Raw genomic sequence first — 71,063 nt, 5'->3', positions numbered from 1 at the left:
GCCATGGATTGCTACATTACAGAAAATCTTACTATTGTTCATTACATATGTGCTACTTCTGTCTGCCAACCAACTGACCCTTTGCTGGTGAAGTGTGATGAGGATTTTTTTCTGTGAATTGAAGGAAGCCACTCTATGGGGTCATATTAATTGCTTGAAAGGCCTGAAAGAGAATGTTGTTCTGGGGGAATGATACCTGTTGGTACTGGATTCAAAGGATTGGTGTGCCGTTCAAGGGAACATAATAACATTCCTTTGAAAATAAAAAGCAAAATCCAGAGGGATTGGAGATTTTTGGGCCTAATCACCTCTTTCACAATCCTTTTATCTGGCCTTGTATAATACAGAGGGCCGTGCTAAATATATTAATAAAATCCTTTAGCCTATTAACAAAATAAAGGGTAAGGATGGATTAGTACACCATACATACAGATTAATTAAATGGACATGTGAACCAAACACTTGGAAGAGATTTGATCAGCAATGTTGATCTCGTCATTATCATCTTCACCAATGATCCATCAACTACATCATCATCTCGTCATTATTTTCACTAATAAAGTTTTTTTTTTATATTTACTAATCATTATTCATAGATGATTTCAGGTTATTTTAGTTTTATTTCAAACGTTTGGATGACTCCCCCCAACCCCCCCCCCCCAAAAAAAAAAAAAAAAAGAAAGAAAGAAGAAAAAGCTATGATCTGATGGTTGTGCACGAGTTCCGTTCTATTGATATTTGAAACTAAAGTTTCTGACCTGTTAATTTTTCTCATTGGGTCTACAACCACAACCATAGCCTCTGGATATATTAGATCTTGCCCTTGTTTATTTTAATATTAATGTGAACATTATGTATTTTGATGCATTTAGTTGGCTTCCATTTTATTCTAAACGTTTGTGTCTGTCCTTGGTAGGTCTCCAGCTTTGCTACACTGTGATTTTTGGGTGTTATGCATCTTTTCTCTTCATGCGAACTGGTCAGTGACTACTCATGATGTAGGCTTTACTGCTATTATTATTGTGGGAATGTGTTGATTAACCAAATGTTCTCTCATTTCCATTGCAAGTGAGACTTACTCTGGACTTTCATGTCATTGTTTAGTTTAATAAAATAATTATCAATTACCATTGCAGTGCTTATGGAAGCCATTATAATAGTGGTGGGTCTTTTGCTAGTGAAAATGGGCCATAATGAGGTGCAGGTCCTGCTTTCACAGGGTCTGTAATGCAATCCAGGGTCCCAAAAACCCCGTTGTATCTTCTGTCTGATCCTCCTCCTGCTGACTCTAAGGAACCCTCTGACATAAAAGCCTATGAAGACTGGATGCGGGAGAATGATACCGTTCTTATTTGGTTTTGGAATAGCATGGATCAGTCCATTGCCACTAATTGTGTTTCAATCCATGGCTAAAGGGGTGTGGGAAGATTTGAAGAGGACCTTCTCTCACGAGAAAAATATATCCTGTGTCTATGATTTATATGCTCCAGCTTGAGGAGGAGTATTAAAGTGTAAAGTGTGGTTCTATAGGAGTCGTGGACCCCTATTGGACCCACTAATGTGGCTGTTGGTTTGAGTAATTGAAGCAACGCACGATAGCTGGTTTGTGTCTATCGTGAGTGTTGTGTAGTTAGAGTTGGTTTGTGTTTCTTTGGGAAGTTTCCTACTTTTTCTATATTTCCTTGTAATAGCTGGTTTCACTCAATATAAATAAAGTATCAATCCAGCAATAGAAATTACTCACTGGTTCAATTACTGGATCAGTTCTTCTATTCTTCTCTCTCTCTCTCTCTTTCGTTTCTCTTCTTGTTCCTTCTCAACCTTGATCTCTACCTGAGTGATTATTAAGCTGTCTCTTTTGTAACATGTATGGACTGTTTCTTTTGACTTTGAAGTATCTTCTAGATTCATCCAAAACGTTGAAGTTCCCTTTGCATACTTCGAACCCCAATTTGAAGAGTTTGAACCCCGCTTTGGAGGTCAACTAGGATCCATGACTACAGAATGGTAGGCTCTGATACAAAAATTGATGCTGCCAGCCATCCCTGATCTTAGATTTAGAAATCAATGATTTGATTCACTGCAACACATGTCCAAGTCTAGGCTTCTTTCATTACAAATCAGGGGCTGAGAAGCTTGCTGGTTTGTATGTTTCAGCAGCATGTGATGGAGAGAAGAAGGGGTTGCTGCCTAGGAAAGAAGCAGATCGATAGCAGGGATAAACAGAGATGCGAACTTCAAAGAAGAGGGAGAGTGAACATTACTGTGCACAGTGAAGAAGAAAGAGAAGAGATGGTAAAACAAAACTAATCCCGAACAAGGGAATTCCAATGGGAGACTAGCTCGTGACAGGATCGCGGGGAAAAGGACCAATCAGATTAGAAGAAAATTGAATAACTCAACCAGAACTAATTTGATGTGCACGCAGATGCATCTGGTTGATTGCTGTTCTCTGATGGTTCTCCGGCAATGACTCCGCCTCCCCCAACAGCCCTGCTCGCTGCCTGCGCCGATGCTCCTCCTCCTGCACTCCCCCCCTCCCCTGTAACTTCCTCTTTTCCCTCTCTCTGTCCTGCCCCCTCCAACCAAAAAACACCCACCATTGCTGCCTCCCCCCCTGCTCCATCCCCTTCTAACCCTGCATTAACCTCTTCTCCTCCTCCCAGCCCTGCACATCCCCAAAACTCCCCTCCTCCCACCACTTGGACTTCCCTCCTCTCCGGCACCCCCTCTACCCCTGACCGACATTCCCTGCACTTTGTCCCTCCCTCTATTGTTGACGACTCTAAGGTGGGCTTCTGTCCAAAGGGCCTGCTTGATGATGAGATCTCCAAATGGCACTGCTGCCTCGTGGGGCACTTTCTTGGCGCCTGTCCACCCTTCCATGTTGTCAAATCTTCACTGCAAAAGCAATGGCGCACGGCAGGGGCTGTCTTCACTTACCTTCTATCCAGCGGCATCTTCATCTTCAGATTCTCTGACGACTCCGACAAGTTCCGTGCCATGGAGGGTGGTCCATGGCTGGTTGGCAAGAAACTGATATTCCTCAGGCAATGGGACCATCGCTCCTCTCTCAACAAAATCGACCTCAAATCCATCCCTATCTGGGTCAGTCTGCCAGGTCTTCCATTTCACTATTGGTGTGCCTCTGGACTCAGCCTCGTCGGATCGACCATTGGCAACCCTCTCTTCTCCGACGAGCGCACCAAAAAAATGGATCGTCTCTCCTTTGCATGCATCTGTGTGGAGATCTCTGCAGAAGATCGACCCCCTGACTCTGTCCTCATCCAGGAAGAAGATGGTCATTCTTTCTCTCAAAGGGTGACTTACGAGTGGCTACCCCAATATTGCTCCATCTGCAAAACCTTCGGCCACCCTTCGAAACAGTGCCTTCTGGCTGTTGATGCCTCTGTTGATGTCACTACTGCTCTGTCGTCTCCCTCGATCACTGCTACAGTTCCATTTGTTGAAGCCGAGACCACAGTCGATGCCTCTACAGCAGCGCTGCTTACTGTGGAGGAGGTTGTAGCCCTTGGGGAAGACAATGACGCTGTTATGATCGCTGCTGGGGAAGACGACGCCGCTGTTCATGCTCAGGCGACAAATTCTTCGGCGACAGGCAAATCCATAGTGTTTGAAGGCCCCTTGAAACCTTCACGTGGCCGGAAAAAAGACAGGAAACGCCACCGGGATTCCCGACCATGGCGACTCCCCCGATGCTCACCTACCTCGTGGATTAGTTGACGTTGACCACAACAGATTCGTGGTACTGCGGACCCTCGATACTGGTGACGATAGTGAAGTTGCAACCTCGATTAGTCCTCTCGAGTCCTGCCTGAACTGTGGCGACGACCTACAGGCTTCCCCTGCCGTTACCTCTGCGGAACCCCTTTTGCCTTCGTCCTGCTCCTTTTCCCCTTCTGGAAACCCAAAACTTACCTTAACCCCTAATATTCAAACCTCACCTCCCTCGATGCCCATAACCCCTTTTACTAATACCCAATATCTCTCTCCCACACGTGTCCCACTTAACCACCACCCATACCCTTTTGTCCCATCTCTTGTCAACTCTCCTTCTGACCCGATCCATCAACCCGCAACCCTATCCCACTTAAACCACCAAGCCCACTTAACTTTAGACACAACTTCTTTTCCCCCCTGGCCGAACTACTTCCAACCTGCTCCTGGTCCTTCAGCCGGTCCCACCCGGGCCCTTTACCCTTCATCCCATTACCCCTTAGCCCCCGGAGCCCCCTTTTCTCCTCTGGTTTGCTTTCCCCCCTTGAGAGAATACCGCCTGAGGCCCCGAAGTGTTCCCCCGGGGTCTCGGGTTAGCTCTACCGATGGCTGGTTGCCCCCTCCCCCCCTTTGATCATGATCCCTTGGACCATTTGGAATGTCCGCAGCCTCAATGCCCCGGCCCAACAAGCTGAGATTCGTGACCGTATCAAATCTTCCAAATCCACCCTTTGCTGCCTCCTTGAAACAAAAGTTCTCGAACCCAACTCCTCCCGCATCGCTCACTCTCTTGCTCCCTCATGGTCTTTCCTCTCCAACTACACTCACTCTCCACATGGCAATATCTGGGTCCTCTGGGATCCATCCAAATTCCATATCTCGGTCTCCGCCTCCCCTCAATATCTCCATCTTAGCATATCCGACCACCTTCACAACCACCTCCTCTTCTTCACCATGGTTTACGCTTTCAATCGCCATCTGGATCGGCTCCCTCTTTAGGACGACATCCGCTCCATTGCTCTGTCTGTTGAATCCGCCCCTTAGGGCATGGGTGGCGACTTCAATGTTGTCCGATATAGTCACGAAAAATTGGGTGGCTCCCCCATCGACCACCAAGCTGTTGATTCCTTCAATTCTTGTCTCGAGGATACGGGACTTAACGACCTTAGATGGTCGGGTGCCGAGCTTTCTTGGCACAATAAGCGCTTTGGCCAGGACAGAGTAGCTTGTAAGCTTGACCGTGTCCTCGTAAATGACCTCTGGCTCTCCGCCCTTCCTTCTTCTTATGCCGTCTTCGACCTACCCGGCCTCTCTGACCACTCTCCCATCTCTCTCTTTATTCTCCCGTACTTATCCTTTGGAGCTCCCTCCCCCCTATCCCCCCTGATCATCGAGGCAGAGGTGACACCATCTTGTGGCTTCTCTCCCCCTCTGGCAGCTTCAGTTCCCACTCCGCTTAGGACATGGTTAGACATAGAGGGACCCCTTGTCCTTGGCATAAAGTTGTTTGGTTTAAAGGGCACATCCCTAGACAGAGCTTTACCACTTGGCGCGCCCTTTCAAACTGCCTCCCAACCCAAGCTTTCCTCTTGCATCGTCATATGCAGGTTTCCTCCAGCTGCTGCCTTTGCTGGAATGGGCACGAAGATGCAGAGCACCTGTTCTTCTCTTGCCCCTTTGCTGCCTCCATCTAGAACCGTGTCCTTCACCACTGTTGGCCCACCCAGAGATCGCCTCTGTCCCTATCCAGGGAATGGGTTTGGATTGATATGACTTTCGGAGGCAACTCGATATGCGATTCGATTGGGAAGCTTGCGTTTTGCGCCACTGTCTCCCACATTTGGATGGAACGAAATCTTAGAAGATGGACGTCCGACTCTCGCTCTTTCGGCAAGATTTGGAAGGCCATCTACTTTGATGTTTCATCCAAAGCTGCATCCCTCCCCCTTGCTGGTGTAAACGATACCCCAAGGAACAGGCTTATTGTTGTCTCCTAGGGTCTTCCTATCTCCATTTTGCGCACTGGCTAGTCCCTAGCTTTTTGTTGTTGGCCCTAGGGCTTGTATTTTCCTCTTCTTTCTTCGTAATTAACTTGTTATTCATCCAAAAAAAAAAAATAAAAAAAAACTGATGTGCATAAAATTCTCTTCGATTGCTCTAATCAATCAGCATACCTGGTCTGCAAAAGATGACCTATCTGACGAACAGATTTAGAGTTATGAAGCAAACCCACCGGAGACAGGAAAGCTAGCAAGCTGTAGGATCAATGGACAAATTCAAAGAAGAAGGTAGAAGAACTAGAATAAGAACAGAAGTGAAGAAGAGAGAGAAAAGATCACATCTGTTAAAAGCAGTTCAGGAGAAGGAAGAAATCGTGTTTGGGATACCAACCAGTATGCACTGCTCAACAACACCAAAACTCTTGAAAAAAGCTCAAATTTCTTTGCTCAAAACATCCTTAATTGATGGGATGTGTATTACATATATAAAGACCTTCTGAAATTTCCAAAATTGACACATAAAAGGACTCCTAATCACTCTCACACGCTCAATAAGTGAATAAACTCAAAACAAAACTCTATCTAGGTATTATTATCCTAATCTAACTCAAACACTTAACTTAATTACTAATTCTGTGTACTAACTTCACACCCACTTTCTGGGTTTATAAATTAGGCCCATTACAATAAAACCCAAGAATATAAAAGGCCCAACCTACATATAACTATCCGAAGTTCAATTTCAGCTTGTTGGACCGTCACCTGCACCTTGTGAGCACATCCCAAGCTTACTCATAGGCCTCTATGTGGGATTGATTAAAATGTAAAATACTATTAGAACCCTTAACTTGTAAAATACTAAAACCCCAAAATAGAAACTAAATTTAATAAGACTCTACTAAAGATAAAACTAACAGCTAAGGAATTGGCCCCACAAGATCCCTATAACAATTTCTATTAGATATATCCTAAGCTAATATCTAATGAGCCCCACCACTAATTAAATTTTTTATTTTCGTGCACCACTTTAGCCCTCACTTTTTGGACTTGAAATTGAGCCCATTATAAATAAGACCCAAAGAATTAAAAGCCCATACCCCATGGATATTAAAATAGGACTATTTTTTGGACCGGTCTAGCATTAAAAGGCTTCTGACTCACTTCAATGGATGAGTGCTTTGATTGAGCTGATTTTGGTCTAAAGGTATTTTAGATGTTTTCGTCTGATTGTACATCAGATTGATTCACACATTTCATCAACAAGAAGATCGAAACTTGAAAGAAAGTGTTCCTGTATAATGTAATATAGGTACAAGGATGGCCATACAAGGATTACAAATTAATTTTTCTTAGGGTTAATCAAGTGGTATGGTTGCAAAGAATAATTACAATCATAAACATAAAAATTAACTAGACTCTAGTCCACCAGTAAACAAACCCAAAATACCCTGATTATCTCAAAGAAGAGATTTAAATATCTCCTAAAACATAAACTCTTAGCTGCATTACATGGATGTTGATGCCTTAGAAAGTGGTGGGGTCCATTTGGCATTATGTGGCTCACATGATATCAACCCTATTTTGTGCGATCTGCATGACTTTAGATTTTCCTTGGCTCCTGTCCTGCTCCTGCATTATTACGGTTTTCCAGCGTTGGAAATAGTGCTTATAATGTTCTCGATGGAAATCTAGGATCTGTTAGATTTGAGTTTTTCCATTGTTCCTAATCTGCTTCACTACCTTTTTTCTGAGGTTTGCAATAGTGCCTATAAGAGTCGTAGTGGTGGGTAGCCATTACGTCATTGTGAAATGACCTTAATCATATTGTTCAATTTTGTCAACTGCTATAATATTTTAGGGAAAGGGTTTTTCCCCATGCTGCCAGGTTGGGGGGGGGGGAATCTCCTTTGCCACACCAATGGCCCACATGGTCAAAGGAGGAAAGAGAAGATAGTGAAAAAAAACAATGTGAGAGGGCGCATGGTACATTGGCTGTGGGAAATTTTTTCCCAATATTTTATTATCAAGTTATTAAATTTTTTTTTTGTGACATATCAAAAGCAATTGAATAATATTAGAGTAATACTAAAAAGTTCTAATGGCGGAAAGGAAAAGGATAATGGATGTTATAGGTCCAGTACCATTAAAACACTTTTGTTACTGCCTGTGATTGCTGGTCTGACTTCCAGGCATGCTTCAATAGATCTTGGTGTGGCAGATTAAAAATGCCTACTATGCTCTTGTTTATGTAGTATGATGACCAGGAATGCCTTAATAGGTCATGTGTGCCAGATAAAAACACTGAATATGCTCTTGATTATGTAGTATGATGACCTTCAACACATTGTGATTCCTTACAGGACATCTCCTTGCTCCAATAGTTGCTCATATATTTTGTAATATGATGGGATTGCCTGCCTTGTCCAGACGGAATAAAGGTATTTCAATTTGCTACTTGGATCTTAAGCTGCCTTTTTTTTTCTTTCTTCCAGAAAGTATTTTATTGCCAACTGAGCTATGCCTTCAGTAAATGGCCTATAATATCCACAGACAACAGACCTCTGAGCCAATTTGGGGCTTTCCCTTAGAACTGACAGGTCAGTATCTGCACTTATGGCAAGGTTGACCATCCAGTCAGAACAACCATATGTTTCCTGTTCCCATGCCCCAGTTGAAATTGTCAGTTGCGTCGCTGTAGCTCCCATACGTCTGATAATGTGTTGGATTAGGGATCCCTGTCACTGGCATTTCCTCAGTCCTTTGTATTGCTGCCATGGACTCTGATTGTGGCAGTTGCTGTATGCCATTGTTCCCAAGCCAGAAATAATACATCCTGTAATGCTACAAGTCTGGCCACCATGTTGGTTGTATTGCCCTGCTTCCTTGTATAGCCATATATCCATCTGCCATAGCAGTCTTGAGTGAGTCCACCAGCACCGGCTGCTCCTTGATGTCCTTTAGAAGCTCCATCACATTTGAGTTTGTAATAACTGATTGAAACGGTCACCATGAAGTCCACCTCTTCTGCCTGTCTTGCTTGATTCTGTCCTTGAGACGAGAAAAAAATTGTTAGCAATGACCTGAAATATTGATCTTTCAGTTTAGAGTTCATGTTGATTATTGATCTTTCAGTTTAACTGTACTTCAGTACTTCTTAGTACTTTATGTTGATTATTATTCTTTCATTCGACTCTTTTTTCCTTTAAAACCATAGAGCCTTTATTGGTTCCACCACTAGATTGGTCCCTACTCTGATATTCATAAAATCTCAAATCTCAAGCCATTTTAATTTGTCTCTGGCAGATATATCGACTGTAATTTGGATTGTATCATCCATTATTTTTTCAGGATATATTTTCTTTATTAAAGATTTGAGTTCAGGACTATCACTAATGTGACAGTTAACATTTTCAGGTTTAACAAGTGTTGCATTTGTGGCTGGCGTGGCTGGTTTTTTATGGTTTCTTTTTCCTGCCACCCATCCGGATTTGTATAATGACAGAACAGATAGTTGCAGGTGTTGGCACGGGTACTGTAGATGGAACTGAAATTGTGTGAAATATTCCTTTATCATGATATGGGTAGATCTGTATGGATATCAAATGCTATTATTGTATTTTAAGTTCTTGATTTTTTTCACAATGCTGTAGCATTTGATTGATTCAAACACCAATGATTACTGTGGGACTTGGTAGAAATTCGGATCACAACTATCCAGTCTAGAACGGGGATACTAGTTCCCCATTGCTCTAAAAACTTACCATAAACTGATCACAACTTAGAAGGGGGAAAAATAATGTTTAAGTTTCTTTAAGGCAAGTTTTAAAGTATTGGTATCAACCTATTAGGCAGTGTATTGGAAAGGTGATTTTAAGAGATCTCGGAAATGTATCGGAGTTCGGAGAAAAGAAACCTTGGATACACTAAAGATGTGCATGAATACATGCAAAACTAGTGTTTTATAAGTATAATTCACCATAAATAAGCAATATATAATGATATGTAATCATAAGTATAGTACACCATAAATAAGCTATATAAATCAGATACGTATCTATACTTGACACAGTTGCTAATCAAAGAGAATCAGCAAATCGGATCGAGAATAGCCCAATTCAGATTGGGATTGACAGTCACTAATCTCAATTTCCGATGAGTCGATATGGTCGATTTCTGGATAAAGACTCGGAATCATTGAAATATTCCTTGAATATGCCAATTCTAAGGCTTTCTCAGACCGATACAAGCTGATTCCATCACCAAACGTGTTTTAAAACCCTGTTTGTGAATGATTCCATCGAGAATGGCATACAAATAGTTTCTATTCGTTGAAACAATTTTACAGGAATTGGTTTATGATAGGTAGTAGAGCAATGGATGGCCATCGTGCTTGGTATTTGATGCACAGGTAAGTCCAATGGTTTTTTATCTACCTATAAAGATTTTGGGAGAGGTAAGATGGGAAGGGCAGGATGGTCCTTTTTCATGGGGAAGGGGAGAGAGATAGGCATAGGATAGGCACACGGGCGGCGTTTTTACTCTTTTCCCAAAGTTTTCAGCCCAATTTTACAATTGAGAAAGAGGATCAAAGGGAAAAGGTTGTCTAAGAAAGTGGTGTAGGATACATCAATGCTCTCTACCTCTATCTATCGCGTCTTCACACCTTTTTTTTTTTTTTTTAGTTGCCTCTTCACACTTTCTCTCATCTCTGCCCCTGTACACAACCGCCATGCTCCCTCTCTTGTATTCCTACCTGGCTTGTTCAAAGAACCCTCTCCTTTAAAAGATAGGAGCAAAATGGAGTGGTCATTGAAAATTCACAAGGAACAAATGGCTTGTATAATTGAGTTAGAAAATCAAATTCAACACACGTCTAATCTAAGTGGGCCTTTTCCCCATTACTTTCTAGAGGTTTACTAGTTTCTTCACAGCCTTAGTTGTCTGTTGGGAGGTGAAGGTTCTGGGCAGTTCTGGGCATGGGAAACCACCATTTTATTTTTTTGTGTGTTATTTTTTCAAAATAAGTGATGGTATCTTGGTCAACTATACAATTGCTCTTAAGGGAAGACAATAGCCCCAATATATTTTTAGATTCTTTTCCACAATCAAGAAAAATATACAAATTTAGTAATTGATATTTGGAGTAGATTTCATAGTCTAGAGAGTTCTCTAGTCCTGCATAAATATTCACCATATGATAGATTAGACACAAATGAAATTTTCTGGACATATAAACCCAAGACTCCCTTATCATATGTCAATTTTCAATTAAAATGGAGTTGGTCAAGTAGTACAATAAAGCTTTGAAACTCCAATGAAACATAAAATATTTTAAAAAATTAATAGATGACTGAAAATCCAAGGAATCCACCATTACATGTGGAAGGTTATGTGGATGAATATAAGTTTAAAATCGTGTGGCCAATATGGATCAAATCTAGAAATCCATTTGGTTACCATGTAGTAAAAGTTGGTATCGAACTAGAGATACCGTCTAATCTTACTAGAAAGCACGCAGTCATCGCTTGGTGAATTTTATGTAACTATCAAGTACACACAGTGTCACTTGTGATCATGGTTCGTAATCTTGGATCAGATCGATATCAATCGAGATCGATCCTGAGACTGATCTGATCCACGTGTACGGGCAAGGGTGAAAAAGATTAAAAAAATCAGATTTTTTTTTACAAAAACAGGGGCTAAAGTGTCATATTTGGCCCAAGTTTGTGCGATTCCAATCCGATCCACCGATCCGATACTACCGAGATTACGAACCAGTCGTGATCGTTAAAACACAAATCCGTTGGAATGAATCAAGTGATCTAAAGGTGTAATTGGGTCCCAGTAACACTTTATACCAATCTGACGGCCATCATGACATGATGATCAATGGCACTGCGGGTTCATCAGAATTCAAGTTGGAACCATCCTGACGAAGAAGCCTATCACTGAGACTGGCCTTCACAGTTTGGTACTACTTGGGTTGCTTCCTTGTTCACCAGACGGCAGAGGTCGTAGCGGGGGCAGTGGCCATGAATCGTCTTCAACTCCTGAGACCTCCTCCGACCATCACGTCTGCCTTATTGCTGCGAAACAATCACCTTTGCTCCACCTTCCGACCTCCACATCTCAGCGGGAAACGTCTTCGTAGATTCTCCACCACGACTCTGCTCTGCTCCAAATCCGATGGACTTGTCGAGGTACCTACTCACTACAAACAAACACTTCCAATTTCTATATTTCACTCCCCATTCTGATCCGTTTCACCTTTCTTTCTGTTAGACTGTTTTTTTATTTGATTCTGCAAATTTTCATCCAATAATAATATCAATGAATAACTTTTGTCCTTTACTCCTTACGTTTTCAAACAGAGCTCAAATGTTGCTGGAAGTCCGTCTATAGTCGGGGATCTTTTGGATTACCTGAACGAGTCTTGGACCCAGTTTCATGCTACTGGTATGTCCACCTTTGCTCTTCGGTTACGTTCTTTCCTTTAATTGAGTTTCGTTTCGTTTCGTTTCGTTTCTGGAGTACACAATTACGCATTGTCATGGAATTTCAGAATCTTCTTGGTTTCATAGTGCTTGATGCCACTAGATTAGTATCTTTTCTTACCAATGGCTTTGTATTCAGAATGACTTGGCTATTGCTTTGAGATTTGACCTTTGTCTTTTGGTTTTGAAGCTCCTGTTCTCTATTTCTTTTGCTTTTGAGAAGCTACAGTGCTCAGAGAGAGTAAGGCTCATTGCTTCTCACTCTCCTGTTTGCACTCTCTGACGAAATTCACCTAGTGAGGAAAGAAACACCCCCCCCCCCCCCAACAAAAAAAAAAAAAAAACACCTTAGTTTTTCATTACTGCATTCCAAGAAGTATCCACAGGTTATGGAAAATTAATTTCTTTAATGTATTGTATTCTAAATGATCAATGAGTAAGGTAGTGAGCTTGTGATCACTTGTATAACAATGACTACTATCTGATGATTGAACGCAATGCTGCAAATTCTTCAACAAGGGAAATAAAAAGATTATCTTACATGTCATACCTTTCTTCGTTATGACGCATAAGTTCTTGTCTTGTTGTAATCACCATCGATCCAATTTTTTCAGCTGAAGCGAAGAGGAAACTTATTGCAACTGGATTTCATTTGCTAAATGAGAATGATGAATGGGACCTAAAACCTGGTGGGCGCTATTTCTTTACACGGAACATGTCTTGTTTGGTTGCTTTTGCCATTGGTGAAAAGTGAGTGAAAGATATTTCTGTATTCTAATTTAAACTGTGCGTTTCTCAGGCGACTATTTCGTTATCTGTTTGGAAATCGGGCTTGTTAATTAGGAGACTAAATTAAATATCAGCTTTGTAATAGTCAAATTAGACAAATTAGTTGTTGACATTAATCTCCACTAGTGTTTCTTTCTTCCCCCTTGGGCTGGGTTGGTTCCTGCTATTCCTAGTCCTAGATAAAGTAGGGTTTCATTGGGTTGGCAGCTGATATAAATCCCTTAGCCAAGGCCATATCTCAGGCTATGTTCATTGATTAGTATATGCCAAGGATAAAGAGTTTAGCCAAATAATTTTCCTCTCATCAAATTTGTTGTTGTTCATCTTTTTCAGTCATCAGCCCCCTGTGGTATGGGGAATGACTATCACCATCTCTGCTTAAATTCTTTTGTTGTAGATCTTCACTCACTTCCATTGCTTCTTTCTTTTCACAACGTACAAAATCCCTGTTTCTCTCTTCTCATTGTCCATTATTTGTAATGATAATCAGCAACTGCCTCTCCTCCCCCTTCAGAAAAGTTCTCTCTTGGTAATTTTGCTAATGTTTCTTAGTGACACTAGAGTTAAATTGGTAATGGACTTTCAATTTGCTTTGCAGGTACAACGTGGGTAGTGGTTTCCATGTTATTGCTGCACATACTGATAGCCCATGCCTAAAGCTTAAACCCAAGTCTGCTTCATCAAAATCTGGATACCTTATGGTCAATGTAGAAACTTATGGAGGTGGTTTATGGCACACATGGTTTGATAGGGATTTAAGTGTAGCAGGAAGGGTTATAGTAAAGGCTAATGATGGATCCTTTATGCATAAGCTTGTCAAAGTGAGGAGACCTTTGTTACGAGTACCAACATTGGCCATTCATCTTGACCGGTATGCCATTTTGTTCTAAAAGACTTCATTGTTTGTTTTCTATTTGATTATGGTCAAACTGTAATAGAAATATATGTTCTTGGTAGACTCTGTGGACGATTGGTGCCTGCTCTCTATTTCAAATGATTCATAGTATTTATTTATTTCTATTAGTCGAAGACAAGATATTATTAAAGAGAAAAGGTTAGTTGCACAAGGCTGAAGTAGTTGAACAGCTACACAAAAAGTTGAAAGTCACAATTACACTCCACCCCTATACAAAATAAGAATCCACAACTTAAATTGTACTTGATCCTATTTACAACTACATGCCTGAAACAGCATGGTCATTGAAGACTCCTATCATTCCTTTTCCATCCATGCACTAAAGAACAGTGCCACGGTTAAGACCCACAGCATTTTACCTTTCTCATGCAAATGCTTCACAGACCAGAGTTGGCATGGAGATAATAAATCCCTAGGAGGAACCCAAGCTATAACTGTAGATGCAATGACGTCTATCCATACTTCTACTGCAAAAGGGTAAACCATTGAAAAGAAGGGATTGGGGTGCAAATGTTATCAAGATTTATTGATGTGGGTTACAATAGCATCTATATCCATTAAAAAAACAAAGGTACGATAAGGTGTAGCTATAGGGTAGACAAAATTGCTGGCCATCTGATATTTACTTGAACATTCTGCCACTTCTGCAGTGTGTTTTGTCCCACGAATCATTGGAGTCCCACCTGTGACCCCTAAACCAAAATTAATCCATTAAAACTATTAAAAACATTAAATCTATGCCATTTTTTTTATCCAGTATGAAAAGATAGGGTATGAAAAAAAATTCGACAAATTCATTCAACTAAATTCAGCTAATCCTTTTTGCAGTTGAAATCACCATATTCATAATTAGGGATATCATTAGTACAGTTTCTACCTGGGAGATCTCCCAGGTGAGACACTTCTACAAGTTGTTTGCATGTACTATGCCTTAGATACACCATCGTTGTGTGTAAAGCAATGGATCCTTAGGTCCAAGTTATTTGGTGTGACTTTCTTTTCAGCTAAAATGGTCCAGTCTATGTTCCAAAAACAATTTTTTGGAAAATGGGTAGTACAGCTATTAACCACATTATGAAACTTTTTGATGTCAGAACCTCTCACCTGTAACATTTTTGTTTGTGTCTTTTGACTTCTCAAGGTCTGAAGCTTCCCTATACTTTGACACCCTGTTGATTGTGAGGCTGCTTCTACAAATGGTTTCTAGGCATTCTGGAGTCTCCTTAATATTGTGGCAAATCTAGAGACTCTTGTGTAGGCCATGAAATTTTGTGTATTCACACTCATAGAGTGCGAATGGAGATACTGATTCACTGCCCAAAGGTGTACATTTGAACTGCCTCTTTAGCCACCATATTTTCAATTAATACCATGCCATTGTAACTCGGGCATTTCAGGGTGCCCTCAGAGGCTTTCAAATATCGTGGGCAATTTAGAGACTTTTATGTAAACCATTAAATATTGTGGCTTCCAACCCATAGAGTGCAATAGGAGTCACTGACTCACTGGCGAAAGGTGTATTTGAGAATTGTTTAGCATTTGGAGTCCCTCTTTAGCCACCATCATTTTTAATTAATGCCATTCCACTCACTGCCTATTTAATAGATAATGAGGCAGAGGCATCAAGAAAGTCAGATGTTATTTATTAAAAAAGAAAGTCAGCCGGATTAAATTGACAGGAAGAATAACCTGTTAGATGCTTTTCCAAGTATTAGTTTTCCTGTAGACCTTCGGAGGTATAAGTATCTACTATTTTCTAGGTGTGAAATTGAAAACATGATGACATTGGGTTTTCAGAATCCAGGACGGAATCTTCATACTGAGCATCTAGTTCTGCCACATGGAAGGAAAGATGGGACTGAAATTTTGTGGACAGGTGGACCCCTAGATCCCCTGTTCCATGTCAAGTTTCAGCCTAAATGGAGTTGGCTACATGGCAAAAAAAGTACGGAACAAATCTGGTTTTCCCAAAGGATGCATGGGACTACAAGGGGGTGCATGGACATACATGGGGAAATATGCCATCATATGGAAGGGTATATGATTGAATTTGAGTCTGAAATTTGACACATGGCCTATCTAGACCATTCCCTAGATATCCAACAGTCAAATTACCATCACCCTCACATGGTAGAACTAGGTGTGCCTGTTAAGAAGATTCCATCCTAGACAGATGTCTGGGAACTTTTTGCTTTCAGATAGTTATCCAATGAGTCTGCTTGTGGATAAGAGATATCACATGGCATTGTGGGACAATTCAACTGGGATATATAATTTCTTTTGAAGATGGATTTTTTATCCATATAGGTTACATTTACCTTGTGGAGTGTGCATCATATGTGGGTTGTTAAGGAGTTGAGCTTTAGGGACACCTATAGTCTACGCCTTCAGTAGCCAGACACTCTTCTGGTCAAGGTATACTCTGGTGAATCTTCTTTATGGCATTAAGAAACTACTATTCTCCTTTCTATTAGAACCATACAAACTTTTTTTTATATTTGAGATCCTTTCTTTTTGTTTGGCATGAGGATGTGGCTGGATCTCCTCTTATTCCATCGGGAAAATGGCTAGTTCGAAAGCATCTTGGAAAAACTTTGAAAGCAGTAGCAAAGCTACTTAGGGCCTGGTTGATTTTGAGGTAGTTCTCTCCCCCCTCCTCTGGTACAGTTCAAACAGAGACATATTTTCCTCCCCTTATCTTCAGGACCAGTAATGCAGACTTGGTGGTATATTTGTTAAAACTGTTCTTTCCTCGTATAATTGGGCACTCTAATCCTTTTGTACTATCAAGTGGGATCAGGGTGCTGAGTGATTCTATTCCTTAGGGTGCTGTTTCTGGGTTTTGGTCATTTTCACTTGCTAGATGCTTGAGATCGATCCTGTATTTAAGTTTTTCTTTTTAACCTTGAGATAATTGCATCTGCTCTGAGCACCAAAGTTTAGAAGATTTTCGTGAAGGATGAAATGTTTGTTCTTATCACTGCATACACTAAGGATCAATTTGTGCTTTTACAAGATATATAGTTCAAGCTCAACTGTAAAACTTTTGTTTCACAAGATTATTTTGGGTTTTCCTCTCTGATATCTGTTGTTAATTTGTCTATATGTTGACTCAATCATCTTTATACTTTTTTTTATGTCTAGCACAGTGAACAAGGATGGATTTAAACCAAATCTAGAGACTCATCTTCTTCCACTTCTTGCAACAAAACTTGAGGAGACATCTATGGAGTCCAAAGAGAAAAGTTCTCAATCTTCTAAAGCTTCTCATCATCCACTGCTTATGCAGGTGCAGTCATGATTTCTGATCAGTTCCCCTTGGGATGGTTAGGCTTCAATCAGAAGTTCCAGCAATGACTGGTCACAGTCAATCAAAGCAGGGATTGACTTCGGCCAGTCTACAAATATTTAAAATCTGAGTTCTCTCTCCATGTGGAGCCTAAAGACAATTTCCCATAGCATGGTGGTGCACTTGACAAGTGGAGTGAGATCTTCCATTCCAAAAGTTGAGATTGGAACCATCCATGCTCTGGGTCTTTTCTAGAGATTTATATATCCTCTGACTGTCAGAATGGATTTTGTCAGTAGATTATCACTCAGCTTCTTCTTCTTCTTTTTTTTTTTTTGGGGGGGGGGGGGGGGAGGTTGAAGTTGTGGTTACAAATCTACTTGGACTCATCAAATTGTGGGTATCACCTATGCTCATGTACTATGTGGTAGATGTAATGCTGTGTTGGCCTACTAAATTTTCACTTCAGATCATCTCTTAACTAAACTTTAGGTCTGCCTTAGAAGGTTAAATCCTTAGCCTCTAGTTTTAGGGTTGTCTTGATCTTTTCTGTAGGTTGTTATTGTAATTTTCTTGATGTAATGTTGTTCTCAGGTTTTGTCAGATGAGCTCAATTGCAGCATTGATGATATAGTGAGTATTGAGCTTAATGTTTGTGATACCCAACCTAGCTGCCTTGGAGGTGGAAATAATGAATTTATATTTTCTGGAAGACTTGACAATCTTGCTTCAAGTTATTGTGCTCTGAGAGCTCTTGTTGATTCATGCGAGTCGCCTGGAGATTTATCTAGTGAACAAGCTATCCGGATGGTTGCTTTATTTGATAATGAAGAGGTAACATTTTGTTCTACTTAACCAGTAACAATGTGTCCTGATGGTCTACTTTTTCTCTATTAATATGAAATCCTTTGGGTTTCCTTGCACAAGGGAGGTGCTTGAATGTAGATTCATTCCTCATAGACAAGATTGAGGAGTGATCAGAACAATTGAAATTAGAAGTTAAAGATTATTTTTCCTTGAGGTTTCTTTCTTGGCCTTTATTTTTCAGTAAGATTCATCAATATTTTTTTGTGTGGGTGGGGGGGGGGGGGGTGAGAAAGGGAGAGGTTGTAACTGATTTCACTCTAGGTTAATTTCTCTCAATATCAATAAATTTTAAAGCTGTCAGGGGGAGATTAGAGACCTACTTTGGCATTCCTCCCTTCCCCCCCCCGAAAAAAAAAAAAAAGAAAAAAAAAAGTGAAGCCTTTACAAAATAGAGTTGTATCCTTTTGTTTCAGCTGTATTGGAACTGATGTATGTATGGTTTGAAAAGAGCAGAAAGTTTTCATGTTTATCAACTCCATTTCATTGATTTGTTGCATATTGTTTGTTTGTCAATGGTTTGGCAGGTAGGGTCCGATTCAGTACAGGGAGCTGGTGCACCTACCATGTTTCAGGCCATGAGACGTATTGTTGACTGCTTAGCTCATGAGTATGTGGGTGAGGGTGCTTTTGAACGTGCTATCCGCCAATCATTTCTTGGTATGATAGTTTGGAATGTGGTTATTTATCTGTCAGTCTTTTTTACGGCATATTTTTTATTTATATCTTTGTTAACATTGATATACTGATTGATTATGTTGACATGAAATAGATGATGTCTTCAGTGGCATATATGTGCTCAGTTTTTAACTGAAAGAAGGGTAGATTTCTGGAATTTTTGCAAGTAATTAAGATCTATAATTCTGAAAAATCAAAATGTAAACTCAATGTGTTTTCATTACTTGGCATTCTAGAAGATGAAATTGACATAATGGGGTATATTTCTGTTTGCTTCCCCCCCCCCCCCCGGTGCATCCGGCACCCCAAAAAAGAAGAAAAAATGTTTCAGAAAAAGGTATATCTTGTATATTGGAGAATATATCATGTCAAATGTGTACAACTAAATCCTTACAACTAGAGCCGAGTGGAAATAAATGAAACATTTATTTTTTTAATTTGCACTTCAGTGCTATTTATTTGAGCTGTGGTTTCATGGACAGCCACCAAGGAAGGCCTTTTTGAATGGCCCTATTATCTTCCATGTGGCATATCAGGTGGGGCCCAAATTTTGTTGGCAGGTGCCATGTAGGGCTGTTCACTTATTAAGTTTCAGTCCAAATGGAAATGGTCATGTGGCAAAATAAAGCTTTGAGAATCCACTAGGAAAATGAGTCTTTTCATGCCACCCAGTTAAGTGGACCGCCATGCAAAAAACTTTTTTCCTATTTATTTATGTAACCCAGAAAGAAGGTTCCGAACAGACTCTGAAATGGTTAAATGAATTAAATTATTTTTATCGAAGCATGTGGGCCAGGGTGCTTTGCTTGTGCTATCCAGGCAAAAAGGACTCCTCTTCCTTTTTTTCCTTTTTGGGTCAGGGGGTGGGGAGGGTGGAAGTTTATCAATAATGACAAGCAAGATACAGCCGAGAGTGGATGGGACTTCATACATTACCTCTAACTAATTGCATGCATATTCCCATTCCCTCAAGCTTTCCTTTCCTAAACAAGGAACTTAAGGCTTTAGTTAGTATAGTCCCACCTTATTGGCTTATTCACGGAGCTAAATTTCTCCAGATGAGTTCTTGGCTTGAGAAAACTTACCTCACCTTCTGCGACACCAGTCATTAGTGAGCATGGTTCAAAATTTCGCGATATATCACTGAAATTTTGGTATATTTCTGTAATTTCGACACTACCGAGACGAGATAGGCTTCCAAATTGAAAAATGTTCAAATTTCGGAATAGTTCGGTAAATTTTCATATATTTCGGCGAAATTTTGTGAAATTTCGATATATTTCGTTAAACAATGTGTATTTAACTATTTATACATCAGGGTCTGATCGTATACTATCAATCAAGAGTGCAAAACTAAAACACCACTTTGAGTTCATTTTTGCAATATGAAGGTTTAAATGTGTTTATTTAGCTTAAATAAGGGTGTACATGAAGTATCAGGCCTTAATATGGCCAAAAACCCACTGAGATGGAGTGCTGAAATATGGCAGAAAAATACCATATTTCGGCGAAATTTCGGAAATCTCGACCAGCCCGAAATGGCGAGATTAGACTAGATTTTAAACCTTGTCAGTGAGAGAATTGACAACCTGATGTCTTTTTCTCGAAAGTGTATCGTATTTAAAGATCATGCCTTTACTATTCTTTTTAACTTTTCCACTAAGAAATTCTTGGTGGATTGTTTGTATATAAAAATTAATTACCATTTACTCTTAGCCAACTTCCATTTTTGTGAAATTTGTTGCATTGTATGGATGTCTTGCAAATCCATTTTCAGACTCCAAATCCTGCATTTTATTAAAATAGGCATTGCCTCTATCTTTTTTTGGGTATTCCTGCAGTGTCAGCTGACATGGCTCATGGGGTTCACCCAAATTTTGCGGACAAACATGAAGAACACCACCGCCCAGAAATGCAGAAGGGACTTGTCATCAAGCACAATGCGAACCAACGTTATGCTACCAGTGGAGTGACTGCTTTTCTTTTCAAAGAAATAGCAAAAATGCATGACCTTCCAACCCAGGTAATTGCTGAATGGATAGTATGACAGTTCACAGAACATAGATCTGTGTGCAACAAAGCCTTAACCCAACAACTTTGGTCTGCTACATGATTAATATTCCACCAATCAGCCTGTTAAGGACCATGCATTCTGTTTTATACTTTTATCTTGCCCATATGTCATCTCTTAGTACTCTAATCTAGGTCAATGGGGATAGCAATGGAGCAGGTTAAATGAGTTATTACTCCCTCGCTACTCCCAACTGGGCTGGTTTGATGAGGACAGTCCTAATCAGGTTTTGAGTTGGATTCAGGTTTCATTTTGTAGTCCTGTGGCAAGGTTCCGGGGTATGCTAACGTTTGAATTTAGTATGGGCATTGAGCATTCATAGCGTATAATTCCCCTCTTCTATTTTATTGCTTTCTCATTGAATGTGTCGACATCTCTGCCCCAGCCCGACCTGCCCTTGTTCTTGTCCTTCAGCATCCCTTTCTCTAAATTGGGTGATGCTGGGATTGATTTTAATCAGGTCATAATTGGTTTAGGGAGCACTTGGAAAAAGGCATTGAATTAAAAATAGATTATGAGCATCATTGAGGGTCCATATACTTTTGCAAAGACCTGTCTTTTACAGTTTTTGTTCTTTTGGTAGTTAAGTTTTACTGAACCAGTGTCCTCATGGTTTAGTTGCAAAATGTCAACCAGTTTTTTATATTGATGCCAACTAATTATTGTATCATTTATTTCACTTTGGGGTGGTAATTTGCGACTGACCTGCCTATGCAACTTGAATCAACCTTCTTATTTCAATTTGGCCAGCATTTCATGCCCCTTTATTTCACCCATTGGCAAATCTGATATCTTCTGGTTGGAGATCTGATCAGACCTTGTTCACCCCAATGAACCAAGAAAATCATTCTGTTAATTTCAGAATGCCTTGGTCTTTCTCAAACATTTTGTATCCTCTTTCCAATATAATAAATCTAAATTTATCTGATATGCCCACAACTTTCGCTTCCCTAATTATTTGGCAGATTAAAGGATCAAGTTAAGGTAAGAAATTCCTGAATTACTTCACCTCAAAGAGAGATCCATGAATGGTGGAGAAAGACTTGATGGATTTTATTTTTTATCCTTGATAAATGCCTGCTATGGCAAGTGGTTTCATGAGAATGGGAAATTTAATGGAAGATTATCTGTTCACAATCTTTGTTTTTCGATTCTAGGAAATAGGAGGAATGTTCATACATTAAACATGGATTTTGCTAACTAAGTTATGATTATGTAGGAATTTGTTGTGAGAAATGATATGGGATGTGGGTCTACCATCGGTCCCATACTTGCTTCAGGTGTTGGTATCCGTACTGTGGATTGTGGCATTTCTCAGCTTTCCATGCACAGGTATCCATTTTCGTCTCTACTTGAAGGGTATCCGTATATACTAAGTTTAAGGTATTTATAAACAGCATTCCTACACACGTAGCTTATTTGCACAGATATATGTGGATCATTGCAAGAACGATCTACTTATTCATTAGGGTTGACAAAAGCAAAAAAAAATCTACTATTCAATGTTATAATGTAACCATCCAAACTTTCCTTTGAACGGATTTTTTGGTGGGGGTAGGGGTGGGGGGGAGGGGGGGAGTTGACAGACAGCTGGTGTAAATGGGATGCTTACATTAATCTGTTGATTCATGAGCTGGAAAATTTTCTGGTGAACCCATGGCACTATGGGTTCTGCCATTCTTTATTGTTCTTGGCAATGCATTATAATCCTTGCAGTTTATAAAACCGAGGCCATGGCTCATCCCATATGTTAATCATGCAAGTTTGTGAACTTGCAGGAAATTTATGGTTTTGTACAATATATAATCACCTAAGATGTGAAATAGTTCCACTATTGAGATGTATCTGGTGGTTTAGATGTCTGTCCTATTGCCTATTTCTCTTATCCATGAATGGTGATATAGTCATCTTCCAATTGCTTTCAGTTTTACCAAGGATGTCGATAGTTTAAGTTGTGCCAAATTTGCCATTTACTTAATGGGTGTACTTAAAGCAATTCGCTGCCAGGAAATACAGGATTGTTAACAGAAGATGCCTACTCAATTGTGTATGGTGGAGGATAACTGCCGAAAATTTCACATTTGCATTTGTTGCATGAACCTAACTGACCAGAAGTTTTTGTTCATATATATAAACTTTGTAGGCAATAATGAAGAAGAATGTGATTACTAAAACAGTTATGAAAACCTTTTCCTTTATGTGATATTTAAGATTTAGATTTTATCTGATAAGGGGCTACAGGCATCCCATTGATAAAATTACTTGCTTTTCCTAAAGGGCATGATGGCATTTCCTAAATTGTTATCATACCATTGGAAGAAATATTTATATAAATGAATTGGTATCCAATAATTTCCTGAGAAACCAAGTTGGTCCTGAGCTCATAAGTCCTTGAATAGCCATGTAATCATTTGGCACATGTGTTGGTATTATTGCAATCAACTCATGGGGGAGTTCTTTCACCATGACTAAGTTTCCACTTCCCTTCCATGTCCGTAAAAGTGTTAGGCAAGAGCCATGAATAAATGTTTGGTTTTATATTAGAAAAGTACCCTCAACTGGAGAGGGCCTATCACTATTTTTTTTTTTTTGAAGAGGAACCACTATGTGAAAGGAAGAGAGAGGAAAAATGCACCCTTCATGTTTAATTCCCAGTGATGGGATCCTTGCCAGTCACTGGAGGCTGGTGAGGTCTAGGGAGAGGAGAGTAGAGGCCCAAAGGGTGTGATAGTGTGGGGATTGCTTTAAGGACTTCCTCTCTCATCTCTCTCCAGCGACTGACCTGAGAGGAAGGAATTTTATCCTAGGGGCTCGTTGGTAATTTCAGCTGACATGGGGGGTAAAGGGTTAGTAAGATGAACCACTTGTTTAGTTGAGCACGAGCGAGTGAATACTCTTGGATAAGCTTTTCTTCTATCCTTTTTGTCTTTGGTTACTCAGAGCGCTATATAGGAGTTTCATGTCTTCGAGAGTTGACAGTGTGGACTGAGGTGGGTTCCCTCATATTATTATAATACAAAAAGAATACAGTAACAATATATTTTAAATCTGATAAGACGTTTTTGTTTCTTTTATAAGAATGATGTTTGATGATGGGATGGGGTCTGATGGTCAACTGGAATCATAGTAGAGTTTTTTTAAGTCTTTGAGAGACCATGTCATATTGTCATGTCCCCAGCTTAGGTCCCTAGGCGGCTAGGGTCCCCCTAGGGAGTGATCTTAGATGCTTCCGTTCTGTCTTTACTTTCTTCTGCCTCAATTCTCAAACTACATGAAGCCATATTGACTTATTCTCTGAATCTATGACGTTCCTACTTATTAAGATCCTCCCAGTCATCTGACTAGATCCTCTCGTTACTCTCTCCCCCCTACATAATTTTAGAACCAGAATGAGAAAACCCTTTCTTTTGAGAATTGAGATCTTGTGCCCCCCATTTTGATTCTTTTTGTTTGGACTTGATTCTGTAGACATGGCTCACAAATCACCATTCAAAAAGTGGCTTTAGTCCGGTGCTGTTGCCCTCACACACAATCTTAGAATGGCCCATCTTTCCATTTGATGGGTCCAACATACAAGAGAGTCCCAGTTTTGCCCTTGTATGGGCCCTCACACACAAAATCTTAGGATGGCCCATCTTTCCATTTAATGGGTCTTACATACAAGAGAGTCCCAGTTTTGCCCTTTTGTATTTTTTTGGGGCCCTGGTGGTGTGGCCTGCTCCAGTGTGGGATGTATGAGGCAATCTCAGATTGTTCACGTTCAGACACACTGTAATTTTTTATTTCATAGGGGTGGAGCGGTGATTTCGGGTGCTTCTTGGTGATGTTTTTCTTTTCTTTTCTTTTCTGGGTAAGCATAATTTTGCCCATGTGTGATATATTCATGAAATTTGGATTGAAGCATGGTTCAAGTATCATTGGTGTGTCGGTTTGGAGTCTGATACCGATATGATAACTGCTACAGATCGAGTTCCATCCAATTCGTATTGCTATGGTATCAGTATTGGCCTAGACTGATATGGGCAACGATGTCAATACTCGTCATTATAAGATTGAAGTTCAAAAGTTGCTTATGCCTGTCAATGAATTCTAATGATATGTTGGGATAGACTGTTTAAGCATTGCTAAATGTTTTAGATACGTGCTTACTTCATGGAAGTTTATTTCTTTGTTTCTTAATTGCAGCGTGAGGGAGATATGTGGTAAAGAAGATGTCGACATTGCTTACAAGCATTTCAAGGCATTCTACCAGACATTCTCAAGCATAGACAAGAAGCTAAACGTGGACTATTAGATATTAAGGATGTTCTTTTCTTTTTCTTTTATTAGATATTAATTGCCTTTGTTTTGAGAAAAAAGGGGAAAAGGGGGGGAGGAAGTATAACTGTATGAGAGAGAGTGAGACAAAAAAGGAATAACCAGAAACTTAAGATTAAAAACTATAGAAGATTATAATTCATTTCTTTCAGATACAGCTTTGTAGTTCACAGTACTTCATTTTCTTAACCCCTAAATTTAAGGATCTAACCCAAGTAGAAAGAAAGGTGGATATATGAGTAGGTAAGTACACTGACTGAACAAAAAGATGCTACTGCCCTGAAACTGAAACTAAAACTGAAACTGGACCTGCTACTTTCTTGACTTCTATGGGGTTTTACACAAAAAAGGGGTGTAAGTAAAGGACTTCACATTCATCAGAGGATCATGGTTTGCTAGAATTAGTAGGATTAGAGGTGGAGGTGGAGCAAAGGTTGAGGTCAGGAATGGTATTTGGGTTAGGTTTGGGATTTGCTTTGGTGAGCTTCTGCTTCAGCTCAGATAACAGGGCCTGATTCTCCTGGTTGAGAAGCTGAGCTTTCTTCCTTAGCCTTTCATTCTCTTGGATTATGTAACAGTTCTGCAGGTACAACTTTGAGTTCAGCCTTTCCATGACTTAAGTTCCTGTTCACACAAAACAGCAACAGAGAAAAGCATCTCAGATGCTCATTTTCTTTGCTTCATAATAATTACTCACTTCTGCAATTAAAAAAAGAAAACAGAAAACAAACAGAAATGCTGAAACAATTCCAGTACTTGTTCTTGGACAAATCATAACTCATTTTAAAAAGAGAAAATCACGAAAATATTACTTATAGAACAAAATAAACGACCCAACTTAAAAATCAAAACTTACTTTACGCAGAAGAATTGAAACAATACAGACATGAACAAAATTAACGGAGAACAAACCCAATAGACGAGAAGTCTAGAAGTTGTTCACTGTGAGAATACAAGGACCTCCATTAAAGTATAGATGTTTCGCTTCTGCTTTGCCAAATGGAATAGAAAGGAAGAAGGAATGGAGGCAGAAACAGAAGAAAGGCAAAGCAGAAGGGCTCACTGAATGGATATTTTGAAACAGGGGATCGCCTGAAAACAGAGAAAGGAAGGAAATGAAGCGATCGACAGAGCTCTTGGCCTCTTGCACTTGTCGTCCAAAGATCGTTATCTATGTCTGCCTTTACACTGAAGGAAAGAGTAAAGGCTGCAGCAAGACATCCTAAAAACAGTACTGTTTTTTTCGTGTACATAACGTAATTCTTGCCTTGCAGGTGAAATGAACTAAAAAAAGAAGCACCTTTCTCTCTGCCTCGTGCAAAGACTGCTAACTCATCAAAGGAGAAACGTATTCCAAGGCACTAACATTACTAAAATTCACCCCATGAAGGAGTTCCTTCCCTGCCATGCCATGCCAGAGACTCTCTCCAGTCTAACTTGCATGGAAAAAAAAAAAAAAAAAAAACGAGGAGGAAAACAAGAGTAAATTAAATGAGACAAATGCATATATGGACAGAGGAAGACAAGCACCAAGAACTTCAGATTCATTCAGCCACTCTAGCTACCTCTCCCTATTCCTTTTCGAGCAAAAGAGAAAGCAAGAGCTTGAAGAAACAAAGACAGAAACCTTGGAAGAAAGAGAGATAGAGAGACAGAGAAAGACGAATATAAAGAGATAAGAGAAAGGGGGGAAGAGATGGTGTGGGGGCCTTCTGTAGCTTTTCGAAAAAGATTACCTTTTCGGAGGTGGTTAATGCTTCGATCTGATGGAAGTTGCTATTGTGCGTAAAGTAGTAAAAAAAAGAAGGAACTCTTAAGAAGAAGCTAATCAGAAGACTGGAAGATTGTGGAGATGCGATGCAAGAGCCCGAGACGTTCATAACATGTATATATATATTGGAAGGCTTGGAGAGAGAGAGAGAGAGAAAGAAAGAGACATGCCGCTTCTGGCACAACAATCATGCATGTGTAAGCACGAAAGGCGGCCGGTAGAGGTGAGGTTTTAATGTGTTTTGGCATAGATGATGATGATGATGATGATATTGGAGAAGCGAGTGAAGGGGGGAGAGGGAGGGGAGGGAAGGGGAATTGGACTGGAGAGCTGGAGAGGGCTGGGAGATGGCGTCACGTGATGATGGGGTCTTTCCATTGTGGCAGTCATTACAGGGCTATTTTGGTCATTACGAAGGGTATTTAAGTAACTTCATAGGTTTCTCTCCCCACCTAAAATGATGGTGGGCTTGGCCGTCCGAAGATTCGCAATGATGGTTGGGTTGGCTCGAACCGACACAAGCCCATCATCACTTCCACCCTCAGTGAAACCCCTCACTAAACACCCCCCCCACCCCATTCTTCTTCCTCTTTGCCTTCCTTCTCCTCGTCATCATCGATGCTCTTTTGTTTTTATGTTATCAGCATCATCATCATCATCATCAAATGTATGCTCTCCCCTGACCTCTTCCCGGTTTTACGTTTTAGATCTCACTTCCATTATTTCTCCCTTTCTCCTCCCCCACCATCTCTTTAAAATGTGTGTTTATTGACGGTTTTGCCCATGTGGGTTCTCTTGGACCGGAGGGTAAAAAGGGTCATTTCATTACATCACTCTTAACTTTTGTTCTTTTATATAGAGTATGGAGTATGGACACGAGGCAAGATGGGTTTCTAGGTGGGCAATACTTCACTTCTCCCCAGCAAGGCAGCAACCCTTTTAAGGTGTGTTGATTGACGGTTTTGCCCAGGTGGGTTTTCTTGGGTCGGTGGTAAAAAGGGTAATTTTCTACATCATTGTTATTACAAGGCAAGATGGGTTTCTAGGTGGACCGTTTTGTCCTTGTAATAATGTATAACAATTGGTTACTTTGGGGGTGGACAAGTGGAGAGAGGGGAAGGTTCAAGTCATAAGTGGCAAAGTGGTGTGTACCAAAGAAGAGGCTCTTCCTTGGCTACTTCTCCTCGTGAGACTCATTTAATTAATCATAAAAAGAGAGAGAGAGAGAGAGAGAGATAAGTGGAGTGAGGGGCTCGTAGTATTGTATTTGAAATGGGCTTTGCATGCGGGTGAAAAGGACCGTTTTACCCCCACAGTTTCCAAAGCTTTCACCATCGATGCTCTTTTGTTTTTACGTTATAACAAATTTTTTAAAAAAAAAAATATAATCATATCACCACAATAATGATGCTTTTTCCTGTGGTTGGTTGGGTCATAAGTGTGTGTGTGTGTGAGAGAGAGAGAGACAGATGGTTACCTTACTTGGGTTTGGTCTTTGGTATCCCTGCCACATTTAATGGGCTGTAATTGGTTTTGGTGAATGATGGATTGGCTAAGTTGGGCCTGATGGGCTATATGAGTGTTTGAACGTGAACTTCGCTCTCTGATGATTCCTTCCTGATCGTAGCTGATCTTCTTTGACATGTTCGTTGGGTTTGTCATGAGTCATGAGGTTTAGATGGGCATATTCGTCAATTAATAATTTTTAGACTCGTGTAGCTCGTTGGTTCTCGAGACAGTTAAGTTTTGAAATTTTGATATTTGATTTGGGCTTTGCTCCTCCATCAACTTAATTATAGGGCTGGCATGGCATGGCATGGCATGCCGTTGGTGTGATATGATCATTTGGTGAAGATGGAATCTCTTCAACCATAGGATCTAACTCTCTTATTAGACCAACCAAGGAAGGTTATTATCGACCTCATACAATAAGACGTGAGAATTAATGATGACCAATCATAACGTCACATCACCAATGGTGAATCTCTTCACCATGGTTATGTGAAGGAAAAGTCTCTCTATTCGATGGTTTTAGTTCAAGTTATCGGTTGGGTATCAGCCAATTCTAAAATCGATACCGATAGTCTGATATGTATCAATTTGTTTCACTTATATTGGACATTTTTGCCCTAAAAAATACTGATATCAACATGAATTTTGACCATTTTACCCTCTATTTGTATCACCGATCTGGAATCGGCTATGTATGTGGCCTTCAGATGAGGTTTGTCTTATCTTAGCAACACCTCATCAATTTAGTGTATACGTACATATTGATTTTTTTGGTAAAATATACATACATATTGATGATCTAATCTATGTAATATGTATATCATGGTTGGAAAACAAGGTTTTCTGAAAAAACTGGTGAATTGGCCTTGTGATATAGTCAAACCCAATCAAGGTGAGTCACATAAATTTTTTTAACTTTAAAGTAATAAATTTGTATAAATTATTAAAATTGAGAAAAATACACAAAAAAGAAAAAAAAAATCAAAGAATCTCACATCAATATATTTTGAGTTTATATCATTGAACAAGTGATGGGAGACAAGGAGTTGAGGGTTTCTTATTGTTTTAGAATACAGATATACTATTTTACTCAACTCAATTTGTTAGTGAATCAGCTTTATTATTTTTTTAAAAATGACTAAACTCGCCAAGTCTATAATGACTTGGGTAAAAATATTAAATCTTATTGGATAAATTTCACGTCACCCCTTGGTTTTCAAACAAAACTTAGATCACCCCTTGGTTTTTGAAAAAACTCAAATCACCCCTAATTCCCCAATATGACAAATTAGTCCCTCCCGTTAGTTTCAGCCAGTTAAATAAATTTTAAATCTTGACCAATGTTGAAGATGAAGGAAGGGTAGTATTATAAATTTAATTCTAATGTTTTAGTACAAAGGTAAAATAGTCCTTTCACACCAATAACTAATAGCAAACTAACACCGTTACTGTAAAAGGGGTGATTTGAGTTTTTTCATAAAGTAGGGGTGATCTGAGTTTTGCTTGAAAACCAGTGGGTGATGTGTAATTTATTCGATCTTATTTGATTGGACCATTTATGATTGAGTTTTGTCATTTTTTACCCTGACCTAGACTACACAACTCTTAACCAAGTTTTCCAAAATTTTGACTCCACTTGATCGACTTAGCCCAATCAAAACCTGATTTTCCAACCAAGGTTCTTAATCTCAGGACCGATACCGATTCGGATCGGTCAAAATCATCTTAGATCGGCCAAAAAAAACTAAAATCCAAGTTTTATCGGATTGGTTGTTGTATCGATCATAAAAATATTAAAAAATTAAGAAAGAAAAAAACAAGATTAAAAAAATGGTAATCACTATTATGGCTTCCCTAATCCTATTTTTTAGGTTGAGTTTATCCTTTCCACCTCCTCAACCTCACCCACCTCCGGCATTATCTTAAAAAACTCCAAGTTTTGTGGGATCGAACCAATGTTTTCATGGAATGAAATCTTTCCCAAAATAGACTCTTAAACCAAAACGGTAAGATCCACACCCCTTTTTACTCGTGGATTTGAGGCTAAGTCTCTAAATAACGGTGTGAAAGACTCGGACAAAAAAGAACATTGAAGATCTGGATTTTAAAACCCTAACTACCTATAATAGATCAATGTTGAAATGGAATGAAATATTCCCTTCATCGATTCTCTGGTCAAAAACTGTAAGATCCACCTTTTTTTCTCACGGATTTGAAACCCCAAGCCTATGAATCACAGTTTGAAAGGGAAATCTCTAAATAACGGTGTGAAAGACTTGGACAAAGAGGAACATGAAAATCTGGGTTTTAAAACCCTAACCACCTATAACAGATTAATGTTTAAAGGGAATGAAATATTGCCTTAATCTATTTCTTGGTCAGAAACGGTAAGATCCCCCATATTTCTCATGGATTTGAAACCCCAAATCTATGAATCACAATTTGAAAGGGAAATCTCTAGATAACGGTGTGAAAGACTCGGGCGAAGAACATGAAAATCTGGGTTTTAAAACCCTAACCACCTATAGCAGATTAATATTTAAATGAAATGAAATATTCCCTTAATCGATTCCTTGGTAAATAGTAAGATCCCCCATTTTTCTCGTGTATTTGAAACCCCTAATCTATGAATCACAGTTTGAAAGGGAAATCTCTAAATGATGGCGTAAAATCTGGGTTTTAAAACTCTAACCACCTATAGCAGATCAATATTTAAATGAAATGAAATATTTCCTTAATCGATTCCCTGGTCAAAAACTGCAAGATCCCCCTTTTTTTCTCATGGATTTGAAACCCCAATTCTATGAATCACAGTTTGAAAGGAAAATCTCAAAATAACGGCATGAAAATCTAGGTTTCAAAACCCTAACCACCTATAGCAGATCAATGTTTAAATAGAATGAAATATTCCCTTAATCGATTCTCTGGTAAAAAACGGTGTGATCCCACTTTTTTTCTCACGGATTTGAAACCCCAAATCTATGAATCACAGTTTGAAAGGAAAATCTCCAAATAACGGCGTGAAAGACTCTGACAAAGAAGAACATGAAAATATGGGTTTTAAAACCCTAACCATCTATAGTAGATAAATGTTTAAATGGAATGAAATATTCCCTTAATCGATTCCCTGGTTAGAAATGGTACGATCCCCCATTTTTCTCGTGGATTTGAAACCCCAAATCTATGAATCATAGTTTTAAAGGGAAATCTCTAGATAACGACATGAAAGACTCAGACGAAGAAGAGCATGAAACTTAATCGATTCCCTAGTAAAAACGGTATGATCCCCCTTTTTTTTTTCTTGCGGATTTGAAACCCCAGATCTATGAATCATAGTTTTAAAGGGAAATCTCTAAATAACGATGTGAAAGACTCGGACAAAGAAGAGCATGAAAATCTAGGTTTTAAATAGCAAATCAATATTTAAATGAAATGAAATATTCCCTTAATTGATTCCCTGGTAAAAAATGGTAAGATCCCCCTTTTACCTCGTGGATTTGAAACCCCAAATCTACGAATCACAGTTTGAAAGGGAAATCTTGAAATAACGGCGTGAAAGACTCAGACGAAGAAGAACATGAAAATTTGGGATTTAAAACCCTAACCACCTATAGCCGATCAATGTTTAAATGGAATGAAATATTCTGTTAATCTATTCTCTAGTAAAAAACGATAAGATCCCCCATTTTTTCTCGCATATTTGAAACCCCAAATCTATGAATCACAGTTTGAAAGGGCAATCTCTAAATAACGGCGTGAAAGACTCGGACGAAGAAGAACTTGAAAATATGGGTTTTAAAACCCTAACCACCTATATAGCATATCAATGTTTAAATAAAATGAAATATTCCCTTAATCGTTTCCCTGGTCAAAAACAATAAGATCCCCCATTTTTCTCATGGATTTGAAACCCCAAATCTATGAATCACAGTTTGAAAGGAAAATCTCAAAATAACGGCGTGAAAGACTTGAACGAAGAAGAACATGAAAATATGGGTTTTAAAACCCTGTCCACCTATAGCACATCAATGTTTTAATGAAATGAAATATTCCCTTGATCGATTCCCTGGTAGAAAGGGTAAGATCTCCCTTTTTTCTCGTAGATTTGAAACCCCAAATCTATGAATCACAGTTTGAAAAGCTCGTCGGACAAAGAAAAAATATGGGTTTTAATACAAAAAAAAAAATGACAAGTATGAGATCGTATTGGTCGATCCAAGAAATGATCCAGTAAAACCTCACCAGATCAATGTAATCTCGGGATCGGCCTCAAACGATATCGATCCGATCTGAGATTACGAACCATGTTTCCAACTATGATGTATGTGTGTGCATCAAAAGGATATCCATATAGAGCAAAGAAATACGTATCCATAGAGTCAAATATATGAAGAAGGGATCAGAATCCTAAGCTACTTACAGGAGGTGTAATTGATGATAGTTTCATAGGGCAGAAATTTGATGCCGAGACCATAATGACTCTCTCTCCCTCTGTGAGAGAGAGAGAGAGCAATCAATCTTTCACCATGTTAAATTATTTTGCTTTTTGCAGCAAAAAATGCGTTCTGCCTTAAACTGAGAGAATATTTTAAGAAGGGTATAGCCGTATAGGGGTTAGGTTTTGTATCATAAATGTATTGGAGGTCCATAGTGGGTGTGAAAGAGACTTATTTCATGATTATTCTTATTGTTTCTTACACACGGCTTTACTGGAGCAAGCATTCACTCATTAAAAGTATCAAGTACTCAAAAGTGCATCATCCCACCACCTTTTCTCTCTTCAGTTCTTCATTTCCCATCTCCAAAACCATAATGCAAACAACTCAAAACAAGTGATGGTTTGATGGCCCTCTCCTCCCTTAACAAGAAAATTTTTTCTTCCTTTCAAGTTATGGGTTTAAAGAGGAAAGAAGAAATTTAATATTTTGGACTAAGTTGTTCTTTAGGAACGGGATCCTCTGCTGCCGCTGCCTGTGCGGTTGGCGTGTGGCCGGCGTGCAGCCTCACATAGGATAGAGCAAAATGACCGCCTTATCCACTGCCCGATCACCCTGCCTGTGTGAGGCCATATGTCGATGCACGAGCAAGCGGCAATGGAGGATCCAAATTGTGTTCTTTACGCGTTGAAAGAGTTCCTTCTCCATCGGGGCTGTGACCCTAAATTCATACTCTATCATTCATAGTCACAAATACTGTTCATGGGTTCCATAAGAGAATTTAGATGTCCATGGTTAGGGGTATCAATTTCTAGCCCAAATCGATCGGTTCAGCCTGAACTGAACTGAACCCTTATTAGTTAGGGTTTGATAAAACTGGTAGAACCAAAATCAATCCAGACTAACAGAAACCAATATAAAACCCAATCTAAAACCAATAAAAACCATTATTTTGAATTGTTTTTAATACATATATATGAAAAACTAATACACCAAACCAATAACAACCTGATAACAAGAAGATAAAAGCTTGCTAACTAAGCCCAATCGTTTTGTTTTGGCTTGTCCTATTATCAGTCCAAAATCGATTCAACCTAATCAAAACAAGATCAAACTGACCAATCGACACCCCTATATGGTGTGGTGAGGAGATTTTCTTTCACCATGGGTGGAGAAAAACTCGATCCTAAAATTTTTTAGGGATTGGATTATTTCAAAACCCAATCCAAAGAAAACAAAAAATCTCATGAGGCTTTTTGTTTTTTTTTTTATAAGAATCTCATGAGTTCAAAGAAGTCAATCTAGCTGTAGCAACACATTGAAGATCCTGCCTTTTGAGGGGTCACTAAAATCATATCACATTATGGCGGATGCCATCTGTGCCTTGCAAGGTGCATGATGGGAACTCATCATTAAGGTGACTTACCCTAAACCCCTAATCCTAACAACACACGTGAGCCTTTGGCTTCGTGTAACCAGTTTCATTATCAAAGGGTTGTCACCATATTGAGTGCCTCCAAAAAGAAAAAAAGGGTAGGGAAAGTAAATGGGTTGAAGTTTTATGCATTGCCTTAGAGGACTACTAAGGCCCTGTTTGGATTGGTCAGATGTAAAGTGAACTTGAGAAAACTAAAACTTTAATTGGTAGAGTAAAATGAGACAAGTGAATGATTGCAACTAGCCAAAGTGAAACAAAATCAAAACACTTTACATTGAGAACCATTTCAATGCTTCTTGTGGGCCCCACATGTTTGCTCTTGTTGGCTAATATTTTACATCATGACTCTTTTACAATTCGTTTTTTATGGGAGAGGGTTCCCGAAAGGCAGTGTGGCCCTTGTGCCAACACGGGGTTAGTGGGAGTGTGCATGGAAGCATCAATAGGGGTGGGACGGGAATTTTGTATCCCTCTATGATTGGGTGCAGGGTCACGCTGCCTTTTAGGGTTCTTCTCCCTTTTTTATAGAGATACAAAAGAGACTTTACAACTCCAATAATCCCATTTTCTCCACTTTGTAGATTTTATATATGTTTTTAGGGAGGAAGTTTTCCTACACCCATAGTGTAGGGTTCAGCCACCATCCTATGGTCTTTAAACATAACTCCCCATTGGACGAAGGTGATAATATTCTTCCCTGTCCTACAATACCCTCTAATCCCATCCGAAGACCGCAATCAAAGGATTACCCTTCACCGTGGCTCACAGAAAATTTGGTCCTGTTTTTTAATATCTAAACAAGGAAAAACATGGGTTTCCACATGTTTTTTCGTTCCACTTTGCATTAATTCTATTTCAATCAAATATCCAATTGAAAAAATGCTTTACACTTTCTCTATTCATTTCATTTCGCTTAATTTTATTCTATTTCACATCTAACCAAAGAATTCTCAAGTTCTTTTTTTCATTTACTCTATGTAAATCACCTAGTTTCCTCAGCCTCAATTTTTTTTTATCTGTTAATAACATAAAAATAAAATTTAGAGGCTTCTAATTCTAACAAGGCCTAAATATAAATTTTGTTACAATAAATGAAAGATAAAGTTTTCCTCCACCCACAGAGGATGGTTCACCCACCATCCTAGGGTTCACAAACCCCTCCTAGAGTTTTACTATGTTCCAAAATACTCTTTCGATACCCATTCCTGCCCCTTGGTGAATGGTATCCCATTCACTGTGGGTGGAGGGAAACTTGATCTGTAAGTAAAATTTAGTACTGCTCACCAAGTTGGGGCTCGAACCATCTAATCAAGGCAAATTCTTGTGCTAGAGGTATAGTAAAGTTGAGGATATATGTTGAATCCAAATGTGAAAATTTTATGGAAAGGATATTCTTCATGTAATCAAGTATTTTTATATGAATCATAACCATTTGATGTGGACTAAATAATAAAAGACAATATTATATAATTTGATTGCAAAAAATTTAATTAGATATATAATACCATTTGCCCCTTAACATACGAAAGAAGACCACCCCTCTACATGTACAAAGCAAGCCAAATTTAGTATGATCATAGACTCAATGTAACCAACCATAGTTACACAAAACAAGATTTTAGTACTTCAGACATGTCAGCAGCCCTCCTTGTCGTCTAGGAAGGCAGGAAGAATACATAGAGAGAGAATTATCTTCCCAAACTTAGCCAAATGATGGGGCTTAGTGGTAAGCATATCCAGGAACATATTTGACACTAACATAGATTTTAGAAGGTTTCTACCATCAACAATCTCCTAGGACTAAAGGAGGAGTCATTGCTTGCACTGCTCAACATGTTTGTTGACCATGGCTTAGTCATCTATTGGAATCGTCTATCTCTACACATGAGAACAACCTTCACAAAACATGGTTCTAAGAGTCGGTATCGGATTAGCTGAATCGTCCTATCCGTATTGGTATCGATAAAGGCTGATACCAATTCCTGGCCGATCCTGGATCAGAATCGATATAGGACCAAGGGTAAAAACAATTTTTTTTTAAAAAAAAAAACCTGTTTTTTATTGAAAAATAGGTCAAAACTGTCCGATATGAACTGATTAGGGATCGGACTTCACAGGATCAACTACTTGAGTTGGGAGATCTGCAATATCATTGGCTGTTCATTGCCTTCCAAATTTGCTAATGACAATCCATAATTAAATATATCAAGATGAACTGCACTTTTAGATGAATTCTTCAACCATTGTTTCACACTTTCACCCAGTCTTCATCAGAGAGATCTGTATACAGAGCTAGCTGTGACCTGAACGCTGCTTTGACATAGTAGCACCTTAGAATGAGACGATCCAATTATGTTTATAAAATGGCTCACTATGTATTGAACCATTTTCTAATTATTCAAATCTTGACTCTAAATTTTGATAAATGATCAATTCATGTGGTCGCTTATCTATCAATTAGTTGGAGATGCCACATGAACCCTCCAATGAGATTATAATTGTAAACACCAAAGGAGAAAAAGAATGCCCGCATTTAAATGCTTTGAGTTATTTTACCATTTTGTAAGATGAAACAATATGAAATTCTACCTTGATATGTAATCGATTAAGGTTGAATTACCAACCAAATAACTGAAGAAATGAACATGATCTAAGATCTGTTAAAGGCGCATTGGCAATTTATGCATAAAAGATCAAATGGAGTTAGTTCATGAGACTTGTGATAATTTTTTTGAGAAGATCCAGTCTAAATATGATTCTGATCAAATGAATATCTGGAGATAAGTCATTTTCATGGGCTTTATGGAACATGAGTTCTGATTTTTGAGTTCTTCATGATTATATGGAGGATTTTGTTTAGATTGACTTACATTTCAGATCAATCAGACGTGATTATCTTGTACGAATTGAAAAATTGAATAAGATTCATAAGAATTATGCTAACTTAGCTCATGCATTTGTGCTACTTGACTGTCTTTCTTGTCTAAGCATGATTTGGCATTTCTGTGATTGATTTTGTTGCTTATAAGATTGATCATGATATACTTCTTTTTTGGGGGGAAATCATGATATACTTCTTGTTTTACTCATCTTTGGGCTGAGATTCTGAATCTCTTTCTTGCTGGGCTCACTTGTATAATTCAACCTTTCAATCTCAAGGGGGCCTCTCTCATATCACAGACATTCTCAAGAAAGGAGTCCATTTGGCGAAAAACATTTTTAACTCGTAAGGATATCAAGGCTGAGAAAATTCGACAAAAGAAAAAAGTAAAAGGATTTCTTCTTCCCCCCTCCCCTCCCCCTTTTTTTCAATTGCAGATCGCATGGCAAGATTATAAATCGACTAAACACTAAACGATCAGTAAGCCTCCCAAATGCCAAGAACTAAAAGGACCTTGGCATGACCTCGGCAGTAAGCTCCATGGGAGGAAAAAGAAAAAAAAAATGTTCTACCTCTTTCTTATCAAATAGGACTAACATGTTTGAATCTCTTACAGCCAATCTAGCTCAACATTCTGCATCCTGTTGCTTAGTTAATGGCTGCATGTTCGAGGTTGAATCTATGAGAGCATCCTAGTGCACGAGGCTCACGCTACTGCAGGGTCTCGGCAAATGTACACAGCCTTAACCCCACTTTGAGGAGAGGCTGTTTTCATGTTTCAGACCCTCAACCTGACTGTTGCAACTCGAGGTTGAATCTATGAATGTGAAAATTTGTTCTGGCCGCCTGAATAAACATATCTTAAAGATATTATATGAGGAGAGAAGATTAATAAGGATTATTTATCCAGACATGTCACTGTCATTACAACGTAGAGCACTTTGGATGGACACAAGAAACCAATTGATTGTTACTCCTACTAGAAACAAGATAAAAACCTGCGTTAAGTGATTGTTATTGTGGTATGTTGGATTACAAGCCAAGCCTAAAGTTCATTCAGTAGCACCTTAAAGAACACCAAAATTCTGACCTTGTTTCCTTCCTGGATCACCTTAGCAAAAAAGGTGTAATATTCTGAAAAAGGCTAACCTTGATTTCACGTTTAAAAAGGACCAATGCATAACGAATATTTCTGATTTAAAGACTGGAGCTAGAAACTCAAATGCATAATGTATCAATAAGAAGCTTACCAGGTAACAACCAGTCCAATTTGAATGACAATGTTTCATATTGTTCACTGTAACATTATTACAAACCTTTGAATTGGCTTTGGAGGAGAAGCCAGAATAAAAAGAAAACTCGATAGGTCGTCATTTAAGACATCACCTAGAAAGAACAGGACTTTCACTTTGCTTGAGGATGGATTGCAATGTAATCAATGAGATGGGCTGTGGTAGAAACTTTACAGGCTTCAGTGTCAGGGATGTCCACAGCAAATTCTTCTTCCACTGCCATCATTACTTCCACATTGTCCAACGTATCCAACTGCAAGTCATCCTTGAAACTTGCCACTGGGCTCACCTGTGCACCACCGAAATTAATTTAACCACTGGGAAAATTAATCTAAGATGAGAAGAACAGGGATGCAAATTAGGACTTGAAAAAACTATACAGTAAGAAGATATGATCAGGATGACGGTCACAAAAGCAAGAGACAAACTATTCATCCTTCAATTTTGAACCTAAATATTTTTGTTCAATTGCTTGGTCCTTTGGCAGTATACAAAAGCTGCAGTACATGCTAGGGCATATTTGGTGCCTCATTTTGATATAATTTGATACGCTCTGATGAGACCATCTTCTTAGTTACAGTATTTGTATAGAGGAAAACTGTTGTGATCAAGGTTTTAAATAAACCAAGATCTCAAAATTTCGGTCCAAGGACCTGAAACAAAATATTCTGAAATTTCTAAACCTCCACCAAAACCTTGTTCAGGGGGAGAACTTTGCACTTCAAAGGTTAAATATGTTAAAAATTAAAGAAAAAAATCATGACAAGGAAAAAAAATTGCCAAAATCGTAGAATCTAAGTCATTTTGAAGTATCTGAAATATCCCAAAATTGTGACCACCTGAGACATCAAAGATTGTGATTTTGGTTCCCTCATCCCAAAAATTTTTCTGAAATTTAAAACCGTGGTTTTGACAAATAGGAAGAAGAAAAAGGGCAGTCTCCTAGGTTTATAAGGATTTGCTTACAGTGAATAATAATGTAGTCATAAACATATTTTTCCTATTTCTTTGAAGTGAACTTCACATGAATGCATGGCGTTAGAAGATTATCAGCAAAAGCAAACTAGAAGGCACAGAATGTACGAGCAGCTTGCTGGCAATTTTACATGTATATTCCAGCTCACAGGTACTGTGATTTGCACTTTCTAAATCATCTCTCATAAATTCTTAGCTAACTTTTTTATTGACACCATTTAGTTTGTGGTCCCTCACTTCCAATAGCTTACTACTGACTTGAGATAAATCTAATGGATTTTTCCAATTACACTGGTCAAAACCTGGTTTCTGGTAGAGCCGTAGACGGTTGCTTCTCTAGACATGCTCTAAAAATAAAAATAAAAAAGAGAGAGAGAGAGAGGGAGAGGAGAATCAGTTATTCATCCAAAGAATTTCATGTTGCTGTGATAACATATTATGTTCCTTAAGGAGTAATAGCGCAGGTTCCAATTTAGAGTGGGCCCCACTTCTAATACAAGGGTGAGTCCCAATGTAAAGCAAGCTAGGGGTTTGGAAAGTCTATGGTGTAAAAGTGAGGGAGATTATTAAGAGTCCTTGTTTCCTATACAGCCCAAATAGGAAGGGCTTCTTGGATAGCCCAAATTTCTGCCATGTCGCAGCTTAGTTATGTCCAAAATTTGTGTACAGATAGACCCCATGGGCCCCTGCTCACATATCAAATTTCAACCCAAACAGAGTATGCTAAGTGGCAAAACACAGATTTAAAAATAGGACTACAGGAGAGCACACAGTAGTGGTTGGAGTACAATATGGACATACATGGGGGAATCTGAACGAATTAGGCACTGAAATTTGACACGTGGCTAAACCAGACCATGTCTTTTTAATCCATCGGTTGGAATAGCCACATCATCTGTTCACAAGGAACAATGAGTGTGGGCCACATGGGAAGGCCGCTCAAAGGTCATTTTGCCATTAGTACAAGTCTCAAGTCAATTGGAATTAATTTGGTAGGTAAAATAAATTATTTAAATGAGAAAAGGTTTGTATATTTAAAAAAAAAAATCATAACATAGATTAGGGAGTCTGAAGTAAAAGAAGCTTTAAGGCATAGTTCTAAAACTCGTCTCGACTCGGCGAGATCTCGGCTCTCGTCTCGGTATTCTGAGAAACCGAGACGAGATGGCATACGGTACATAAAAGTGCAATATCTCGAAGAGATCTCGCCGAGATCTCGGATCTCGAGTCGAGATCTCGGGTTGACCCATGGAAATGACCCTTCTACTATGTATTTACTTATCTAACTCGACATATCTCGGCGAGATCTCAGATCTCGGGTTGACCCATGGAAATGACCCATCTACTATGTATTTACTTACCTGACTATGTCATGGGAAGACTATGTGACATTAGCGGGGACTGAATACTTGATTCAAAGTCATTTTATGTGATGATAGTTGTAACACTGTTAAACAGTTTGATGTATCACTTTAACATTTCTAATTCTTATTTAAGTTGTTTAGCTATTAATTGAATGTTTTGCTTGCTTTCTATTACTAAATTATGTGTAGAGGGTATTTTAGTACGTCATCGCCTAACGACTTATGGTCCGAATTGAAACTCATATTTGGACTTTGTTTTTGCAAAATCTGATAGTGTCATTGTGTTTAAATGGCCTAAAATAGGCTGAATACCAAGTTTCAGACCCAAACTCGGTCTAAAACCCACCGAGTTGAGGCTTCGAGTCAGAAATAACAAAAATGCACCAACTCGGTGAGATCTCGGCAAGATCTCGACTCGACTCGGTTTTCCCAAGGGCCGAGTTGGTACCGAGACCCGAGTTTTAGTACCTTGCTTTAAGGAAGATGAAAGTAGGCAAGGCACAAGGCCTAGAGGAGGTCCCAATAGAAGTGTGGAAGAGCTGAGGAATATGTGGCTTATCTTGGCTAACCAAGCTGTTTAATAATATTATGAACACAAGGAAAATGCCAGATGAATGGAGGAGAAGCATCATGGTTCCAATTTACAAAAAATAAAGGTAATTTTAGAGTTGCAATAACTATAAAGGCATAAAACTAATATTGAAATTATGGGAGAGGGTTATGGAAACACACATGAGACAAGAAACTACTATTACGGAGAACCAGTTTGGTTTTAGGCCAGGAAGATCCAGGACAGAAACTATTTCTTTAGGAGACTCCTGGAAGATTTAGAGCTTGCAAGAAGGATCTCCATATGGTCTTTATTGACCGAGAAAGCTTATGACATAGTCGCAAGAAGGATCTCCATATGGTCTTTATTGACCTAGAAAGCTTATGATATAGTCTCTAGAGAGAAAATCTGGCAAGTACTGGAGAAGAGAAGTGTTTCAAGTAAATATGTGGACATAATTACAGATATGTATGACGGTGCAATGACAAGTGTAAGAACTATGGGGGATCAAGGTAGTAAATTCCCAATTACAATTGGGTTACATCAAGGATTAGCTTTAAACCCTTATTTGTTTGCATTTATCATGGATGTTTAACCAAAGACATTCAAGATGAGGTTCCATGGTGTAAGCTTTTTGCTGATGATATTGTTTTAGTGGATGAGACAAAAACAAGGACTTCCGCTAGTTGGAGTTGTGTAGATCAACCTTGGAATCAAAAGGTTTTTAGATAAGTAGAACGAAGACGAAGTATATGGTGTATAATTTCGGTTACACCAGGACGGATAATGAGGTGGTGAAAATTGATGAGAGAGAGATTCCGCAAAGTGATTATTTTAGGTATCTGGGCTCAATCATAAATAAAGAAGGTGATATAGAGGATGATTTTTCACAGAGAATTAAAATAGCATGGATGAAGTGGAGAGTTTTGTCTAGAGTGTTGTGTGATCTGTGTATTCCTTAAAAACTTTAAAGGAAATTTTTATAGGACAACCATATGACTGGCTATGAAGTATGGTGCGGAATGTTGGACAGTTAGGAAGTGTCATATAGATAAGCTCGGTGTAGCGGAGATGAGAATGTTGAGATGGATGAGTGGCAAAACTAGGAAGGATAAAGTACGGAATGATCATACTTGAGCTGATTTGGGAGTAGCTCTGATACATGATAAGCTACGAGAAAGTTTTTTGAGCCTTGAAGTGGCATGGCCATGTTCAACTGAGGCCTTTGGATGCCCCGGTATGGAGATTTGATTCAGATTGAAGGAACTAAAATAGCCAGGGACAGACCTAAAATGACCTTAAGAGAAGTGGTGAGGAAAGACATGCATAAATTAGGCCTTGTATCAAGTATGACCTTGAATAGAGCTGATTGGAGGGAAAGGATCCATGTAGCCGATCCCATTTAGTTGGGATAAGGCTGAGTTGTTGTTTATTTTCAAATCAAAGATTAAGAGCGAGAAGAAGAGATGAAATTTGGAAACTTTAAGGTTGGATTTCAGGTAAGGTATTGAGAAGGGACAAAATAGAAGCATGATTTGTAATTGCTTAGTTAGTACTACATTTATGTAGAACAGTCCTGTATAGAGAATGTGATTGAAACCAGTTCTGGAGATCCCTACAGAAACACCCTTCATAGTTGAAGCTGAACTGGAGCATATTGAGTTTGTCATCCCACCTAAGTTCTTTGAGGAGAGAGGGCCATGTCTGGATGACTACATCCCTAGTTGTCGAGAGCTGCCAGAGTATGTGTACGGCCTGGAATTGGACGTGTACCATACTAAGATCACCCCTAAGCTTACTAAAACTTGTGGACGAGTTTTTTCAAGTGGGGGCGAGCTGATGCAGTTCAAGGAGGCTACTATACACGTGAACAGTGGTATTGTTCACATTTTTTTGTTCACGTGAACAGTGATGTGGGGCCCATTCGGCCAGTAGAAGGAGATATATCTGGAGATAGTTGCAGCCTTGCATGGAATAATTTCTAGATGATCTTGTGGGCCCCAATTGGAGATATCAAGTGGAGAGGATCAGATTTATTGCTGTCATTATCTAGTTTCTATTTTCAGTTTTAGAAAGTAGATTTTCTTTTACTGTAATGACACTAGTTCGTTAGGAGTTCCTATTTTATAGTTTATAATTTTATTAGATTACTAATTTGTAAAGAATTTATTCCACGCATGAGGATTTTGAAAGCTATTAATAAAAACAGGGCTGTATTACAGCCCCCAAAATTTGAAGTTGAGAAAATTGGCTTTGCCATTGAGTGCTATGAGAGGCCCTTCCCTATCCCTCCTTCCTTTCTTCTTCCTCTTTGATTTCTTTTGTTTCTATTTATTTGTTCTGCAATTATCAAGCACCTGTGAAGCAATCGAAACCCCTCTGTGCTGCTGGAATATACTTTTGGCTTGAGAATACTGTCTTGTTGCTGCTCCAAGCCCTGTTGTGCTGCTGAAAGATACTGTTGGCTTGAGAATACTGTCTTGCTGCTGCTAGATCGAAATATTGTCTGACGACTGAAAGACATGCCCTGGGGCTCTGCTGGGTGGTATTATATTTCAGCAACCTCAACCCCTTGGATTCCCAAAGCTGCTCATCAGATCCTGATCAAGTTTTGGGACTGTAATACCCTCACCTATTCCTTCCTTCGATGGCAGTTTGAGGTTGATCTACTGGTTGTATTATCCTTCTCAGTGAGTTGCTATTTTGATTCATACTTTCTATTTCTGAGTTTCCTTCATAACCCAGCATTCAACCTTCAGATTAAGCCAATATTTTAAGGAGTTGTTCCAACCCAAGAGTCCTATCTTCGATAGTAAGAGCAGTCCCACCTGAGGTGCTGACTTACTAATTCTGGAATCTGCTGTTCCCTGGTTCACATCTCCTATTCTGTCAGCCTATAGACCAGACCTGTTCTACTTTTGTTTTCCCTGTGGCCGGACATCGACCAGGGTACTGCTAAACCCTTTTGGGAATTAGAAGAGTTGGTTGGTTGCTGTTCACCTACTGTTATAAGATTCTGTGATTTTCTAGCTGTAATACTTTGTTCTGTTGTTAGGGTTGAAAGATCCTACTGTGGAATTAGTTCCTAATTGTCTAGTTGGGAATTGGTTCTACCCCGACATTCAGGCATATGAATATTTTAACGATCCCTTAATCCTTCATAGTAGTCGAGTGGTGTTAGCACAGGAATCGTAATAACTCTAGTCATTGATGTACACCACACGAAGCTGATCCCTTGACTTTACAAAACTCGAGGTTGAGTTTTCTTAAGCCAAGGAGAGTTGATGCAGAATTTCAGCAAGAAGGGAAGATGGACTTCTTGGTTTGGATTTGATTTAGGTTTTTTTTGGGTCCAACCAAACCTATAGTTCAAGTTTGGTTTAAGTTGGGATTAATTTGAGTGGCCAATGGGTTATATGGACCATAGACTTAACATTTTTGGGTTTACTATTATAATAGGCCAATTCTATAAGCCCAAATATTAGGAATTTAAGTCCTACTCGGGATTTAGTATTTAGTTTCTATTTTGTAATGCTCTAGAATAGCTTCTATTTTGAAGAGAGATTTAAGTTGTAAGGGATCCCTCCTACCATACATATGGGTTTCCTAATTTAGTGATTGCTATGGAGTTATAAATAAAGGAGAAGGGCTTTAGACCCTTCAACAATTTTGGCAAAAACTCCTTGCTGTGATTTGTTGTGAGATGCACTGACAACCTTGGTGGGATGCTAAGGTAGCTTGGTGGGAAGCCAAGTAGACTGCTGAGATGTTGGTCGAGTTCTAGATAAGAAACCTAGTACATATCACCTTTTTCTATCTTCTTATTCTTATTCTTCCTTCACCTAAGGTCATATTTTGATTACTTCTCCATCTTGCGGATTCAAGTTATTGTTTCTGTTTAAACCTGAAATTCTACTGCCGATACAGCCTCCTATCACTCCATTGTGTCCCTGTTCACTTCCCTAATGTTAGGTGGTAGCATGTCAGGCTCAGGTAAAGCGGCTCACACACAGCAACTCCAGCTACAACCACCAAAGCAAGAGGGTAGGAGTTAGTTCACAATTCTGCTACTAAAATGTACTCTTTAATGCTCCCGGTCTTTGTTGTTTAGCAGGCCGATCCATAGCTTGGCTTGCAATCGAAACAAGCAGCTGTTCTGCAATATCTTGAGTGCTGTTACAGCACTATTGTTCCGCTCTACTTCTATTTTTCCACAAGTTACTAAATCTGATCCACTTTCTATTTGTTAACTGTTTTGTTACTAAATATATTCTGAGTTACTAATATGGTTTTCACTCGTTACTCCTTGATTTAGTCACTAAATTTCTGCAGTTACTCAATCTCAGTTTCTAATTTCAGCAACTTTCTAATTTGGTATTCTTTTGATTTCTTCAAATCTGGCTGTTGCACTAACTCCAAACTTTGGAATATCCATCTATGTTTCCTCTAGGTCATTTGATTGGAATTTGGACCAGTTCACAGTTATCTTAGTCTTATTGCTGGATTTTCTCTCCAGTTTGACTATTAACTAGACCTGCGGCTAGATCATGTGTTGGTTTTAATCTCTAGCCCTTAGGTGAAGTTGAACTAGAACTCAATTAGGGTCCATTGCAACCTACAACTACAACAAGAGCTTAGGGGAACAACAAAACTTTAATTCACTAAAACAATCTCAATACCATCTACCCCTTTGGTTGTCTCCCCTTTGCCTTTGTGTAAGGCTATAATCCACAAGATTACCAGTTCCCCACTTACTAATTCCTAATTATACTAAGACTTACTAGCAACTAGAAAACAAGAGTTAAAACATAATCAAACCTAACCATGCTACTAAAAACCAAGCTTGGCATTTTGAGTTCATTTACAAAGTTAGCAATTCTAATGAGAAATTTCTAGATAAAAGGGTGAAAAGAAACTCAAACATAGAAGATACTTAATTTTAACTCAAAGTTCCAAAATGGAATTCCCACGACAGATTAACACCTTATTAATAATAAACTGGACACAATTTCACATAGAATATATCAGAATTTCATGATTTTAATCTAGTTAGAGATATAACTGATTTGACCGAATTTGTCTTGAAGATAAGTGACAAAACTAGACCCAACGGTAAGGTTGCTCCATTGTGGCCAAGTGGTTGCGGGTTCAAGTCGGGAAACAGCCTCGCCGCAAGGCGAGGGTAAGGCTGTGTACATTATGACCCTCCCCAAATCCCGCAATGGCAGGAGCCTCGTGCACTAGGCAAGCCCTTTTTTTCTGAGAAGATATGAAACTATGGTCACACACATCACATCTTTTCTCCATGTTTCCACATCTCTTATCATGGATTCATGACTAATAAATAGTCCCACGTGAGAAAAAATACTATGCTCAGGTCTGGAAACGCTCTGATGTCAAGAACTCAGTTCTCTCTCAGCCGCACCGTAAGATATACCTATTGCCCAGGTCTGGAAATGCTTTGATGTCAAGAAATTAGTTCTTTGTCAGTTGCACCATAAGATATTCCCCACAGATCCCTAATTTTAAATTTTCAGGATTCTGATTTGACCAAGTTTCTTAAATTTCTCCAATTAGATCTTTTTCAAACATTATTCATTATTACTTCTTCCTACATTTTCTTCTTTTGATCTTTTCCAAGGACTGATTGAAGACAGATTGAGTCATTGTTACTCATTTTTCTAATCTGAGTAATGTAGGGACAATCCCGCTGCATCAGCAATCAGTTCAAAAAAAAAACTTGAACTAGGATCCCAAGCAGCCATATATCATACCGTTTCTAGAACGAATTCCTCTGGATCTGTAAATATCCTCAAAATTGGAATAGGCTACCAAATCATCACTATAGCCTTAAGCTATCCATAATTTGATTTGAAATATTAAGATGTATACAAGAAACAATGGTACTATCTATGGCAGCCTCACTCCACTTCTCTTATTGTTTTGACATCCTAGAATTTTCATGTTTATCAATATCAAGGGAGCTCAATAAACCTTGCAGCTTGGGACTATGTTACTGTAGAGGTTGGCTTCAAGAAAGAGATTAAGTAGAGGACGGTTTTCAAGCAAATATTTAGAATGTAAATTGGATGTTTTATTTGGTGAAGTGCACCGTGAATCAAGGACACATGGTACATCGGGAGACCAAGACTTGTGAAAAAGTTTTGACAGTCGGGGAATATGGTGTCCTCTTGTCCCTCCTTTATGAGTGTGTTGAAGGAGGATGAAGTGGATCCTTTCTTTTTTTCTTTATTTCTCCCTCTACGGAGGAGAGGGGAGGTGGGTTTTGAACTTTGAAACGAAGTGAAGGTAGCAGAAGCCATGGAAAATGGTTAATTCCTTCTCCTTGTATGTTGAGTCCAAGAAAATCAACAGCGGAAACATAACGTTACCTGGGCATGGGAGCGGGAAATTCTTATCAGTGGACAGCCTTCCGTCCCACACTTACGAAATCAAAACTTCTTCATTTTTCTTGCTCGAAAGGTACAAAAATAGCTTAATCCCTTCCTTCGTATATTAAAAGTACGAGGCAAGAAACAGGAAAAATTACTTGACCAACGATATTAGAAGAAGATAGCTATAAAATTCTTTATCAGCATCGGCAAAAATTTTGGCAGCTACTCAGCTAGTGGCCGCTCATAATACAACATTTCAGTAAAAACGGAAAACAGTAATCCATGAGAGCTTATCAATGGTCAAAGGAAAACAAACGACAGGCACAACGGAGAGGGCAAAGAAGAAGAAATCCAAAGGTAGGAAAGGAAAATAAGACTACCTTGACGGGATCAACGAACGGGATGGATTTGAGAAGACCCACGACACGAGTGGTCACCTCCGCCTTGTCCAAACAAGTGGCAGAGGCACAAGCAGATGATTGAGAGAAAGTCCTCGCTTCTGCGATAAACCCCAGAACGGACACACTATCTGCAAAGGAACCTCCTCTCCTGATCACAGAAATTGCAGGGAAAGCACCGTCAATGCACCGCCATAAATCTGAAGGAACAGAAGCAGAAGAAGCCGATCTGAGAGATCGAATTCCAGTTCGTAAGATCTGCATCTTCTACGCTTCGTTCGTCGTCTCTGCTAAGGGAAGAAATGGTTCACAACTTGTGAAAGGCGTCAGCCTGCCAGGACTTGGAGAGGATCCTAGGTCGAGTGTACCTAGTACCGAGTCCCTACTAAAATAAAGACCGAGCCACCGCGGCACCAACAATCCAGTCAATCCTGGAGTTATGCACTGGCACCGGCATTCACAGCTAAGGGTGTCAATCCGGTACCGAAATCATATACCGCAATCAATCCCACACCGTATTACCGTATCAAATACAATTCGATATGGTATCGATATGAAAAAATAGTACCATATTTGATACGAGACGGTATCAATATGAAGCCATGAAGGTTAAAACCATCGATACATACCAAATATGATACCAAATTAAAAGCTAGATATATATATACAATTATATGTCTATATATATAAGTATATATGTATTTAATTTATATATACAATATAACATATTAAATATAATATATTTCATATTATATGTAATAATTTTATTAATTTATATATACAAAATAACATATTTTGAATACCATATATAGGTATAATACTAAATACCATACCACATACCATATCCCACAAAATCCATATCGCAACCATACGGTCCATACCGAGTCGATATAGTATCGATATGGGAAATTCATCATTTATCCAATATAGTACAATAAGGTACCCAAACCATACCAAATACTAATACCGTACCAGATGGACACCCTTATTCGCAATTGCAAAGCCCTACTCTCTATGATGCTCACCCTTACATTTGCGAAAATACCCTTTGATGCCTTTTCCTGTCAATTGCTTTGATAGGGTGAAATAGCTAACTTAGGTCAATTGGTCCAGTTTTAGTTTGATTTACATTTTGACAAGGTGCAAATTAGATAGAAATCAATCAAAATCAAAATCATTTTATATTTGATCCAATTTTACCAATTTTTATTTTGTTTTCGTTATCTAGTTTATATATGATTTGTAATGCCAATTTTGGAAAACAATTTGCTATTCCGATATATATAGTGTTTAATTCCAGTTCATATTCGGTTTAGAATCGTTTGTATTCTAGTGCAAATCAAAACTGAATCAAAAAGAAAACCTATGAAATCATAAACAAGTTAGTGATCCGGTTCAATTCGATCGTTAATGATCAATTCCAATTCCATTTTGACAAATATCCAACAAAAAAAACTTAGTAGGTTCTGATAATATCGCAGCCCTATAAATAAGGTAATTTTTTTTTGGGTACAAAACATGGCTATTTATTCACGCACGGCCAATGCTAACAGAAAGAAAACAAGAAACATAACGCAAATAACTGACATGTGATATACAAGGTTTCAAAACTGACAATGAAAGACATGATCCTGACATACATGTCATAGGCAGGACAGGTCGGGGGAATGAATGGATAACAACCACATCCCAAGAAAACTCACCGTAAACACAGCTTACATAATGAATCGCATGCACAAACGTACCATAAACTCTAGCACACAAGGCAAAAATGAAATTCAAACCCAAAAAATACCCTCCTCTAAACCATGGGTGAAGGGAAACCGTCCCAAGTTTGAAGAACAATTTTTTTTCCCCCGCTTTTAGAGCAACGTTGTCCACACAAGTAACCCTAGATATAGAAACGTATGAAATCTTCAACTGGAAATAATACAAATCACAAAGGTATTAGCATACAAATAAAGCACTTCCATGATCCGCAGTCTACATTTCAGAATGGAAAAGGATGCTAATAGCAACAGAAAACAAATGGTAAATAAGAAAAACAAGAATTGACTACCAAATACGTTTTACTACCTGACATTTTTTACAGCACTAAAGTAGTTTTTTTTTTGTCCTTGCACAAGATGTTCAAGTAGGGCCCAGTGAGTGGTACGCAGCTTCTCATTGGGGGTACTGAAGCACCATTACTTCCACAGGCCAGCAATATCAAGAGTTTAACCTTGTGCTTCTTCCAACCATCCAAAAGTTCACTCCACTTATGGTGCTATACCAAGAAAAAATGGTGCAAAAGGTGAAAACTCGTTTAGGTTTCTGAAGGGTTAATTGAACTTTGGCACTCAAACCGGATAACCACTAAAAATTAATAACCAGAAAAAATCTGTGATTATTGTAACATACCTTCATCCCCGTCAGATACTTGCATCCCAACTCTGGGTGCTTCTCTCATTGTTTATTGAGTTCATCGCCATCATCATCATCATCATCATCATCATCATCATCATCATCATCATCATGTCACAGCATGTCTCCTGTGAGCACGTCCAATCCCTACAGGACTGCCTACATTAGGGGGCTTCATAAATAAAGATACCAGAAGCATCCCTGGAAACCGAGGCTCACAGAGTGGAACCAGTGTTTTGAACGGTGTGGTGCCCGCTCCAATGAACCTCAGATTCTTATGCCTGCACCTCTGCCAGTCGAGATAATCAAAATTGTCACAGTTGAATCCTATCATGTTCAATTCAAGCCGTTGTACTGGCAGGGCACAGGCATGGCCCCAAGCCCCTCATCGGGGCCGGGCTAATCCAAAACTCGCTTCAGATTGCTGCTGATGAGGCTGCAGAAATTCATACATTGAACAAATTACAAGACAATAGAAGCAAAACATAAACAAGCAGACAAATGCTACCAAAAGAGTGAGAGATCAACTTTAAGGGAAAAGAATATGATATGCTTTTCCAAATTCTAGCAATAGCTCTTTGGCAAGTGTGTTACCACACTTCTTATATAAAAAATCCTACAATTTGTTGAACACTTCTGCTTGTAGATTTCTCATATGTTCAAACGTGTCATGTTAGAAACTTGTATGAACACAGCTAGACACTTACTTCACACAGCTAGACACTTACTTCGTCTTTTTGCTTATAAGTTAGCACAAGAAGGTGCTACTTATGATGTTTCCTTTTTATCCTAATTTCTGGTTGATTTCCCTTCATTTGTTTGCAAAATGTTTCCTTTGCCTTGCTCAGTAACATGCATTTTATTATTATAATACACCTGAATACATAAAATTGTATGTGCTCCCTTAGTTATACTTATTTTTAACAACAAATGTACGCACTACACATTGTAATATCGACTATTCTGGTACGAATACAACAATCAAATATGCTCATTACAGTACATGCCAGTAATGGACTATGGTCCAACACAGCTACAACATCAGATGGTAAATACTGGTTATGTCATCAATCCACATAACTAAAAAAATGAGAATCAAGGTCTAGGACCCTTACCTGAGCAAAAGGTTGATGCATATGTTCATGAGGATGGACGAATGGCATTCCAGGGCGTGGGCAGGGATAGTGAGAGGAAGGCAGATAGATAGCTGAGGTGGAGTGTGCACCAACATGATTTGGATTGAATGAGGCCATCATGGTCTCTGGGGGACCATAGCCAATTCCTGCAGGGTTTGACGGAGCCCATGGTCCACGTAGGTGTTGAGGAATTGGCCTAGGTTGGTGATCCATCGAAATTTGAGGCCTATGACCTGATCCAAGTTGAGGGAATTCAGTGTTGTAGTTCAGTGCAGGGGAATACATGGGCTGCATGGCATATGGTCCTCCATTGAACCCAAACCCAGGATCAAATCTTTGAACATACCTGGGAAAATATGTCCATGTCAATATTATTTGTTTACAAAACAATAAACGAATGATGTTTTATAAATTTCGAGCCAGTTAGCATTATGAATGGTTTCTCAATCACCAACCCGAGATCTATGCTCACTCTATTTTAAATCAAATGAAACTATGAGACCAATGTTTCACATTTCTACAATTTCTGTAATTTTTTCCTTGTCCTAGTCAAGTTGTTAGATGGAGTTCAACAGGGATTAAGCATCACAACAATAGCAATACCAGCACAGCAGCGCTTTTATAGAAAGGCAGGAAGGCAGACATCCAGATTCGGGACATCATCCAACTTGTCCCACCTAGGATATCCGAGTCGACGAGAAAAGACCAAGAGACTGAAGTCCAAAGGTCAACCAGATCACCAATCTGGATTGTATAAACTATTCTGCATATTGGAATTATTAGATGATACAGCATACATTCACGATTCCAGACAGCTTGTATAAACCGGATTGTTATCTAGTCAAATCTCAATTAGAAAAGATCATCAGAAGAAAAAGAAAATCTCAACTTGATTAGGACCAGAGAGTGATGGATACCCCACCTCTTCAAAGAATACTGTATGATATGCCATAGATATGAAATTTGACAGAAAAATTAACTCATTCCAACACATTTAGTTAAACACAGGATATACTTCCACAAGAAAATCAAAGAAATCTTAGCAAGGATCTAGGAAAGATATTAAAATCTGAAAAAGGGAAAAATTTGTTTTAGAGGGGGGAAAGGGCAATACGACACCCCCAAAGAAAGTGATGAACATCAACATACCGGTCATAGTTCCTGTCATAGTCAGGATCATGGCGCTCGACTTCGCGATCCCGAAAGATTGCTACCCTGTTGTTGGCCTTGTACCTACCAACAGGCTCCTTCTCTGTCCTACTTCTACCTGATCTACTGCTACCCGAAGAAGAATCACTGACAGTCCTACTAAGGTTGGATTCAGGGTATTCAGCAACAGATTTCTCTTCACCCATTGACCCCAAGGAGCAGGGTTGAAAAGTATCCTGCACAGTCAGCTCGCCTTCTGGTTTTCCAACAGTGCCTCCAATAATGTTAGAACTAAATATCCGGGCACGAGCTCTGTTATATTCCTCTTTTCGTTCCTCTACACTTTTTGAGTGGTTTGCTTTAGATGCGTGAAGATTTGCACTGTTGATCCCCTGTGTTCGCTTTTGCGGTCTCTGTTTGATTGCAACCTTAATGTCATTTGTGCTGTCTTCTTGTGGTAAGTTTATAGGAATGTCTGCCAGGCGAATTGGAGGAAGTCGGCACTCAGAAGTTTTCCGTACAACAATCCTGGAACCAGAGCAATCAGGTAAATTGTTGTCTAATATGACCATAGACTGCAGGTAGTAATGCTGAGCCACGCGGTGTGCTGCCAAGCGCAAATAGGATGTAGGCAGCTGTTGGAACTCCATTTGCTGTTGCATAGGATCACGAATAAATTTCTCAACATCTTGTTCCATCCTCAGAACTGGACAACAAAAGAGAGAGAATATTTATTTCTGGGAACAAGAAAAACAAACAGTTACAAAAGATAACTTACAAAGTGTAAGGAACAGTTCAAATGTTCCTGCCAGAATATGAAAAGCCCATATCTAAGCAATATATCATATAAAATATACATAGTAACACAATTAAATGCAGTACGTTCAAAGTTTGCAACCAGTTCTTCATTAAAACTGTAGCTCTGAGAAGATGCATTGTTTAATTTATAGCCACACAACTACCAACTCAACACAATAAGCCTTATCCCAACTAAATGGGTCGGCTACACAAGCCACAAAAAATATCAAACAGCCAAAATTTTGTAATGTTTTGAGAAGCTAACCATTTTAGTTTCATCACCACATACCTCAATTTGTAGGTTAAGCTGTTTTCTCTTTACCATGGTACATTTACTCAATTTATATATAATGCCAGAACTGACCATGCATCCATTATTTCTTATATAAACCTGTTAAAGTTTTCAATGATGTTACTTTTATTTCTCACGAGGATGGCTCAAAACCATCTGATCAAGCTACTGACTGTGTGCAATATTTCTACCCTATTAGTAATTAGTCAACTCAGCACAGAATAAAGTGGAAATTGAAACACCAGAAGTATAGCTAAAAAGAATAAAATAGGTGGGGGGAAAGGTTGTGAGTTCAGGGATTCAAGAGAAAATATAGGCAACTAGTCAACTCTTTTTCTTTTTTTTTTTGTAGAAGGCAACTAGTCAACTCAGCACAGAATAAAGTGGCAATGAAACACCAGAAGTATAGCTAAAAACAGGCTATAGGAGGTAGAGTCTCTCAGTATGGTTGATCAAAGAAGCAATAAATTGGTGTAAATTTCAACGCTAATTAAAGAAATAATTCAGTTAATAATAAATAGCATAGAAATAAGGATTCCTACATGCATTCTGATCTGCAGTATCTCCCTCAGTTTTGACTGAGCTTGCTTTAGTTTGTCAGATAGCGGGATATCTGGTCTTTTCTCTCTCCACCTCCTTATGGTCATGGATATTAGGGATCTAAGCTTTTCTGGTAATTAAACTCTAAAACTGAAATTAGCCTCAACTCTAATGGACTCATAACTTTCAAAAAATCCTAGATAGACTCTACCACTAAATAACCTATTAAAGCTAAAACAGAAAATTACATGATAAACTCACTAATACAAACCCAATTATATAAATAAATTAAATACCCTACTGAAGCCAAAGATCCAGTTGGGCCCAGTTCATCTTCACATGGATACCCAAATGGGTTTGGGTTGGTCCAAGACTCTGCACCTGCATCAGAGAGATGAGAAAGAGTATTTCCAGAGTCTACTAAATAAAAATAAAGTCATGCCAAGTAATGGTGCCCCGTAAGATTGTATTCTCATCTAGACACCATATGTCGTAGATATATACGCAAATTAGGTTGTATGAAGCTAAAGAAGCTTTAAGAAAGATGAAAGTAGGCAAGGCTCCAGCCCCAGGCGGGGTCCCAATAGATGTATGAAAGGCCTTGGGAATCTGTTTTTTTTAAATCTTGGCTAACCAAACTGTTTAATAAGATTATGGGAAAGGGGCGTGCCTAATGCACGAGGATCCCACCATTGCGGGGTTTGGGGAGGGTCATAATGTACGCAGCCCTACCCCTCCTTTGCAAAGAGGTTGTTTCCAAACTAGAACCCGCGACCAATAGGTCGCAATATAGCAACCTTACCGTTGTACTAAGGCCAACCTTATCTTGGTAATGTAGGGGCGGTAGGGAAGAAGGGAATAGTTGCAAGGGAAGGGGAATAGAAGAGGTAATTCAGGGTTCAACAATGCTATAAGCAAACTTGTATTCATTCAATCGTGGGGGCTCTCAAGAGCTCTTACATATTTATAGCCTCTTGGCTGAAAAGAAAACAGACTTAAACTAGGACTCAAAATAGAACTAAGACTCAAACTAAAACTAGGATTCAAAACTAAATCCCAATTAGGATTACAAATCCAACTAGAACTCAAATAAAAGACTAAATAACATTCAAATAACCTTTAACTGTTCCCACGATTTTGATGTTGGTGTAGTGGGGATCCCTACACCTATCTACTCCTACTCTAGTGCTGATGTAGGGAAGAATCCCTACACCTGTGGCTGGTTCTAGGCAGCCAAACTACATCAGCTCCCCCAATCTTAAAAGAACTCGACTCCGTCGAGTTAGGTCGCGGACCCAAGATAACTTTACAAGTATCTCGCAGTTGAGGTGGCACATATCTTGAGGTAGATGACCGAACTCCAACACCAAGAGTGGTAAGGGGAGAGTGGTCCATAACTGGAGGAGGAGAAAATTGTCGTCGTCGTCGTCGTGGCATATCCTTCAATGCATGAGGCAACATTAGGAACGTACACCCACCTTGCTTGACTTTTATGGTGTTTTGTACTCCATCATAGAGAATACCAGAATGTCGTTGCCAAGGTCGCCCTAAAAGAATATCGCAATGCGCCAATGAGGTGACTAGGCAAGGCACATGGTACTGTAATGGCCCAAATTGCAAGTGTAGTCGCACTACTGCAGTAGCCTCTTCTTGAGCTGTAGGTCCAAAACCTCACACATGAATGTTCTTGAAAAGCTGCTTCTGTGGAAGGTTATGTGCTCGAACAAAATCAACAGAGATGAAATTGGCTTCTGCTCCAATGTCGACAACTGTATGAACATTTGTAGAACCAGTACCGTACAGAAGAATACTATTTTGTCTAAAGAGGGGAGCTTTATCAACAAGGCCATTAGCGAATGATGCAAGGCTGGTGGAGTGAGCTTCAACCTCATCATCATCATAAGTAAGGTCATTCTCATTTCTCATCAAGAGGGTAAGCGTCTAAAATTACACCATCAATATCATCCTTCTCTGTTGGTTGTTTCTCTGCTATATCTATGGGCGAGTTCTATTGGGACATTTATTTCCAAAATGACCCTTTTCACCACAATTACGGCACACAATGTTCTTCAACCAATCATTGCCCTTGTTATAGTCTGCCTTCTTTTCTTCCACCCTAGGAGGTTCAGTCCGCTTTTCTTCAATCCGCAGTGGAGGTCTATAAGCTGAAGGAGGCTTGAGCATATTCTTTAGATTACTATACTTTTCTTCAGCTGTCTTGGCATGAGTTGCTGCCAAATCAACGGACCTGAATTCAATGTTAGCCAATTCTAATCGAATCTCAATATTTAACCCGCCGATATATCTCATAACCCGCTGTCGGTTTGTCGTCACCTTGAAGATAATTTGTGGAACTCTAGAGTTTAGATATCCACATTCTTGCTGCCTTGTTGAATATTGATCAATTTGTGAAACAATTTTGTCTCATAATTAGGAGGAACAAATTTCTCGTTCAGAATCTGTTTCATGACCTCTCAATTGGTAGTGGGTCCAAGTCGCCTGATAATCCTCGAGTGTAATACATCATCCCACCATAATCATGCATACCCAATAAATTTGAATTTGGTGAGGATGAGTTCAAACTTTTTCTCGTCCCGAAAGGATTTATAAGCAAAGATGCTTTCAACCTTGGTAAGCCAATCAAGAAATTCCTCTAGCTCCTTTTCACCACTAAACTCTGGAACTTCAACTTTGATGCCATAGTCCCTATCAGAAAATTGTCGGGTGATGTCCTGGGGTATAACTGGATCAGGTTGCCTTTGAGGTGAATCTTTGATCTGTAAGGTATGAAATTGAGGAGGTGGTGCAGACATTCCTGCTTCAACTTGCTTGTCAGTTCTCTTCATAAAAGCAAGAATCTCTTCCATAAATTTGTCAAGTTTAGTTTCATTCCTCTCAATCCTGGCCTCAAACTTGGCAACACTCTTTTGTAGATTCTCAACCAATTCTAGATATAACTTGTGTAACTCGGCGTTGGTGACATGACCACCTGTCATGGTTAGTAACTGCCTGAACAGTAACTTGGTGATGGCAAAGCAGTAAACAGAGTGAAGTTTATGAAGGAGATAGCAGAACTGTAATATTAAAATTTTAACTTAGAAACAAAGGAATTGTATGTATAGTAAGAGGGGTAAGTTTGGAAGTGAAGAAGGAACTGGACAGAATAGATTAAGGACAAAAGAAGGGGTAAATCTGGAAAATAAAATAATTACTTAAAAGTAAAGTAAGACGTAAGAGGGAGGGGTAAGTTTGGAAACAGGTTAGAATTAGGACAAAAGAGAATAAAAAGTAAAGCAAGGGCAATTCTGGAAACAAAAAATAAATAAATAAATTAAGACTGAAAGTGGGACGTGACAAGGTGGGGGTAATATGGGAAAAAGGGGTTTAAAAGGATTATTTATCTCTTGCAGTTAGAGTTTGGGTCCTATTCAACCACTGGAGGCAGAGAATGACGTTGAAACGAGAGTTCTGACTTTGAGGATGGTGCTGGAAGAGATTGACCACTACAGTCGTGGGAGGAGTTCGAATGGGACTTGAAGTCCGACGAGGAGAGCTGCGGATGGACTAACCAGGTATGCTCGATTGTTCTTCTTTTCGTTTCGATACTCTGCCTCTCTACTTCTTTTTTTCTATCTTCTTCTCTTCTTCTTTTTTTCTTTTTTCTTTTTTTTTGAGTTCGATGCCTCTCACTTATGAGTTACGACAGAAACAGAACCAGAAATAGAATGGGAAAGATTTTGGGAAGGAGAAGAATAAGATGAGAGATATTGATATGGAAGGGAATGAGAGAGGTTCATGGGGAAGGAGATGGATCCTTCAGCTCTGATACCACTTAATGTAGGGCCGGTAGGGAAGAAGGGAATAATTGCAGGGGAAGAGGAATAGAAGAGGTAGTTCAGGGTTCAACAATGCTATAAGCAAACGTGTATTCATTCAATCGTGGGGGCTCTCAAGAGCTCTTACATATTTATAGCCTCTTGGCTGAAAAGAAAACAGACATAAACTAGGACTCAAATAGAACTAAGATTCATACTAAAACTAGGATTCAAAACTAAATCCCAATTAGGATTACAAATCCAACTAGAACTCAAATAAAAGACTAAATAACATTCAAATAACCCTAAACTGTTCCCACGATTTTGATGCTAGGTGTAGGGGAGATCCCTACACCTAGCTACTCCTACTCTAGTGCTGGTGTAGGGAAGAATCCCTACACCTGTGGCTGGTTCTAGGCAGCCAAACTACATCACTTGGCTAACCAGCTGTTTAATAAGATTATGAGCACAAGGAATTTGCAAGAAAATTGGAGAAGCATACTGAGCCCGATTTACAAAAGTAAAGGTGATATTCAGATAAATTCTATCTTGATTGCTTGGAAAAAAAATGTCTTTCATTCTACATGATGCCTTTGCAGAGGTCCATTCAGCAGGTTCCCCAAACTTGATGACCTCCACTCATCTACAAAGGCATACTTCACTTAAAAAGCACCAATTATAAAAAGCTCCAAGAGTTTGAAGCATCTCTTTGAAACAAGGAATTAAATTGCTTAGCAAAACAATAAAGGCCCAGTTGGAATTGATGTTAATTTTCAAGAATATGTTAGGTTGTTAGCATTTGGAAGGTAGGGGGAGGAAAAGAAAAGGGTTCATTTTACCTTTTGTTTTGAGTGGAAAATAAAGTACACGAAAGGAAGGATAAATGAAATGGAAGAATGATGCAGATTGTTACTATTGGAAAACTTCTGAATTCTAAAGGTGATGGGTGGAGTCCAGTGATTATTTTAGTTGGGGGAAGAATTAGATAAAAAGAAGAGAGGTAACATCAGATGTTAAAAGGATAGAGGAAGTTAAGAAAACAATTGAGAGCATTAATCCCACTCTGGTTGATGATTCAGACCACCCCATTCATGGACCTACTTCCTCAACGATTGCAAGATCATTTTGGGCATTTTAACTGTATTAAAATAAAACGTTAGTCCATAGCAAAAAACTAATGCAATTCCTCTTCTCCCCACCTTCTCCCCACCCACACCCACACCCTCATACACACAGTGGATGAAAGGGAACTTGGAATCCATGTTCTAGATGAAAGTGAACTTGGAGAATCATTCCAAAAAAAGCGGCAAGGAGTATTAATTACAAGGGCAAGAGATCGATGCCTGGTATTGTAGCCCCCACGCACAAGCAGGGGCATCATCATAGCTGGGATTTTTTATTTCACCAGGGGCGGGATGGTAATTTCACGCGCTCAAGTGTATGGGTACAGGATCTACACAACCAGGCAACGTTCTTTTTCCCCAATTAAAATTATTAAAGGCATTGAGTTCCCTACCCAGCTGCGTAGCGTACGCTAGCGCCTCCCTGTGTATATCTCTCTTCCCAAAATAGAGGACAGACATGTCAATTAATCATAGTTGTCACGGCATCGCCTTGGCGTCCAAGCAGTTTTCTAGGCGCCTAGGCGGCTGCCGCATTATTATAGGGCGCCTTGAACTTGTTTGATTGGCTATTTGTTATTTCATTTACTTAAGATCTTATTCATAAATAAGCAAATACCCCTATTTGAATCCAATAAAAATAGTTAAAAAATCAAATTCCAAAATGATAAAGAGTCAACCCTCCTGTTCAAGAACAAAAACTAGATTTTTGGCAGTAGGTGAAAATTTCAACTTTCTAATGCTGGGGCTTTTCTCAAATCTAAAAATTCCATAAACCTTAATATGGTAAAACATTGCTAAAAACCAAAAGTGTGGTAAAATATTCATTTGTTTTGATATCTAAAAAAATATTTTAATTCAGAATGATTTTGACAGCATTCACGCACACCAAATAAGGTTTGACCGGAACATAACTCCTCCAATATAAATCAGATTTAAGAATTTTTTGGAAAGCTGGTTTTGTGCTCTACCTAATACACAAAGTCTCGTGTAAAAATAAAATCATTTGATTTATCAAATTTCTTGGAGAACAAGAACATTTCTCTAAATTGAGAGTAGGTCAATTACTTATTGATAAGATCATATTTTCTAAGAACAATATAAACCAAATGTGAGACTGTATATCTGAAAATGACCAATTCCAAAAACATATAAACCAAATGTATGTTTTGATTGTTTCAAACTTCCAATAGCTTGCTTCTTCAGTTTTGCTGTCTTCTATTTCTATGTTGATTTTTTATGACTTGATGTGGCTTAATATTTATTTTTGATGACTTAATGTTGATTTTTGATGACTTGATGTGGCTTAATGTTGATTTTTTATGATATAAGGTACATGTAGCATACTAAATAATGTTAGAAAAGAGGGAAAATAAAAAATAACACTTGGGCATCTTGATCACCTAAGCGCTTAACCACCCCTCAACCGCCTTGGGTCACCTTGCCGCCTTGAAAACTATGCAATTAATAGGAGTGAGGAGAGAGATAACACACAGAGAAACTAGCATATGCTATGCAGCCTAGCAACGTTATGTTCCCCATTATTAAAATATGCACTTTAAATTTGACATCCGTCAGAACAGAGGAGTATATTTAAACAGTCATGTTGCCAAGTCCTTCGGTATGGTACAGCTGTTTGAAATATTACAAGTCCTTGCCCCATGTTTTGAGAATCAACTCTTACAGGTTCTGCTCCAATTTCTCCCTTAAAGGACACTACCAGGCTTGTTGCCAGGTTCCAGTTTCTAAGCAACAACCTCACTGCCCGAGTGCCATAAGCACAGAATGAGAGTTAAAATAAGTTGTGGCACAAGGGCAAAGGTGCTAGAGTGATGAGATAAAATATAATCTAAAGCCAAGAAAAACCCTAGAGCATGCATTTGTGCACATACATGTAACTGCTTACATGTTTGTGTGAACAGCTTGTACTCATCGCAAAGCAAAAAATTAAATGGATGAAGAACAAGGAAAGCACTTACACTGTTTGACTTGATGTGGATTAAAAGCTTAGAGATGTACAATTGATCAAATGATCGATTTGCCTTCTTGCAAATACCTAACCTCTGGAGTGGTTTTTCTCAAGTGAACTCTCAAAGCACCAATCCCATAAAGTGGAACCAATAGGCCTTAATGCTAGAGCATGAATCTTGTTCATGAATACTATGAGTGGTGAGTACATGTGTATAAATGGGTATGTGCATTCCTTGTCTACAAATACAAAGAATCAAAATAAAGGTGGAAACAGCAGGTACAACTCGAAATATAAATCTGTCAAGGGAAAAAATCCCTAATTTTTTGTTAATAATGTAACATGGCGTGCAGAATAAAAGGAAGTAAGTGTTAGTACTCTTCTCCAGACAACAATTAAAATCAAGGGCGCTTACAAAACAAAACTAAATCATATTGGTAGCCATGAAATCTTAGAACCATATTGGGAAACCTCAAACTACCAACACTAGCTACAGAACATATTCAATCTGTATAGGTAACCCAGAAGCCACAAATCATAATGAAAAGGGAAAAGAAACCATAATATTTTGAAATCTAAGAAAGGAAAAGGATATGGAAGCAAACGCAAGCTACATAAGCAATCAAAGGCAGGGCAGAGACTCACTCGACAGCCGCTCACGAGGGTTCTGTAAAGCTTCCCTAAGGAATTGATCCACCTGACTGATAACATCTTCAGAAACCCCTCCGATCCTCTCAGAATCGAGAGAGGAACAAGAAGCAGAAGCGGACAAGGAAGCAACACCAGCAGCAGTGGCAACTGACGGATGATCATCACCGGAAGCGAACTCGGAGGATGAAATACGTTGCAGAGACGAAGCCGTGGATATCTTCTTGGAGGAGACCATCAATCTCCTCATGCTATCGTCCAAATCTGCGACTTCCCATGAATCCGGGGCCCCGATATCCTCTTCAGAGCCCTCCATGGAAGGAAAATTCTAGGGTTAGGGGTACGAAGAAGTCATGACATTAGGGCCAGCTCCATCGCAGAAACCGTATCGATAGATGAGATTGTCATAGGATCAAGACCACAACCGACAAACAACAACTAACAACAACCATCGGATTAGGGTTCAGAGAATTCAGAAAAAACGACGAATCGTAAAGGATTTTAGGGCACGAAACTGAATGCCAAAAAAGAGGGACGACACGGTAGGTGTGTCCTTTACGGTATTCTAGTCTTCCTATAAAAGAGAAGAAGAAGAGCAAAGCAAAGAACCAACCAATCATGTATTTTTTTCTCGTCTTCTAGAGAAATTTTAGTCTCCTTACGCTAGTATAAGAAGGAAATTAAAAACTGTTCATAAAAATAAAAGACGAGGAAAAATAATTAAATAAACACCATTACCACTCAATCACTCATCACATAACTCTAACGAAGGGGATAGGATTTGGGGATTTGGGGATTTGGCGTGTGCGTAACGTAATTCGTACTTGCTACATTTCCAGCGGTTTTGTTTATTAAAACTACACCTTCACATGGTAGACGGCTGTTCTTCAGGTGGATAGTGGAGTGGGGCGAGAGAAAAAAACCAAGACAAGAGGAATCTAATCAAATTATGATTTTTTTATCTTTGTTTGGGAAACAGAACGCTAACCGGTGTTGTGTCTGAATATGTATTTATGTCCAAACATATCACAACGTAAAAATACCGGCGTTGGCCCTGATCATTTGATACTAGGCTGTGTCTGGCACAGGTACAACATTGGTTAACGTTCTCTCTCTCTCTCTCTTTTCTTTGGATTAGAATCAAATTATTATCATTCAAAGTATATGATGTGTATGTGATGTAGGTGTGGACTAGGGACTAACCAAGATTTTAAAAAAATGGAACCGATAATCGATCAATGTTGATATCGGTCAAAATTGGCTAAATTTTGTTGACAAGTAAGTAAACCTCAAGTTCCTTTGCTCATCTATCAAGTTTTAGCCTTAGCGGCTTTTTATCACATGGCAAAATGCATACTAAAAATTTTGGACCACCAAGAGGGCGCATGGATTACTAAGGACTCCACAGCCATATGATTATAGAAGGGTATGACATGATATAAAGAGAGCGTTTTAATCGGACCTAGATCCTCTCTAGTGCACTAGTCCCTCCAACACTCATCCAACGGTTGGAAGCATCTAGGCACGTACCCCCGAGGGCCTCCAGTTATAAATGATCATCTTGCCATCTTGATGATCATATATGTTTCCCAAGAGGATCGCCTCTTTGATGGAATGTTCTGTTACTCTCCTTGGGTATAGTCAAACATTCTCATTGTACCTAGTCAACAGTGGTCCAGCCCATGACTTGAGCCCATAGTTTTTTATTCCATCACTTACTTTCTTGTTAAGAAAAGTGGCACACAAAGATGACCAGGAGGAGTAAATGGGTGATCAGAAGAGAAAGAAAAAGGGGAGAATGGTTTTAAAGCTTTCTGGAAACCAAATCAGATCGAAGAAAAGACTTCAATAGAGCTATTTTTCATAGGGTAAGACCATTGTTTTTGCTAGCTTTTTCTATCTCCAACCTTAAGATTTTTTGCTACAAAAATATGGAACTGTTGTGGCTTTTCTACTGAATCATCTCCAACTTGTTGGAAGGTTTGTTTTTGGTTTCTTGATGAGAGAAAGAATATATGATATACATAAGATCAGCTCTTCCATAAATGGATGACACATTTCGAATGCTCAAGTCTGAAACCACATAAGCGACTTAGCACGTGATCGGTTTGAGGCCACAAGGAGACCATTAAGGCCAAGATTCCTCTTACCGAACTCCTAACTAGCTAGAATTTCCCACATGGCCAACCAACTTAGAATTCTCCATGATGTCGATTCTCCATGACAATGGTTCCAGGTCAGTTCAACGGTTCTCATTCAAGAAGTACAAGTCATGCATGTCCTCAGGGCCACAAGGACTTGGGGTATAAATAGAACAACGATGATTAGAGCACACAGATGAAATCATATTGTCTTAAGCCTACTGTTCTTTCTATCTTCATTCCACTAACTATTCTCTAAGATCTTACTTAAACATCAGAGTCCCCCCCGGAGCCCACTCCAGTTAGCTCTTCCATCTCGCTACTTGGCTTTCCATGTGCAGGATCACCTCAAGTAGATCTCGGTTGCAACACTATAGTTTGTTAATGATTTATGAGACAATGTATCTCCTCTATTTTTTTGTTGTTTTTTCATACTTTGTTGTAAGGTTCAAAAAAAATTTAAGAAGGAAAACTTGTGTATTTTTATTTAAAGAGAAAAGTTCTCTACGGGTGAGTGTACCACCCAAGCCCAAACACAGTAGGGAGGCGAAATGACAACTCCACCCTTGTAAAAGGCAAAAATCCCACCCCCATGATGCTTTTGTTCGCACTCATTGACCCCACTGCATACATAGTGGGGAGGCAAAATGACCACCCCACCCCTATAAAAGGCAAAAATCCCACCCCCATGATGCTTTCATTGGCATTCATTGACCCCGCATACACACAGGGGTCACACTCCCCCATAGAAAACACGCCTCCTTTATTTATGAGGTCACATACACCAAGATCCAAATTAACTAGGGTTTGGATCATACCTGAATGTGTACGGAAGCGCAGCGAAAGAGGGATCAAACGCCAAGCTTATGGTTACGAGCATACGAACAAATCTCCATGATCACGACAAGCTTCTCCACAGAGAACTCCACACCACAAATCCCTAGGAAGAGATGGAATCCCAAAAAGAACACAAACATTGGAGAGAGGGAGAATTTGGTTTCACAGATCTCTTGGTCTTAGGGTTACAAGCTTTCTATGTATAAAACCAAAACCCTAAGACCCCCTGCCCCTTTTAGACTCCCACTGGGAATCTATCTAAGAGGGAGGAAGTAACGCAGCCACTTAAGTGGCTGGTTCTTCCCATGCACACAGACCCGACCTGCCCCTTGTGGGCGGCTTGGACCGGGCCTGACCCGTGTTCTATTTATAATTTAATTTGTGGATCTCTTTCAGATTTAACCCAATGATTTTTCCCTTCACTGAAGAATCTTTCACTTAAATTTGGTATTGTGATTGTTTGTCTTTTTCTTTGTTTTCAGTATTTTCGTATAAACATTTATGGGTTGTTTTATCTTTTATACACAAATAGACAAAAAGATTTGCTTCTGAACAATAACTACCTTTTTTTTTTTTTTTTTTAACTATACATTTTTTCAAAAGTTAGGAATGCTCCGTCGTAGGATGGGCCTGCTACATAACCATGATTTCAACCATTTGGCATGATAAATAGGATCCAAGTGTTGACATTGTGACTAACTTTGTGATCCATGATCGTTGGTCTGAAATTATTGTTGGGTGGCATTCCTCCTCACGTGGAGGGGGACCCACTTACTTTGTTTTGTGAAGGCGATTTTGAAAATCGACTTTCATTCTCTCTTTTCTTTCAATCTCATTTCCCAATATAAATGGGCAGAGGCGGTGAGAGATAAAATACGTCTCTCTCATTCTCCTTTTTGTTTTTTTTCAAAAACCCAAGCCATTGCATTCAGTACGAGCCGATGATAAGCTTCTGCGAGAACCAACATTTATGGAAAAGATAGAAGAAAAACTACAAAGTTCTTGGGTGCTTATATTTGAGTTTTTTGGTGTACGACGTGGCAACGTTCTCCTAATCTAGTGAAGTAGAAAAGGTGCAGTTCTTTCTACATTTTGTCATTATCAGTATTGAGGTGAGAGTGTTATTGTTCTTGTGAATCCACCTTGTTATTTGGTGAGTTATTTTGTTATCCAAGAGTAGGGTATTTGGTTATTTCTCTTGATGCTTTGGTAACCTCTAGTATTGTCTAGAGAGGAGACTTGTAATCCCATTATTATTTGCATAGTGAAAGTTTTACCTGGACGAGGTCCCGTGGTTTTTTCCTTTTGCCTTGGAAGGGTTTTCCATGTTAAAATTGGAGTGTGCTTTTATGGTTTGATTGATTTGTTTTGTTGTGTTATTATTCTACACATATTTGGTTATCGTTGTGAATCTCCATTAACTTGTACACAGGTGGTAAAGGGATTGTTTTTCCCAACAAGTGGTATCAGAGCAGGTTCTTGAATTGCGGGTAAAGGATGGAGGGAAACACCACAACAAGGATGGTTAGTTTGAATGAAAGCAATTGGATGATATGGAAAGCGAAGATGGAAGATTTGCTATATTGCAAGGATTTGTACTCACCCGTAGAGGGTATTACTGCTAAATCTGAAAAGATGGCAGATGCTGAATGGAAACTCTTGGACAGGAAAGCCGTTGGCTTTATTCGGTAATTTTTGGATGATATCATTTTTCATCATGTATCCACAGAGACGTCAGCACATTCACTGTGGAAGAAACTAGAAGAACTATATGAAAGGAAGACTACTGGCAACAAAGCTTTCTTGATTAGAAAGCTTGTGAATCTGAAGTATAGAGAAGGAAGTTCAGTTGCAGAACACTTGGACGAGGTGCAAAGTATTGTGAATCAACTCTCCTCTATGAAGATGACACTTGAAGATGAGTTACAAGCCTTGTTACTTCTTAGTTCATTACCTGATAGTTGGGATACACTGGTGGTGTCTCTTAGCAATTCTGCACCAGATGGGATGCTCTCTATGAGTCAAGTAATAAGAAGTCTGTTGAATGAAGAGACAAGAAGGAAATCCCTGGACTCACCTCAGCAAAAAGCATTTGTCACAGAAAATTGGGGGAGAAGTAAAAACAAATCAAGAAAAGAAATTATATGTCATTATTGCAAAAAGGAAGGTCATATGAAAAAGGAGTGCAAGGAGCTCAAAAGAGATTCAAAGAAAGAGAAAGAGGATGAGGAGAAGACAGATGAAAATGGTTCCACCACCGTCGTCTACTTAGATGGCGGTCTTATTTAGATTCTGTCACACCTCCACACCGGGGTGTTCCTACTGATGACCTCATTAATTTTGTTTCAGATCCTCTTCCCATGGCATGCAATGATGGGGGAGATGTACAACAAAATAATGGGATGTAGTTGGTGATGAAGGCGATGATGATGCTCTACAGTTAGTATAGGTGATGTGAACAGGGGGAGCAACCCTCTTTCAAGTGGCACCAGTTGAACTTCAGTTGATGAGATGATCTACCAAGGAGCGATACTCGTCTACTTGAGTTCCACCACATATATGAAGGTAATCGGAATGCTTTGAAAAGGCAAAGCCGATGAGTATGTGAAAGCCATGCAAGTGGAATAGCTGCATGATGGAAGTACAAGTAACAAGTACGATGTTTGATCCATTCCATGTTTCAAAGTTTTTCATTTGAGGGACTAGCGCTGCACAGGATGGCACACAGAGTGGGTGCACAGAATTGCACAAACAATGGTGTATATGGAATGGTGCATGCAGAGAGTGATGCACACAGAATGATACATGCATTGATGATGCGCAGGGTGAAGAAAGAAGTGAGTAAGCCATTTGCAGTGGCAAAGGAACCTTGTTGTAGGATCGGTAAGGTGCAGTGGGCTTTCTTGCAATTTGAGAAGTTTAGTGATCGTCATGAGGGAAGCCTGTGTTATAAGGATATACAGATGTTGACATGACAAATTTGGAGATCTCTCCTCGTGAGTCGGAGGGGGAGTTTGTTGTTTGGTGTTCCTCCTCACGTGGAGCGGGGACCCACTTACTTTGTTTTGTGAAGGCAGTTTTGAAAATCAACTTTCATTCTCTGTTTTCTTTTAATCTCATTTCCCAATATAAATGGGCAGAGGCGGTGAGAGATAAAATATGTCTCTCTCATTCTCCTTTTTGTTGTTTTCCAAAAACCCAAGCCACTGCATCCAATACAAGCCGATGATAAGCTTCTGCGAGAACCAACATCCATGGAAAAATAGAAGAAAAACTGCAAAGTTCTTGGGTGCTTATATTTGGGTTTTTTGGTGTATGGCGTGGCAACGTTCTCTTGATCTAGTGAAGTAGAAAAGATGCAGTTCTTTCTACATTTTGTCATTATCAGTATTGAGGTGAGAGTGTCATTGTTCTTGTGAATCCACTTTGTTATTTGGTGAGTTATTTTGTTATCCAAGAGTAGGGTATTTGGTTATTTCTCTTGATGCTTTGGTAACCTCTAGTATTGTCTAGAGAGAAGAATTGTAACCCCTTTATTATTTGCATAGTGGAAATTTTACTTGGACGAGGTCCCGTGGTTTTTTCATGTGTGCTTTTGTGGTTTGATTGATTTGTTTTGTTGTGTTATTATTCTACACATATTTGGTTATTATTGTAGATCTCCATTAACTTGAACACAGGTGGTAAAGGGATTGTTTTTTCCAACAATTATTAACACCAAAATTCATACAAGACTACAAGAAGACACAGTGGTTGGGACCCCAACCGCTAATGGGAAGTTCTCTCTATGCTCGGCTTAGGAAGCGGTTTGTGTTCAAGGTGCAAAGGTGGAATGGTGTGACTTGGTTTGGTTCTGGTTAGCATGCTTGGGTAAACTAACCATTCTTGGTGGTGATTTGGAAAGAAGTTCTTCACTTGAATGGGTTCACCAGGGATCCGTTGGGATCTTGGAATGATGAGGTTGTGTGGCTGGTTGAGCATTTTAAAGGTAACTCTGTAAACAATGTTAGGAAGTTCAGCTTTGTTGCAATTGTGTACCGGCTTTGGCAAGAGAGGAATGCGAGGGTCTTCAAGCAACAATGTGGATCTCCAAGTTTTGTGTTCCATCGTATCTTATCAGATACTCAATGTAAATTCATGGATCTCCTAAAGCCAATCCCTGACAACAGTTTGAATCGTTCTTTCTTCTGTAGATGGGGAATTAAAGCCACCTTTGTTTACCCTAAGATTTCCAGTAATGTCTGGCCCTCACAACTGATTGGTTGGATTGCTCTAAACTGTGACGGGTCAGTCAAACAAGATAGGGAGGATATGGTGTGCTGGGACGTGATCACTTGGGAAGACCTATATTTGCTCTAGCAGGAGGAGTTTGTGATGTCAACATTGTGCGAGTGGAGCTTCAAGCTATAAAGAGTGGTCTCTCGAGAGCCAAGGCTCTAAAACTACCTCAGGTCTAGGTTCGATCTGACTCTTTAGTTGCTATTCATATGATTGTTGGGATTTTCCATATTCCATGGAACGTTAAGTGGCTGATCAAGGACATTTGCGAGTTGCGGGACTCTTTTTAGAGCTGTTCCTGTGCACATCATGTTTGTCAAACCAATAGTTGTGCTAATTTCTTGCCGGGTGTTTTGCATTCTGATTAGGAGATCTCCCTTTGTACAGATTCTCTCCCTATAGCTCTTTCTGCATTAATACATAATGATGCTATGATGCTATGGGGAAGAAATACTACATATTGTAACTTCTTATTTTAAAATTATACCTAATACAAGCTCCCTAATTACCAAAAAAAAAGTTTGGAATGCTCTAGCATACATAACCTTGATTTCTACCATTTGGCATGATAAATGGGATCCAAGTATTGAGGACAAGTAAAACACAATGTCCATTCATCACGTGTCAAATTATCCCAACTTGGCCCATCCCGGTCCTAAACTATTCGTATCTATACAAGGTATATCGATCTAAGGTAGTACCCACAAAAATATGGTAGGTGTAGTTGTATTAAACTTTTTCATGTATTTAAAAAGAAATAAAAGGTTGTGGGTTTCATTGAAAATTGAAGGGTTTGAGATTTTTATTTATTTTTTGTTGTGACCCACAATGGGGCTAGACAAGGACCCACAAAGGGCCAGCAAGGATCTAAGGGTTTGAGACTTGGACCTAAGATTTGTAAGAAAATAAGTCATATACTATCAAGTAAGGATGTAAACTGGTACCCAAAAATCTGAATTCAATTCCCATTCGTATTTGTTTAGGGGTATCTGAATTTTTATTCAAATAATCCAAAAAAATATTATCTAATCCAAATATAAATCCAACTAATGATATAGAGGGTTTTTGAAGATTCAACAAATTCTAAAGAACGAGGAAATGAGAATTATGAGCTTAAAATTTAGATTGAGAGTGAATCATATCTGGTGGGGGTGGTGGGGGGGGGGGGAGGGAGGAAGGTCTGGGTTACACAAATCAGACATTTAAATGAATAATAAAAAATTTGAATTCGATTCACATCCATATCCATTTATGAATATCCGTATCAAGCAGGGAATATTTGGATCCGATTCATTTACATCCCCACTACCAAGGCAATTAAGAGTTTAATTTAGCTGCATAAAAAAAAGAAAGAGTTTAATTTAGAATCGGAACAAAAAATTGGCTGTTTAAAATCAAACAACCCAAAAAAAAAAAAAACCAGTTACGTTTTGAAAGATTAAAATCAATTTAGGGTGCCCTTTTGGTTTTAAAGGTAAAACCGATGGTTTGAATTGAATCGAACAAACCAACCAAAAAAACAACTAATTTTTTGAATAAACAAGAACAACAATCAACTTGTTTGTTATTTTAAAATATTTGTTCTTCTTACGACGAAAATTTGAAAAATATATGAAAGTATATCATTGAAATCAAGATACCACATCCATGAAGTTCTTACTTAGTATATAGAGCTCTAAGCTTGTTAACTTGTGCTTTAACCGCTGACCAATGAGCCACACCAATTACTTCCTTGATAAATATAGAATTAAAAGATTTCAAAAGAGAA

General features: G+C 39.0%; 5 protein-coding genes and 2 long non-coding RNA genes across 11 annotated transcripts in view; 2 read left to right on the top strand and 5 right to left on the bottom strand.

Moving 5' to 3' along the window:
* Positions 1–9,432, top strand: part of LOC122648618 (CAAX prenyl protease 2) — a 23,656-nt gene extending 14,224 nt beyond the window's left edge. For both annotated transcript variants that reach the window (XM_043841830.1, XM_043841829.1), the window contains 3 exons: positions 917–979; positions 8,099–8,176; positions 9,153–9,432. In XM_043841830.1, coding sequence (XP_043697765.1) covers positions 917–979; positions 8,099–8,176; positions 9,153–9,286 — 275 coding nt within the window. In that variant the 3' untranslated portion in view covers positions 9,287–9,432. The remainder of the gene's footprint in view (positions 1–916; positions 980–8,098; positions 8,177–9,152) is intronic.
* A 2,303-nt stretch (positions 9,433–11,735) lies between these two features.
* LOC122639405 (probable aspartyl aminopeptidase) lies at positions 11,736–25,143 on the top strand. 2 transcript variants are annotated; one of them, XM_043832260.1, is made up of 10 exons: positions 11,736–11,938; positions 12,110–12,194; positions 12,847–12,982; positions 13,620–13,892; positions 17,082–17,226; positions 17,821–18,060; positions 18,618–18,750; positions 20,610–20,791; positions 22,059–22,171; positions 25,025–25,143. In XM_043832260.1, exons 1-10 carry the CDS (start codon positions 11,771–11,773, stop codon positions 25,131–25,133), a joined length of 1,584 nt encoding a protein of 527 aa, XP_043688195.1. In that variant the 5' UTR covers positions 11,736–11,770; the 3' UTR covers positions 25,134–25,143. The 2 variants fall into 2 exon arrangements, with proteins under 2 accessions (XP_043688195.1, XP_043688203.1); XM_043832268.1 differs by lacking the exon at positions 25,025–25,143 and adding an exon at positions 22,983–23,053.
* Positions 25,051–33,831, bottom strand: LOC122639440. Its single transcript, XR_006329512.1, has 3 exons — positions 33,821–33,831; positions 30,528–30,536; positions 25,051–25,179 (listed from the first exon to the last, which is right to left on the bottom strand). It is a non-coding gene; the product is annotated as an uncharacterized LOC122639440 (long non-coding RNA).
* On the bottom strand, positions 25,269–26,973 carry LOC122639421 (protein LITTLE ZIPPER 4-like). 3 transcript variants are annotated; one of them, XM_043832278.1, is made up of 2 exons: positions 26,893–26,973; positions 25,269–25,780 (listed from the first exon to the last, which is right to left on the bottom strand). In XM_043832278.1, the coding sequence occupies exon 2, from the start codon at positions 25,767–25,769 to the stop codon at positions 25,542–25,544; it is 228 nt and encodes a 75-aa protein (XP_043688213.1). In that variant the 5' UTR covers positions 25,770–25,780; positions 26,893–26,973; the 3' UTR covers positions 25,269–25,541. The 3 variants fall into 3 exon arrangements, with proteins under 3 accessions (XP_043688213.1, XP_043688230.1, XP_043688221.1); XM_043832295.1 differs by lacking the exon at positions 26,893–26,973 and adding an exon at positions 26,687–26,709; XM_043832286.1 differs by lacking the exon at positions 26,893–26,973 and adding an exon at positions 26,013–26,092.
* Positions 33,832–38,374: 4,543 nt separating the features above from the next.
* On the bottom strand, positions 38,375–48,504 carry LOC122648824 (acyl carrier protein 2, mitochondrial-like). Its single transcript, XM_043842066.1, has 2 exons — positions 48,151–48,504; positions 38,375–38,775 (listed from the first exon to the last, which is right to left on the bottom strand). Exons 1-2 carry the CDS (start codon positions 48,430–48,432, stop codon positions 38,599–38,601), a joined length of 459 nt encoding a protein of 152 aa, XP_043698001.1. The 5' UTR covers positions 48,433–48,504; the 3' UTR covers positions 38,375–38,598.
* A 1,591-nt stretch (positions 48,505–50,095) lies between these two features.
* On the bottom strand, positions 50,096–50,662 carry LOC122667727. The gene is made up of 2 exons (XR_006333846.1): positions 50,569–50,662; positions 50,096–50,434 (listed from the first exon to the last, which is right to left on the bottom strand). It is a non-coding gene; the product is annotated as an uncharacterized LOC122667727 (long non-coding RNA).
* A 6-nt stretch (positions 50,663–50,668) lies between these two features.
* On the bottom strand, positions 50,669–62,672 carry LOC122667717 (cAMP-regulated phosphoprotein 21-like). The gene is made up of 4 exons (XM_043864113.1): positions 62,037–62,672; positions 52,857–53,562; positions 51,687–52,053; positions 50,669–51,007 (listed from the first exon to the last, which is right to left on the bottom strand). Exons 1-4 carry the CDS (start codon positions 62,353–62,355, stop codon positions 50,957–50,959), a joined length of 1,443 nt encoding a protein of 480 aa, XP_043720048.1. The 5' UTR covers positions 62,356–62,672; the 3' UTR covers positions 50,669–50,956.
* Positions 62,673–71,063: the final 8,391 nt, after the last annotated feature.

The sequence above is a fragment of the Telopea speciosissima genome, chromosome 1, assembly GCF_018873765.1.
Source record: "Telopea speciosissima isolate NSW1024214 ecotype Mountain lineage chromosome 1, Tspe_v1, whole genome shotgun sequence".
Classification (NCBI taxonomy): domain Eukaryota; kingdom Viridiplantae; phylum Streptophyta; class Magnoliopsida; order Proteales; family Proteaceae; genus Telopea; species Telopea speciosissima.
The sequence above is the reverse complement of the archived record's forward strand: the minus strand, read 5'-3'. Positions and strand labels throughout refer to the sequence as shown.

What these genes read in the sequence shown, in the direction of transcription:
- LOC122639405 (XM_043832260.1), top strand. Translation starts at nt 11,771, where the DNA reads ATGAATCGTCTTCAACTCCTGAGACCTCCTCCGACCATCACGTCTGCC. An exon ending in TTGGCCATTCATCTTGACCG is followed by an intron (nt 13,893 to 17,081) that starts GTATGCCATTTT and finishes TTTTATGTCTAG; the next exon opens with CACAGTGAACAAGGATGGAT. An exon ending in TCTCAGCTTTCCATGCACAG is followed by an intron (nt 22,172 to 25,024) that starts GTATCCATTTTC and finishes TCTTAATTGCAG; the next exon opens with CGTGAGGGAGATATGTGGTA.
- LOC122639421 (XM_043832278.1), bottom strand. Translation starts at nt 25,769, where the DNA reads ATGGAAAGGCTGAACTCAAAGTTGTACCTGCAGAACTGTTACATAATC.
- LOC122648824 (XM_043842066.1), bottom strand. Translation starts at nt 48,432, where the DNA reads ATGCAGATCTTACGAACTGGAATTCGATCTCTCAGATCGGCTTCTTCT. An exon ending in CGTTCGTTGATCCCGTCAAG is followed by an intron (nt 38,776 to 48,150) that starts GTAGTCTTATTT and finishes GGTGGTGCACAG; the next exon opens with GTGAGCCCAGTGGCAAGTTT.
- LOC122667717 (XM_043864113.1), bottom strand. Translation starts at nt 62,355, where the DNA reads ATGGAGGGCTCTGAAGAGGATATCGGGGCCCCGGATTCATGGGAAGTC. An exon ending in CCCTCGTGAGCGGCTGTCGA is followed by an intron (nt 53,563 to 62,036) that starts GTGAGTCTCTGC and finishes TTTGTTGTCCAG; the next exon opens with TTCTGAGGATGGAACAAGAT. An exon ending in TGCATCAACCTTTTGCTCAG is followed by an intron (nt 51,008 to 51,686) that starts GTAAGGGTCCTA and finishes GAATTTCTGCAG; the next exon opens with CCTCATCAGCAGCAATCTGA.